The 67921-nt window shown below is 46.5% G+C and overlaps 1 protein-coding gene across 6 annotated transcripts; it reads right to left on the bottom strand.

The window, feature by feature from the left end:
• Positions 1-8333: 8333 nt before the first annotated feature.
• Positions 8334-43507, bottom strand: SMOX (spermine oxidase). Of its 6 annotated transcripts, none has more exons than XM_006072939.4 (8): positions 43318-43507; positions 21479-21712; positions 17409-17635; positions 13003-13176; positions 12081-12840; positions 11232-11392; positions 9251-9340; positions 8334-8806 (listed from the first exon to the last, which is right to left on the bottom strand). In XM_006072939.4, the coding sequence occupies exons 2-8, from the start codon at positions 21684-21686 to the stop codon at positions 8669-8671; spliced, it is 1758 nt and encodes a 585-aa protein (XP_006073001.1). In that variant the 5' UTR covers positions 21687-21712; positions 43318-43507; the 3' UTR covers positions 8334-8668. The 6 variants fall into 6 exon arrangements, with proteins under 6 accessions (XP_006073001.1, XP_025119812.1, XP_025119811.1 ...); XM_025264027.3 differs by having other exon boundaries at positions 12081-12435; XM_025264026.3 differs by lacking the exon at positions 43318-43507 and adding an exon at positions 27836-27858.
• Positions 43508-67921: the final 24414 nt, after the last annotated feature.

Here is a 67921-nt window from a genome sequence, read left to right as displayed (position 1 = left end):
GGAAGGATAACTTCACAGAGCAGAAACCTGACAAAGTCTATCTCAGCAAAGTGATCAAGGTCCTATGATGAGATGAAAATGGCACTTTAACTCTGTGGTTTTCCTCCTAAAAACCTATAATCCCAGTCTAGTCATGAAAAACACATCAGACAAATTCCAACAGGGGGCATCCTACAATATACCTGACTATACTACTCAAGGAAGAAGGCAATGGCACCCCACTCCAGTACTCTTGCCTGGAAAATCCCATGGACGGAGGAGCTGGTGGGCTGCAGTCCATGGGGTCGCTGAGGGTCGGACATGACTTAGAGACTTCACTTTCACTTTTCACTCCCATGCATTGGAGAGGGAAATGGCAACCCACTCCAGTGGGGTTTTTTGCCTGGAGAATCCCAGGGACGGGGGAGCCTGGTGGGCTGCCATCTATGGGGTCGCACAGAGTTGGACATGACTGAAGTGACTTAGCTTATACTACTCAAAATGGTTAAGATCATTGAAGATAAGCAGAGTCTGAGAAAACATCACAACCAAGAAGAACCTAACAAAACATGATGGCTAAATGTAACGTGGCATCCTGGACAGAATTCTGGAACAGAAAAAGACATGAGTTTATTCATCTTTCCTTAGTTTAACTTATGAACTTTGGTTCACTGATTAAAACATCGGTTCTCTGGTTATGACAAATATACCATATTAATGTAAGATGTTAATAGGGAAAATGGGGGTAGAGGCTAAATACTTTTTCTATAAGTCTCAAACTGTTCTTTAAAAAGCTATTAATACAAAAAAATGATAGAGTTGAATGGATAAACAGATATACAATTATATTTAGACTTAAACTATTCTCTCAACAATCAAAAGAACTAGACAGAAAATCAGCAAAGATATAGAGGAAATCAACAACCCTATCAGCCAACAGGATCTAGTCAACACCTGTAGGATACTGCACCCAACAATAGCATAAACACATCCTTTTCAAGCACCATAGATCATATTCTAAGATAGACCATATCCTGAGCCATAAAACAAACCTCAACAAATTTTTTATTTCTTTTTAATTGAAGGATAATTGCTTTATAATATGTGTTGGTTTCTGCAATACATCAATATCAATCAGTCTTAGGTACACATGCCCCCTCCCTCTTGAACCTTCCTCCCACCTCCCACCTCCCATCCCTCTATAACCCTCAACAAATTCAATTGAGATCATACAGTTCAGCTTCCCTTGGGGAATAAAATAAGTTCATAGTTGCTATTTATTTATTTAGTAAACTTACTTACTGAAACATAATTAAATCTTCCTAGCACAGAAGCTGGCATAAAAAAGTCTGATGAACGAACAAAACAATCAATGAATGACGGAATGAAGGAACAAAAAAGAAAATACCTTGTCGTTCAGTTGCTCATTGTGTTCAACTCTTTGCAACTCCATGGACTACAGCATACCAGCCTTCCCTGTCCTTGACTAACTCCCAGAGTTTGCTCAAATTCATGTCCATTGAGTCGGTGATGCCATCCAACCATCTTATCCTCTGTTGCCCCCTTCTCCTCCTGCCGTCAATCTTTATCAGGTGGCCAAAGTATTGGAGCTTCAGCATTAGTCCTTCCAACGAATATTCAAGACTGATCTCCTTTAGGATTGACTGGTTTGATCTCCTTGCTGTCCAAGAGACTCTCAAGAGTCTTCTACAGTACCACAGTTCAAAAGCATCAATTTTTTGGTGCTCAGCCTTCTTAATCATCCAACTCTCACATCTGTACATGACTAGTGGAAAAACCATAGCTTTGCAGATCTTTGTCTGCAAAGTAATGTCTCTCCTTTTTAATACACTAGGTTTGTCATAGCTTTTCTTCCAGGGAGCAAGGATCTTTTAATTTCATGGCTAAAGTCACCTTCTGCAGTGATTTTGGAGCCCAGGAAAATAATTATGTCACTGTTTCCATTTTTTCCCCATCTCTTTGCCATGAAGTGATAGGACCAGATGCCATGATCTTAGCTTTCTTTTTTTTTTTCCCTTAATTGAAGGATAATTGCTTTACAGAATTTTGTTGGTTTCTTCCAAACATCAACATGAATCAGCCATAGGTATACATATGTTCCCTCCCTTTTGAACCTCCCTCCCCATCCCACCCCTTTAGGTTGTTACAGAGCCCTGGTTTGAGTTCTCTGAATCATACAGCAAATTCCCATTGGATATCTATTTTACATATGGTAATGTAAGTTTCCATGTTACTCTCTCCATACATCCCATCCTCTCCTCTCCTTTCCCACCCCCTCCTTGCCCGCCCCCACCGCTGTGTCCATAAATCTGTTCTCCATGTCTCCACTGCTGTCCTGCAAATAATTCATCAATACCATCTTTCTAGATTCCATGTATATGCGTTAGTATACGATTCACTCTGTATAATAGGCTCTAGGTTCATCAACCTCATTAGAACTGATTCAAAGGTGTTCCTTTTTATGGCTGAGTAATATTCCATTGTATATATGTACCACAGCTTCTTTATCCATTTATCTGTCAATGCACATGTAGGTTGCTTCTATGTTCTAGCTATCATAAATAGTGCTGCCACGAACATTGGGTTACATGTGTCTTTTTCAATTTTGTTTCCTCAGGGTATGTGCCTAGTAGTGGAATTTCTGGTTCATATGGTGGTTTTAATCTTAGTTTTTTAAGGAACCTCCATACTGTCTTCCATAGTGGCTGTTATCGATTTACATTCCCACCAACAGTGCAGGAGGGTTCCCTTTTCTCCATATGCTCTCCAGCATTTATTGTTTATAGACTTTTTGACAATGCCCATTCTGACTGGTGTGAGGTGATATCTCATTGTAGTTTTGATTGCAATTCTCTAATAATGAGCGACGGAGAAGGCAATGGCACCCCACTCCAGTACTCTTGCCTGGAAAATCCCATGGATGGAGGAGCCTGGTAGGCTGCAGTCCATGGTGTCGCAAAGAGTCGGACACAACTGAACAACTTCGCTTTCACTTTTCACTTTCATGCGTTGGAGAAGGAAATGGCAACCCACTCCAGTGTTCTTGCCTGGAGAATCCCAGGGAGTGGGCTGCCGTCTCTGGGGTTGCACAGAGTTGGACACGACTGAAGCGACTTAGCAGCAATAATGAGCATCTTTTCATGTGTTTGTTAGCCATCTGTATGTCTTCTTTGAAGAAATGTCTGTTTAGGTCTTTTCCCACTTTTTGAGTGGGTTGCTTGTTTTTCTGGTATAGACTTGTATGAGCTGCTTATATATTTTGGAAATTAATCTTTTGCCACTTATTTCATTTGCTATTATTTTCTCCCATTCTGGGGTTTGTTTTTCATGATCTTAATTTTTCAATGTTGAGTTTTAAGCCAGCTTCTTAACTCCCCTCTTTCACGTTCATCAAGAGGCTCTTTAGTTCCTCTTCTCTTTCTGCCATTAGAATGGTATCATCTGTGCATCTAAGGTTATTGATATTTCTCCTGGCAATCTTGATTCTAGCTTGTGATTCCTCCAGCCTGGCATTTTTCATGATGTTCTCTGCATAGAAGTTAAATAAGCAAGGTGACAATATAGAGCCTTGACGGACTCCTTTCCCAATTTTGAACCAGTCCATTGTTCCATGTCCAGTTCTAACTGTTGCTTCTTGACCTGCATACAGGTTTCTCAGGAGGCAGGTAAGGTGGTCTCATCCTGGAGGCCAACAAAGCCTCTTTTTACAAAAGGTTAAGAATGAAAAATAAATGATGTTCTGGAATAAGTTGCAATATTACTTTATTAACTTTATTCAGTATTAACTTATTTTCTATGGTTTATTGAAAAAAATTTTTTAATTCAGAAAATCTCACTGAATCCCAGACACAGATGTTCTCTGTGCAGCAAGAGGGCCGCATTCTGATATGGCCAGCAGATGGCACCAGAGGATGTGGTTCAGCCCATGAGGTTGTCCTTTCATAAACCTTAGGAGTCCTCCTTACCTCTCCCAGCCATGGAAAGGAGAGCCAGCTTAGTCCTTCCCTCTGTGGCCTGAGGACCTCCACCAACCACTGCTAGAGTGAGGACAGTGAGGACGCAGAAAGAGCAAGTGTAGACAATGCTAGTGTGATGCTTGACCAGAAAAAAAGGCAAGGAAAAGTGGGAGTAAGATGAGGGCTGGGGATGGGAAAGACATGAGGAAACTGAAATTCAAGTGGGAAGGAGTAGACAGAATGGGATAGGAAATGACAAGCAAAGTCCCTGAGTTTGGGGCATGGAATACACAAGTGATGGATCACACACTTCCACTGTGTCTGGGAAAGGTCTGCAAGGATGGGTGTGTAGGCTGCTGCTGCTGCTAAGTCATTTCAGTCGTGTCTGACTCTGTGCGACCCCATAGATGGCAGCCCACCAGGCTCCCCCGTCCCTGAAATTCTCCAGGCAAGAACACTGGAGTGGGTTGCCATTTCCTTCTCCAATGCATGAAAGTGAAAAGTGAAAGTGAAGTCGCTCAGTCGAGTCCGACTCTTCGCAACCCCATGGATTGCAGCCCACCAGGCTCCCCCGTCCATGGGATTTTCCAGGCAAGAGTACTGGAGTGGGGTGCCATCGCCTTCTCCGGGTGTGTAGACTAGCAGTCTGTAGATTTGTCAAGGAAGTTGCCTCCAGGTGGCTTCTATTTTATCTGTGAAGCAGGAGGCCATTCTGCCTGTTGACAGTTGGTAGGGGAGGGGAGGTGTCAGAGTTGAAGGGGTGCGGACGAGGGAAGCCCATGAGGACTGCTGGCCAACACCAAGGATGGGTCTGGGAAATAACACTATCCAGCTTAGCTTCTTCATTCACTTGCTCATTCATTCTGCAAATATTCACTGATAACCCACTATACCAGGCACTATTTTGGACAATGCAAGCTACAGCCTGGGGGAAGGGGCCAGGGGAGTAGATAGACAAATAAACAGACATTTAAATTTTAAAAATATGACATCATGGAAAGAGAAGGACTATGAAGAAACAGGCAAAGGGAAGGAAAGGGAGTGCTGAGAGTGCTGTGAATGGGGACTTAGGGAAGTCTTCCTAGAGAAGTGACAGCTGATTAGAGGGCTGAATGCAGCAAGGGAACGAGACCTGCATTACTGGGGGCAAGCATTCCAGATAAACAGGACAGCCAGGGCCAACAGAAGGGGGCCATAAAAGGAAATGGGGCCAAAGAATAGGTCACACGGGATGCTGGAAATCACGTTTTATGCTTAGTATGATGGGAGTCACTGGAACTAGGGAAGCACATAACTGGATTCATATTGGTAAAGGGATCATACAGGCTTCTGTGTGGAGAACAGGCTAAAAGGGCCAAGCATGGAAGAAGGGATACCAGCTGGTCAGTATGAGAAAACACGCTTCGTGTAAATCTACCATTATGTTTGGCAGACCATTAGTTAGGCAGTTCTCTAGAATGGAACCAACAGCCCACTTCACTCTTGCACCTTGGGATCACCCATGGGCTCATTTTGACAGGCCCAAGCAAACTCAGAGTGACTCAAACCAGAGGCACTTCACTCCTACCTTTGTGTGTAAGTAGGGTAGACATTCCAAGTGGCTCCCGTGAAGAGGAATACCCATTCCAGAGCAGCAAAAGTAGGAAGAGACAGTACTTGCCGAGTACCCCAGGGAACCTGAAGGAACATTTCAGAGGCTTCCACAAAGCCACAAACCAAACACCTTGGTCGTGGATTCACTGATGCCCACAGCACAAGAAACCATGCAACCAGTTCTACACAGAATCCAGTGCCAGGAGAGAACTTCCCTCTCATGTGACCTCCCACAAGTGACAAGAATTGTGTAGCAGTTTTGGCACAGGGTGTTGGCCTGAGCATGCCATACTAGACATGCCTAATAGAGTCATCTGAGCATCAATCAATGCCAAGCTCTTTAAGAAACCTAGTCACAGCAAGGAGCTCATCCTGTGTGTATCTAGTCTCTGGCACCTATTTCAGGTGGGCATATCCATTCATTTCTCTCGGGTGTAGAGCCAAGAGTAGAAATGCTGCCAGGCACAAGGCCAGTTTTTGTAGAATCAGCCACACAGTCTCCTAGTGTGGCTGCACCCAGTTCCACCCTGTCTATAATGGCCTAAGATTTTTTTTTTTTTTAAATGGCACCAGCCTCTTCTTTCTATCACACAATAACTAGAATAACCCTTCACTGGAGCCCCAAACAGTGTAGCATCGGGGCTTCCCAGGTGGCGCAGGTGGTAAAGAACCTGCCTGCCAGTGAGACGTGGGTTCAGTCCCTAAGTCAGGAAGATCTTCTGGAGAAGGAAATGGCAACCCATTCCAGTATTCTTGTCTGGAGAATTTCATGGACAGAGGAGCCTGGTGGGCTACAGTCCATCGGGTTGCAAAGAGTCAGACACGACTGAAGCGACTTAGCATGCATGTAGCACCAAACAGACCTTGGATTAAGTCTCACGCCACCTATCTGAGTGAACTTAGGTGCTTTATTTGCATTACATAACCCTCTGGAGGTTCTGTTTCCTCACTGGGATGAATCACCCTCCCTAGTCTGAGGTGGCATCCATGTTAAATTAAGAGACTCTATGTCTAGCCCTTAAGTGTGGGCAAGTCAGACTACCCTCCTGAAGGTACTACACCTGAAGCTCTCCAACCTGCAATCACCAAATAAACTTCACCCTCACAGAGCTCTTTAAATTCCTACACTTGTGATCTGGAAATTCTACATATTATTTTCATCCTTCATACTTATGTGATGGGCCACTTCTGTCCATCCCAGCACAGTTAGTGGGGGAAATCCAGGATGTGGGGAGGGGTCAAGACTGGATCAGTGCCTCCAAAGGTGAAGTTAATAGGAGGTGCTTCCTGCAACACAACTCCGGCCAGGAAGGAGACAGACATTCCTTGACCAAAGTGAGATCCAAATTTACATTGTCCATTTAAGTACCATTATGGTAAGATCTCCAAGACACATTATGTTAACTAAAACAAGCAAAATGCAGAACAGGATAGATACTTTGTCACTTTCACATAAAAAGAGAGAAGGGTATATATTTATAATAACATATCTAGAAATGGATACACTATATACTAATATATATAACATAATAATACTCGGAGTGGCATTCCCAGTATTACCACTGGGAGTGGCAGTGGTACTGGGGACAGCTGTGGGAGGAAGTTGTTCAGTGTATCCTTTTATGACTTTTGAGCATGAACTACATTGATAGATCCTCTATTTAAAAAATATTTTAATACATATACTTACAATTTTTCAAGTTACCCATGAGGTGAATATGAATCCCTAATATAAACTCCATGAGGGATGTCGGGTAGGTCAACCTTCACAAAACAAGGATGCCTCTTTGACATGTGTATGTAGGTGTGTGGCGGGGGAGGGGGGAGGGCGGGGGGTGGGGGGCAGCATGTATGTGCATGTAGGTGGATGTGCATGCAGGGGTGTGCAGACAGGTACAGGGAGGAGTGTAGAGGCATAGCCATGTGTTGGACATCTTCATCACAGCCTAAGGTAAGGGAGTAAAGGATATAGAGTCACATGAAAGGCAGTGCCCTAAGCTTCTGAAAAGCTAACCCAACCTAAATTCACACAGAGTTAAACCAGGGGGTACACCTGGCTTTTCACCACATCCTCCACCACCCAACCCCTCAACTCTGTAGAATTCAAACTCTGTCGCTAGAAATCTGGAGTAAGAAAATGACTAAATGTTCTTTAAGGTTTTATGCACGTGTGTATAGTTGTATTTGTGTATAGGTGTAAGGGTGTGGGGTGGTGTATCTGTGTAGGAGTGATGTATGTGTGTGTGGATATATAAGGGGTGTATATGTGTGTGTATGTTTTCACCCACCAAAATGGCTGTACTTCTGTACTTCCCAGAAGTTTTTCTGGGAAAAAACTTCCCAGAAGTCAACTGAAGCATCCTTCTGGCCAGATGACATTGATTAATAATTAACACATCTGAGCTTGGCATGGAGCCACAACAGGTGTCCCCTCCCATAAAACTCACCTTCACTCCATGTGGCTATGTTACCCAATCAGGCTCTGAGAAGTCCAACAAAAGGCCAGCAGGTAGACCTTGAAGGAGTTGGGGCTGGGTAATGAGGGGCTCTTACTCCTAAGGAGTCTCACTGGCAGGAAGGGAAACAATCACAAACAGATTGGGGTGAGAGGATGCCCCTCCACTAAAGGCAGGCATCTTCCTTTCTGGGGGCATAACCAGACCACAGCTGGTCCCATTATCCCCTCGAAGAAGATATGACAAACACACAAAGACATACATACACACACATGTACATACATGCACACACACACACACAAGGCTAAGAAAAATGGAAGAGAGAAGCTGAGGAGCACAGGAAGGGCAAGCCTCTTTTATTATCCCAAAATGCAAAGTATTGAAGGCACTTACAATAACAAGGTTAGAGATGAGGGGAAGCATAGGGAGGTCAGAGGTCAGAGCACAGAGGTAAATCAATGGACCCCACCCTGGTCACCACCCAGGAAGGAGAAAAGAAGAAGCTACAGGGCCAGGTCTGAAGCCAGTTAGATGTCTAGCTCTACAAAAGATACAAATCCATTCTACAGAGGATTCGGAAATGAGTACACAGCAGCAAGGGGCAGGGCTGGCAGTCACGAGTTAGTGGTTCTTTAAGGAACACGCTCAGCAGCAACGAGGCACTCAGGTCCCCTGCTGGAAGAGGTCTCGGTACATCTCAATGAGACGGGCAGCCTCACGCTGGCCAGAGAGCAGAGCACCATGGGTGGTGGAATAGTACTTGCGATGGGTGGCCTCACCTGAGAACAGCACCTGCATAGGCTGGGCAGGGGGACAGGGAAGTGAAGATGGAGGAGCAAGAAAAGCTACCTGTCTGCCCCAGAACCCCCATTCATACTACAAGTTAGAAAGGAATAGGCGGGCATCTGAGATGCAGGCATTGTTATTTCCATAGGAGGAGGAGCTGCCCATCCCACCTGCCCATCTTCCCCTGCTTCTTCCCCAAACATCCGGGCCTCAGTCCTTTTTGCTCTGAGGTTTTTGTGAGTCCTGGCTCTACAATTTCAGAAATTCACACTGCCTCTTACTAGTGAACTTGGGGAATGATTTAACCTCCCTAAGCTTTGATTTCTTCATCTCCAAAATGAGTTTATACCATCTACTTCTGAGGGTGATTGTAAGGATTAAGTGAAATAATGTATCTAAAGGACTCAGAACCTGAAAGAATATAAGAACTCGATAAAGTTAGGCAGTAATTTAACAAACCTTTATGGAGCCCCTATTAGGTTCCAGGGACTGTTCTGGGCACTTGGAAGATAAAAGGTGACCAGGCAGCTGCTTTGAGGAGCTTCCTTGCTGGTGGGGAAGCCAGACACGAAACCCAATTACTAAATGGCATCATACGTGACGTGATGGGTGTTTGGGCGAGGTGCTGAGACCCCAGAAAAGAGGCCCTCTGTCAGGGAGATCACACAAAGCTTCCCAGAGGACAGGACCTTTGGGCTTCTTCTCAGAAGATGCTGGATAAATAAACAGGCAAAGGATGTTTCAGGAAGAAGGAAAAATGGGGGCAGAAATGCATCTCCTAGGCCTTGTCTAGGAGATGGTGAAAATTTTGGCAGAGCCAAGCTTAACATCAAGAAAGCAGGCTGTTTAGGTGGGGTCCAAGCATAGAACAAATGCTTGCATTCCAAGCTTGAGTTTGGATTTTATTCCAAAATACCTCAAACTGAATGTGTAAGGTCCCAGTCGGGGACCTTGTAGAATGAGGTTTTCGTTCATCAGGGCTGGGGTGGGCTGCAAGTCTGTATGTCTAACATGCTCCCACATGGTGCCAGCGCTGCTGGTCCATGGACCACCCACCTTGAGCAGTGAGGTTTTAACCCACCAATAAAAAGCCTGCAGAGGTGGTTAAGCTGAAAGGGAGGCACATATTGTGGCAGAGGGCAAGCTGCCTACTCCACATCCTTTCTCTTTCTCCTCAGTAACAAAAATCCTGACATTTAACTGGGTCCATGGACAGAAGAGCCTGGCAGACTACAGTCCATGGGGTCGCAAGAGTGGGACACGACTTAGCGACCAAACCACCACCACCACTGCCATCCAGGAAAAAAAAAACGTATCCCAGTCTCTCTAGCAGCTGGTAGAGTCATGTGACTATGTTCCAGCCAATCAACTTCAAGTGCACTATTGCTTAGGGACACTGACTCTTCCCAAGGGTTCCCTTCTTTCACTCATCAGCCTGTCACAGACATGAGAACGAGAGCAGCAACCTCCACAGCCCTCTTGGATCACAAGGTGGCCTGGAAGATGGAGCCAGGTTCTACTGGTACTGGGCCCCAATATCTACCTCCAGATTTCCTTTTGTGTGACCTAAGTAAACTTCTGTCCTGTTTAAACCAGTTTGTTTTGCTTTTTGTTATATGCGCTAGTCCTAACTGACGCAGGGGACAAGAGAAGGAGGATGGCTATAGCAGTAGCCTTTCCTGAGCACAGCCAGGACACGCACAACACATTGCTTAACTGCGTTCTTCCTCATCAATTACACCAGACAATTATTTTAAATATAATTGTGTTGGGGTTTTAACATTTATTGTATGGGTACGCTTGGTGGGGGCAACTCAAAATCTACTTTATAGGAGCAGAAATATATAGAGATAATTTCAATTTATTATTTTTCTGTGTGTTTTACTATATAGTTACTATAGTTTGGGGGAAGGTCAGTATTTTATTTCCTAAAATAAATTGGGGGAAATAAGCAAAACATACTGGGTTAGTGCTGCCCAACAGAACTTTCCACAATGACAGAAATGCTCCATAATGACACACTCTAACATGGCAACCTAATGAGGCTACTAACGTGGCCTCTAATGTGGCCACTCTGATGAGCAACAGGTGGCTCTCAAACTTGAAATCTGGCTAATGCAACTGAGGAACAAAATGTTGTATTTATTACTTTAGATTTTAATTAAATGTGGCTAACAGCGACCATATTGGACAGCACAGAATTAAAAGGCTCAGTTTTTATAACCTCAAGAAAGCATTTAAGATATCCTAGTTTGACCCTGTTTGTTCTTCCAAATGTTAAGTGTACTTTTTCTTGTTTTCTCCATCATTACAGGAGCTACTCCACCTATCTTACCTTGGCACTCCTCCCCTGGACCAAACACACATACTTGTACAACACCCACCCCTCAAAGACCCCTCACCCCGCAGCCCCTCACGTACCCAGCACACCCACACTCACCGCTGTCTTGGAGCTCTCCGTGTACGGCAGGGGCTTGGCCAGCTTCTCCACATCTGCCCCACTTGAGCCCACCTGTGTGTATGAATAGGATCCCCGGAAGTAGGGGTTGCTGCCCCAGGCCGAGCGCAGGATTCGCCGAGGCTTTGGGATATTGGGGTTCCCTGTTGGGGAGTGAGAAGAGCCAAGGGGAAGGAGGATAAGAAATGGCTGCACGCAGAAGACACTCCTGAGCAGACAACTCCCATTGTATCTCGGGGGCTCCAGGAAGGCCAGGCATGAAGAAGGGAGGGAGGGAGGCTGGGGTTCAAGCTGTATACCCCTCAATGTCTCCTTGTAATCCCCAAGAAAAACAGCTCCTCTCCGTGGGCCTTAATTTTCCTATCTGAAAAACATCCCAGATAATCATGTTCCCCATTCCAATTTCAGGGGTTCTTGTGGGGCTCTTCTGGGATAGTGCAGGAAAGATGTTTGAACAAAAATCAGACAAAACAACCACAAGTCCATCTCTCCACAAGTCCATCTCTTAGCAAGACAACATGAGTAGGAAGTGGGGAATCTGAGTTGGGGTGATATCTGAGTTTTTCACCATCAGCCTTAGAAACAGAGAAGAAACACAGAGCCTGTGATCTTGAGTGTCTCAAATTCCAAACGGAGAGAGCTTGCAATTTAGGAGGCCAAAGCCAAGACACAGTGTCCTACAGCATCTCTCCCAAGGGGTGCGCCACCTCAGTTTCACAACCTGGGGATGAGGATGCTAGTGCTGGTTCAGGAGACTCAGAGGGTCTAGAGGAGGAGGACAGACAGAGCGAGGCCTATTGAGCTGGCGGCAAGACAAGGACAGGGACGCACCTGTGAACTGCCGCAGCATCTCTGTGCAGATCTCGGCCACTGCCTCGTCATCACACTTCTCCATGACAAGGGCCTCCTCCCCACAGATCCAGCCACTCAGCACATGGCCGTATCGCTCAGGCGGGTAGAGGACATCAAAGCCACAGATCTTGCGGTACCAAAGCTCGGGCGGGTAGGTAAGCGTGCAGCTCTCCGCCTCGTCCTCCCACACAAACCGTAGGCTGTTGCACTCGGGGCCCCAGAAGGGCTCCTCGAATTCTAGAAAGATCTTGTCAGTGGTGCCGATGCCCAGTCGGTGGATGGCAGCCACCTTCTCGGCGGGCAGGCCTGGCCGAAAGAAGCTGGCATGCTGCCTCTTGAGCACGCCCAGTGACACGGTCACGATCACATGGTCTGCCGGGATCACCTCGCAGTCCTCGCACTCCACCACCACTGGCCACTGCTCATCCTCATCCTGCCTCTCCTCCCGGGGCTCCTCTCCACCCTGACTGCCCTCCCCGGCATCATGATTATGGTCACCCTCATCCCGGGGCTCAATCTCAGGGCCCCGAGGGCGGGATGAGGCCTGGTCCCAGTGAACACAACGGACAGGTTTCCCCAGCTGGATGACGTGGGCTGGGATGCCCTCAGCCAGCAGCTCCACAACCCGCATGAAGCCCGAGGGGATGACGTGGTGGGCACCAGGAATCTCAGTCCATTCCCCAAAGGCGCTCAGGGACACCTCATCCATGCTGTGCGAGCTACTCTCACAGCTTTCCACCTGTGGGAAGAGCCAGAGGGGAGCCAGGTGACCGCCAAGGCTGGGCAGGGATAGAAGCAGGACTTTAGGGCAGTGCTGCCCTCCTCGGACCCAACTTCCCCAGGGTCAGTCTTTCTCATTCTGGCATTTGTACTCAACAGAGCTCCGAGATGGCAAAGATACCTTCAGGTACTGTTGGATCATGGCGAGTTTCAGGCGCTTGGTGGCCTCTGGATCATCAGGGTCATCCCTGATGCGGTTGCGCACCTCCTCTCGGGTGAACACCCCCACGCTGTTCTGACTCTCAGCATTAACTGGTTTACCATGCCGGAAGAACTCCTGGGTCAAGTTATAGACCTGCAAAGAGATCCCAGGAGACTGAAAACACATTCACTCGTCCCACCTCCATCTCAGACCTAAGGGTTCTAACTCAATACTCACCATCTCCAAAGTGTTCCCGGATATGCTGAGCCCATGGCACCTCTTCCTTGGTGAATTAATGTGGTACTCAGTTTTGTACTGAGGCTGCACCAACAAAATGGAGGTTTGGGGATAGCAAACTGAACCTGGGCAGTCAGCTTCCTTGCCTCCAGACACAGGAGGTGGGATGGGCCCCAGAAGCTCTCTTACTGAATCCCTGCTTAGAACAAAGTGAAATGTCTGGTGCCTGTACAGTGTGTGGGAAAGGAACTGCCCTTTCAAGTGCTCCACATAGCCAAGCATACCGCCCACTAAAGAACTCACGTCTACACAGATAACTCTTTTTCAAGAACCAAATGCACAGACTCTCCCCTGACATTCCTGTCCAAGTGTATCTGCTTCACCCTCTCCCAGGAAGGCAGCATGGAGCTGTGTCCTGACTGGTGTTTTGCAGGGGAAAGAGCAAAAGGGGCCCATACATTGACAGGAATGTGTCTACCCTGCAACCCAGCTCTAGGACTGCTGAGGAAGAAAGGTGGTATGGCCCAACCCCTACTACTCCCTCAAGGGAAAAGCCTCCACATAAGATAGAAACATAAATTAAACATTTCTCTGAATATAAAGAAGAAAGCAAGTTAAATTATTCCTTTTTCTTTTCCCAACAGTCACAAGATGCTGGGTGTTTGGCTTTAACTGAAGTCCTCAGCAAATTCCTAACCTAGTACCACTGCCAAGGAGTCAGGCTTTCAACTTGCCTCCTCCCCCTTAGATTTTTCCCCTTGGTGATAAGCAACAGAGTAGCCAGCCAATCAGCTTACGTTAACTAAAGGCCAAAATGCCCAGCTGAGGACTAACAGATTTGTGTGATTCTTTGTGTCAACCACTGACTAGGACCGCCATAATTGAACATGCATTTGTCATGTGGGTGGTCTCCTGTCCTAGGTTAAACAACATCTTCCTAATGTGACCCAAGGGAAATGGGATGGGTCTGTAAGAGCTAACAATATTCACCCCATTTCTCATTAAGCACTTTTCACTGGGATCTCACTTATCCTTCATAACACTATGAAGTAGGTATAACTGTGTCTGTTTTACAGATGAGGAAAGTAAAGCTCAGAGAGTCTCAATAACTAGCTCATGAATATACAAATATGTACCATTCTATATAAATGGCAGAACTGGTACTTGAATCAAGGCAATCTTGCTCCAGAGATTAACTCTATATGATAACTACCGAACAAACTCATCTATTTAACTATAAGACATTCAAATGAGTAGCCCTTCAAAGTCATCGCCTTGGGAGGGAGGCTACATATTTATTACGAAGCCACCCTCAGGCAAGGCTTCACATGCTTAGAGCACACCTCTTCAGAATGGCCTCCAGCACTGTCTAAGAGCTATATAAGGAAATCTCTCTCTTGACCTCATGGTTAACACCTTTTCCTTCTGACTCAAAGCAGCACCACTTAGAATGATAATAATAATAATGTAATGTTAGCCGCTCAGTCATGTCTGACTCTTTGCGACTCCATGGACTGTAGCCCACCAGGCTCCTTGTCTGTGGAATTCTCCAGGCAAGAACACTGGAGTGGGTGGCCATTTCCTTCTCCAATGATAACCTACCTTTATCTATCCTACTTTCCATGACTCACACTCTTGGCTTTCAAAAATCAGAACCACAAGCAGAAGTTGATGATGATCTACCTTCAGGAACGTTTAAAAGAACAAGTAAGTCATGGACCCTGAACATCATTCTCAAGAGGCATCCATGCTTGAAGCACTCACAATAACATAGGAATCAGGACATGACTGATTCTCAGTACACCAAGAAGGTCTACTTTCAAGAATGCTGATTCTTACTTGCTTAATATTGAGTGAGAACACACACATGATAGGACTGTACACACACACTGTATGAGTGCACACACATACGACAGTGAGTGTTCCTGCCTTCCATTGAGCAGGGACAACCCCAAAGCAAGGGTCAGTTCTCCTTTCCTATGCCCAAGAGACATAAAAAATGTATAATAGGTAAGTGTTGACCAGTTTACTAACCTAAAGTGCAGGGTCATTACACTATAAATGGAAGCTATCATAAGGCAAGATCTACAAGTTACCTGGCTTGTTTTTTGCAGTTCACAGCAAAGTTTCTAAAAATATTAACCTTTTTTTAAGCTGGAATAAGACAAGGGCACATTCCCTGACTTACAAAGCTACAGTAATCAAAACAGCATGGTACTGACACAAAAACAGACACACAGATCAATGGAACAAACCAGAGAGCCAGAAACAAACCCACACACAATTACTCTGTGATACAGGAGGCAGAATATATATGGAAAAAAGACAGTTTCTTCAACAAGTGGTGCTGGGGAAACTGGACAGCCATATGTGAAAGACTGAAATTCGAACATTTTCTCACACCATATACAAAAATAAACTCAAAATGGACTAAAGACCTACATGTAACAATGGAAATAATGAAACTCCTAGAAGAGAACATCGGCAGAACACTCTGACATAAATTGAAGCACTTTTTTTTCTCCTAAGGCAGAAGAAACAAAAGCAAAAACAAATTTAATTTAATCTAAAAATGTTTGCACAGCAAAGGGAATCACTGACAAAACAAAAAGACAACCTACTGAATGGAAGAATGTATTTGCAAATAATATGACCAGTAAAGGCTAATATCCAAAATACATAAACTTCTCATACAACTCAATTAAAAAAAAAACTATCAACTTGATTAAAAAATGGACAGAAGACCTGAATACACATTTTTCCAAAGAAGAAATACAGATGGCCAACAGGCATATGAAAGATGCTCAACGTAGTTAATCATCAGAGAAATTTAAAATGACAATGAGATACCACACCTGTCAGAAGAGCTATCATCAAAAAGAACACAAGTAACAAACATTGGTGAACATATGGAGAAAACGGAACCCTTTACCCTGTTGCCAGGAATGTAAATTGATGCAGCCACTATGGAAAATATGGAGGTTCCTCAAAATATTAAAACTAGAACTATCACATGACCCAGAAATTCCACTCCTGGGTATATATCCAAAGAAAAAGAAAAATTAATTTGAAGAGATACTTGTACCCCAAAGTTCACTGCAACATTATTTATAATAGCCAACCTATGGGAGCAATCTATGTGCCCATCAACAGATGAATGTATAAAGAAGATGTTAGATAGATATAGATATAAAACATAGTTATATATGTAGTATACATACACATGTTTTATATACATGTTAGATAGATAGATATAAACTATATTGTTATATATATGTATATAGACACACACACACATTGGAATTTTACTCAGCCATACAAAAGAATGAAAATCTGCAATTTTCAACAACATGCATAGACCTAGAGGGTATCATATTTACTGAAATAAGTGAGACAGAGAAAGACAAATATTCTGTATCATCACTTATATGTGAAATCTAAAAAATAAAACAAACAAACATAACAAAACAGAAATAGACTCAGATATAGAGGACAAACTAGTGGTTACCAGTGGAGAGAAGGAAGGAATGAAGGGTAAAACAGGGGTATGGGATTAAGAGATAAAAACTACTATGTATAAAAAATAAAAAAGCAACAACTATATATTGTACAGTACAGGGAAATATAATCATTATCTTGTAATAACTTTAAATGGAGTATAATATATAAAAATGTTGAATCACTATGCTGTATACCTGAAACTAATATAATATTGTAAATCAACTATACTTCAATTTTAAAAAATCAGTTATAATTCTATATACCAGGAACAATTAGAAAATAAGGTGTTTTTTTTTAAGTTATCATTTACAAGAGTGCCTAAGAACATTAACAACAATAATCATACACATTTACCTAGTAACAAATCTGATAGATATTTAAGGACTTTCTGCGGAAATATTTAATCATAAGTATCAATAATCTCTTCCCTAGTACTTTTCCACTCATTGTCTTCATTCTACCCTCAAACTGAGGCCCAGAGAATGTACAGACATGACCAGGATCACAGAAAACCCTAGCAAGTTGCCTAGGCCCCCACCCCCATCACACACACACACAGTGTGCTCCCTATCCCCCTGAACCCTGAAGTGCCAGTGTGCTCCCTATCCCCCACACTCTTGTGCTCAACTATTCCCATAATACCTCACCTCGTTGTATAAATCACTGAATTCTTCAACCACATCCTTGGGGATCCTGCAGCCACGGTTGGTGAGGTAGCAGGCCACGCCATTCTTGGAGTAGAGGCTGATGCGGCCCACACTGCGCTCTCCATCAGTTGTCTCTTCCAGGAGGCCATTGGCTTCTGCTAGATGATAGATAGGATTCCCGTGGGAGCCATGGATCCACGTGGCTCCCAGCTCAAAGGTAGCGTGTCCTGATGGCAACAACAGGCTCTTAGCACAGCAAGGACTCTTCAAAGAGGGCCAGAACACTGCCTCATCTTCATTCTCCAAGGGGATCCTTCCATCCCCAACAAGAGGGCAAGGAAGGGGATTAGGCCCCCCTCTGGCAACAAACCAAAGTCTTCAGTGAAAAGCTCCCAGTAAGAAACCATATGCAGCACAAAATGGATTCCACTTTATAAATGAGGTAACTTCCACCCTCAGTGACTCTGACGACACCAAGTCGCCTCACTGGAATAAGTAGAAGATTCTCCTTCTGTGATAACATCCAACAATAGGCCCTCCCTCCTCACTGATGCCTCCCTCTCAGGAGAAATTCTATGGTACCAGAGGGTACCACATGGTACAGGTACCTGAAATACCCAGTGAGGAGGCCCAGCCTTTCAGACCCAAGGTCCCCATTTGGCCTTATTCCAATTCCTCAAAATCCAGTGGTTCAGGAATCTAAACCACTCATCCAGATGGAAAATGGGCAACTCCTAACTCAGTCTAGGACAGAAGAAAGAGGGAAAACATTCCAGTTTTGAAGACTCCTCCCCAGGGTAGTCTAAAACACACTTCTGGAGAAAACTAAGCTTTCTCATCCTATGGCATAGGTGGCAAAACCTTAAGAGACTGTTTGGGGTAAGGGAAAATCCTGGGCCCAAACTGGGATGAGGCTGGTGGCTCATTTTACCACCCCATCCATAGCCAAGGGACCAGATACTCTGAGGCAAGTTCCCACCGTGCCTGGGCCTATTTCCTCTTCTGGGACTCAGCTTCCTTTTCTTATGCTGCGGAGCCTGTGATACAGTTGTCTCCTCCCCTGCCTAGCTCCCAGGAAAGTTGAAACAAAGAAAGGAAAATATAGAGGAACATTATTTGTGTTTTGTTTTGTTTTGTTTTTGGAGGCCTGATTCAAGACATCATGTATGATAACTTTTTTGCCAAGATGGACACAATAATTCCTCCTATCCTTACACACATGGCCCTTTGCAATGTGACTTTGTCAGTCCTCCCATCAAGAGATGGAGTCTTTCCTCACCCCTTGAATCTGGGCTCGCCTTGTGACTTGCTTTGATTAATAGAATGCAATGAAAGCAATGTTGTGGCTTCAGAGGCTAGGCCTCAAGAAACCTTGTGCTTCTATCCTCATCCTCTTAGACTGTGACCACCATGAAGAGAAACTCAGATTTCTGGAGCCACAGAATATCAGCAAATAAAATGATGTTGTTTTAAGCCACTAATATTTCAGGCTGTTCTGTTATGCAGCAATAGCTATCTTATAAACCATAACAGAAAACAATCACCCCTCACCCCAGGAATTGGGCATTCCTCTTTTTCTGTGCTTTCTCTTTCCTGGGCTGCTTCTAATTAAACCATCAGTTCAAAAAAAAAAAAAAAAAGCCCTGTAGCCCTGTATGCATCTATGTGCCAAACACAGAGCAAGAGAAAAAACAATCAACCTCAAACCACAGTCAGTAAGACAGAACTTCCTGGTGACTCTGGAATCAGGGGCAGGAATGTATGGGTCCCTTTGTCCAGGGAAAGTGGGCAGACTAGAGGGTATGAAAAGCTGGAAATCCAGTGCCCTTCTTCCACAGGGTTCATGGAGGGGGGCTGGTCACTGGGGACATTTATCACTAATTATCCTTTAGAGCCTCAAGTTCCCCAAGGTATTTTTTTGTTTTTGTTTTGCTTCTTTTGAGCTTCCAAAAGAAGCAAAAGGGGCTTGCATCATGGACCCTTCCCAGGGTACACCAGGGAGTTCCAAGTCATAGTCACTGGACAGCCATGTCCAGGCATAAGCAGGAATAAGGTGAGCAGCTCAAGGTCAGCAACATCAGAGTTCCACCCTATCCCTCAAGCATTACAAGGAGGTGGGGGGCCCCGGAGCAGCCTCAGTCTTAGGATGTTTCCTGTCGTCCCCCACAGGCCTCTCACCTCTGTCGTCCTTGTAACCACAGGGTACTGGGCGCCATCTCCACAACTAGCCCACAGTGTCCCTGGGGCTTCTGGTCATCGCTGCTGCCCTTACCACCGGGATTCACAGCTAGCATCTCATACTGCTGCAGGTCCAACTGCAGCCTGGGCTTTCAGCCCCAGCTGTCTGCACACACAACACATACGCGCTTGCCTGGACTTGCTCTCCCATATTCTAGCAGAGTCTGCCTTGATCTGATTCCTCATATACATCATCCGTTCCTTCGTTTGACTACCTATCCAACTCCCCTCATCACCTAAGGCCCGCCCAAGCTCCCTCCCCTCCAAGGAATGCTTCCAGCCACATGCATCTCCTCAGCCTCCTGTAGCCCCATCTCTTCCACTTCACTCCCTGTATCAACTTTCCTGCAAAGCACATCTCAGGTGTCAACTACCACTGAGACTGGGCCATTTGTCCTCCCATCTTCCGCTTTTATGTCAATGTCTCATCAAGACTTGAGAACCACAGATGGAGCCATCCCATCCCTAAAGCTCCTAGCCAGCCAATCCCTAAGGCTCCTAGCCAGCCAATCAGGTGTTGAGCAGTCTCCAGGCTTCCCCCAGGAGGTCCCCCAGCTGACTGTCCTCAGGTTTCCGTGTGCCTTGGGACACACTTTCATCCTCACTGCCAACACATACTCCTGTGTCTGCCAGGGAAAACAGACATAACTTCACATATACCTTCCAGGAAATGCTCTAAGGAAGACTTTTAATGTGATCAGAGTTTTTTGAAACATGAAAGTTTCCCATGTCTCCTCAACCTCTGCTTGTTCTAAGCCTGACCACTTACTTTTCTGAACCAATTGCCCCATTCATCAAAAGTAAATACACAGAATCTGCTTGGCCTTGCAGCCCAAGTAACAATAGACACAAAATCCTATGGAGGGTCAGTGTAACCCACATACGCCAGGCCACCATGGGTAGTCCCACTGGGCCATTTTCATTGTCAGACCCCTTGGCTAGGAAACCCTGACCTCTGGCTGCAGTTCAGGCTATCCCCCACCCTCTAGGACCCCTGGCAAAATCTGCCCACTCCTGGGTGTGTCTCTTAACTGGTTGCTTTCTCCAGAAGCCTTAATACTCTGAAACCTACACAGATCCTCTTCCTAGACAATCCTAAGACCTGCCCATCACTCACAAGGGGGCCCAAAGTCTTCTTCCACCTCCACTGCGCTGAGCTCCTATTGTCCCAGGGCTAGCTCTTAGTAATGGTATGCTACTGCTGCTGCTGCTGCTAAGTCACTTCAGCCGTGTCCGACTCTGTGCGACCCCATAGACGGCAGCCCACCAGGCTCCCCAGTCCCTGGGATTCTCCAGGCAAGAACACTGGAGTGGGTTGCCATTTCCTTCTCCAATGCAGGAAAGTGAAAAGTGAAAGTGAAGTCGCTCTGTCGTGTCCAACTCTAGTGACCCCATGGACTGCAGCCCACCAGGCTCCTTGGGATTTTCCAGGCAAGAGTACTGGAGTGGGGTGCCATTGCCTTCTCCAGTAATGGTATACTAAATCATATTCAAAAGTTACCAACTAATAAAAACTTGCACAATTCCCCTTCTTGTAAAATAGAAACCAGTCTACCCACTACAAAGTTTGGTTCTGGGTGTCCTCTCCCACCTAAACACTGTGAACCCTAGCTTTTGTTCCAAAAACAGAGGCCAGATTCCCCATTCTGCACACCTCAGAAGGGTGCTGAGGGGACAAAGGAAGTTTCTGGAAAAGGCCCAGGCAGCATGCATGACAGAACATTAAACCCTGGGAAAAAGCTAAAATAACGAGATCTCAGGCTAGGCCAGGGCACTGGGAGACAAAAGGTGACCTTGGGAGTTGACTGGACTGTGGTGAATGAGGCACTTACCAAGTTTCACACTCTGTACGCGGCCCCCGATGCGGCTGGACGCCTCAAGCACAGTGACATCTGTAAAGCCCTGCTCCAGAAGTGCTTTGGCCGCAGCCAGGCCAGCCAAGCCAGCACCGATCACCACCACACGAGGCTGTCCCCTTCTCCGCAGGCCACGACTGAGAGGGTCATCCGCACTGTCGCCACTGGATTCACAACTTTGCATACCGTCCACGCTCGCCTCCTAGGAACCTGAAGCAGGGAGGGGGTCACAGCTCACCTGCTCTGCCTTCACTTCCCACCTGCCCCAAGAGATGCTCTCAGTCTCTGCCCTCAAGGGGGGACCTTGAGCCCTCTCATTCTCTTCTGAGGATCTGGACAAGAAGAGCCATCTCCAAAGGATGTGGGGAGAGAGGAAAAGAGGGAGCCATAAGGAAGGAAATAGGAAGGAGGTTATGTACTGTGGGCCCTCATCAGCAAACAGGAGAGCCGAGAGCCCATCCCAAACCCCTGAAATCCATCAATCCCACGCCCAATCAACTACATACTGCTTCTTCCTCAAGGATGAGACAAGAGTCAACAAGAAAGAGGATGATCAAGAAGGTCAAAAGCAGGAGAAACTGACCCTGGTGCTGCTGACCCCAGACCAGCACAACCCAGCACAGCCCAGCATCACTGCTGTGGTCCAGCTCACACCAACCTCAGGATGCTCACATGGACCCCAGGATGCTGAACAGACCTCAGGGTGCTGGAACCAACCCCAGGATACTTGGACCCACTGCACCAGACCCTCTGCTCTCCCTTCCTGGCCTGGCCCTTCCCTGGCCCTCACTCTCTCTTCCGCTGTCTCCTCTTCTCCTTTTGCTTTCTGTTAGTCTTTCAGAGCCTAAACAAGGTGGTAATTTGGTGGGCAGGACACAGTCCCACCTTCCCCCAAGAAAGTGCCACGAGGCTGGTATTGGATGAACCTCTGCTATTCCGGGTAGGTCTCCGGTTTTTTGTCCCAGGCCACTCAGCCCCTCAGTCACCACAAAGCAGCAAAGAGCCCAGGAAACAGTGGACCATGAGGACCTGTGGCACCAGAGGCCAGACATCAAATTGACAGTTACACTAAGCCAGCTTGCTCAGAGACGCCAGTCTAGGGAGCTGATGAGAGGCCCAAGGGGGCCCTGAATCTGGCCCCAGGGCTGGGAGAGGTTGCCCTTCTATTCCCAGAGTGACTACAAGGGCTTGAAGGTATCTTTGGGCCATCCCAAGGGGCCACTCAGCTCTGATTCTGTCCCCACTTCCTTCCTGACCCAAGCTGCCTTTGCTAAGTTTTCAGAGGCAGAAGTTGCATACTGTCTAGTTATCTATACTATCCATAGTATTCAAGACCTAACAACAGGGAAGTGAATTCATGAATGGAAAGAGCTGCTGGGCAATGGACAGGGGACATATAAATCTAATAAAGCTAAGAAAAACCCTTCCTATGACACAGCAATTCCACTTCTAAGAAAACACCCAAGAGAAACAGGGTATACTCCACCAAATAGATACACTAGAATGTTCAGGACAGATTTCTTCATGATAACCAAAAACAAATATCCCAAAGGCACATCAACAGAAGAATAGATAAATATATTGTGCTATTTGTACTGTATTCATACAAGGTACTATTCTTCAGTAATAAACAGAACCAAACTACTCTCAACAACATTACATTGACAAAAGAAGCCAGAGACAAAAGAGCACCATATTGTATGACTCTATTTATGTGAAATTCATGAAGCGGTAAAAAGAATCTGTGATGACAGAAGAGAGATTGGGAGGAGGGGAATGAGTGAAAGGGTCAGAAGGGAACTTTCTGGTCTGGAAGGAAATGTATCTTTCTATGAATGGTGGTTAGTGCCACTATATATATATATGCATAAGCACCTCATTCCTGGCTCACTGTAAAAAATAAAAGCTGTGCACTAAGAACCTTCTTCCCACACTTCAAGGTCTGACAACTTATGTTTCCATCCCACCTCTAACATTTTTTTATCACAGATTTTAAAAGTTTTTTTTCTAAATATAAATATGCTCAGGCTGAGAAGCTGCTCCTTGAACTCCTCGTCCCACTCTACCTGCCTATGTCACACCTGGGCACAGACAGGAGTGTCACCCCATTCCTGCCCCCAAACTCTCTCCAAACTGCACCCCACCTCCCATCCCTATGCTGCCCGACTCGGTGGAGTCAGGCACCGGAAGGTGGGCGGAAGGTAGCGGAAGGTGGCCGGAAGGTGGCGCCCGAGACACGGAGACCTTCAGAGGCTGGGGCTCCCCTCCTCCTAGGAGAACCTGTATCCCGGCTTCCACATTCTTCCCTGTGCGTCTTCGGTCTCGCCCACCCCCACCCCAGTGATGTTCGGTTCCGCCTCCTGGGAGCGAGGAGGTCAGAGCTGGCTCGAGCCCTTTCCTCCCCTCCCCCTTACCCTTCCTCCGCTCCCCCTCTGCCGCCCTCCGCTTCCTCCCCAGGTTCTCCTTGGGAGGACTAAAATTAGAGGTGAGGGTGTGGCTGCCTGTACCAGCGCCGACGGAGAGGAAGAGTCCGCCCCGCAGCGCAGGCAAGAAGTGTGTTCTACATCAGGTTTGTAAACACGAAGGGAGCTGCCGATGGGCACCACAGTGAGCACGCTGCTATGCTATGCGAGACTGCCCACCCTGCCCCGACGCCTCAGTTCTCCAAGACTGGGGGGGCTCTTCCTGGGCGTTGCTCCCTAGGCCTCCAGCCCCACCCCCAACCTGAGGCTGCCCCCCAGAAACAACCACTTTTACGCTGTATAGGGGTGGGATTACTGCAGTGGTTCTCAGACCTTACAGATGGAACCCCTTCTCGAAAAGCTCCTGGGGAGACCAAGGTTTAACTGGGATGAAACGGGATCTCTCTACTCCCTCAAGTCCCTAAGGTCTCATGGCAGAACTCCATTGCTCCCTGGAGCACCACCTCTGAAAACGTGGAGGAGTAGGATAACTTCACCCTTGGGAGGCTTGTAGAGGGAAGAAACGCTTGGGGCAGCACATTGGGGTGGGGGATACCTAAACTTCTTGGCTTTCCAGTCTCCATTTCTTTCTCTCTCAAGTGGTCCAGCTTGTCCTAACCTACGTTATTATGGATGTCTAGAGATTGTCAGCATTTTTAAGAGCCTTGTCCAGGAAAATAATTTGTAAAGTTCTGTAGCTAAATTTTTTAAAGATATTTATTTATTTTGATTGTCTGTACTTACTTATTTTAAAATAAGCATCTAAGAACTCATCATCTAATATAAAAACTAGAAAATTGATAATAACTAAATTTTTATAATAGGCTTCAGGAATGGATTGTGGGAAATGTGGGCACACAGTTTGCCTTTAAGATGAACACAGAAAGGACCCCACGTTCCCAACATATCAGAGACCTTCAACTTAAAGAGACATCACCCATAGGGTGCTGTGGTGTGTGTGTTGGTTGCTTAGTCGTGTCTGACACTTTGTGACCCCATAGACTGGGGCCCATCTGGCTCCTCTGTCCATGGAATTCTCCAGGCAAGAATACTAGAGTGGATTGCCATTCCCTAGCTTCCCAACCCAGGAATCAAACCCAGGTCTTCTGCATTACAGGCAGATTCTTTACCATCTGAGCTATAGGGAAGTCATGGTGGAAACAGGTAAACAAGGGCCATGCCGGTCACCTAGTCCACTGGCCCTCACTGCTAACCCTGGTTCTGTGTCTCCACAAGTCTTGTCCCAGATGGGCCTATCTACCCCTGGAGCCCCTAAGCCAGAGAAGCCACAAGCACTGTCCACAGATGGCAAAATGAGGCATCCCCATCTTCCCATAGAGTCGATCTACCCTGGGATCCAAACTGAAGTGAAGAGAGAAAACTATACCTAGAAACACCTACTGTGTGCTGGGCCCTCAGTTAAATGCTGAACTGGACTTTTGGACCCTCTGTTACCTCAGATTGGGAGGGAGATATTTGTTTTCTGTTGGTTTGTGCCGTCTCTTCCTTTGAAATTTTTTAATTTTATGAGAAAATGCCTTACTGGGGAAGAAAAATCACTTAATGCTCCTTGGTGCTTGCCTCTCCTTCTCTTGCCTTCAGTAAATAAATAAATAAATAACATACCCTTCCTTGATCTGTATGCACAGGAGAAACAGAACACCCTGTACTTTTCGAGCAGATAAAGGAGAGAAGAAAAAAGTGCTGGCTCAGCCAGGCAGGGAGGGGGAGGGGGAGCAGAAGGCGGGGGAAGGAGCAGGGACAGGGCGAAAGACTCTTGCCTTCTTGCTCCTGTTTCCAAGGCAAAACATTGGTAGGAGGGTAGGGCCCCCATGTCCCCAGGCAGGCCATGCCTAGTAGCTTCCACCCCCGTTCAAGATATCCAGATGCCCCACTGCCTTCCCACCCAACCCCCACGCCCCTCCTACCCTCACTCCCATTTCTCTGGCCTGCAGGCCACCACCTCCCCCTGCAGGCCAGAGCCAACACTGCCCCAGCTAAACCCACCCAAGTAGCCAAATTGGAAAGCAGACAGAAGAGAGGAAAAAGGGAAGAAAGGCCCTGTCCCATGGCAGGATCACCAAAGAAGGATGAGTGAAGACTACGAGGCCAGGTGCCAAGAATGGGCACTAGCCACCGAGCATAGTCCACTGCCACTTTCCCACCCACCTTCTCTCAACATACTCAGCAGTTTCATTTTGTCACCCTTGGAAATTTACCCTCCAAGAAATTAAAAAAGTAAAAGAGATATCCTGTCCAGCCCTCCAAGAAGAATTTCCTAATTGCCAGATACTAAAAACATGTTTTAGTCCTGGCCTGCAACATCTAAATGTGCTGAGCCACTTCACTGAGCCCAGAGCTGAACTGGGGACACCATGCATCTCCTTATGCTTTCTCAACCGCAGTAAAACCACTGAAGTGCCAGAGCACTCACAAGGCTCAAAAACATCCTAAGTAGAAGTTCTGCCCTTACCCCTCAGGTCAAGTCTTGTCTACCCCACACCCCATATCACTGTTCCCCAGGTGCCTGCCTGCCTGCCTCCTCCGACTGAACCACACTCCTGGAGAATTGTTGGGCCTATTCCAAGTTCCATCCCTTAAAGACAGCATGTTGTTCAGTCACTAAGTCGTGCCCAACTCTTTGTGACCCCATTGGACAGCAGCACACCAGGCATCCCTGTCCCTCACTATCTCCCAGAGTTCGCCCAAGTTCATTCCATTGAGTCGGTGATGCCATCCAACCAAGACAAGCACAGCCAGGGATAAAATCTAACAATTCATGAACATCTACTATGTACTTCTATGAGGAAGGCCTCAGCATGTCAGCCCTTGACCCCTCTGAACCCAGGTGTTCTTTCTGGTTTCAGTTTTCACTACACACACTCCCTGCCCCCCCCAAACATATACACATACTCCAACTTCACCAAAGACTCAGGTATCCCCAGCCTCGCCTCTCTGAAGGCCTATGGAAAACACTCCTCCCCACACATTACAGAAGGGAGCTCTGGGTTCTCTTAATACATGTACAGCCTTGTGAAGGACACAGAGCTTGTGCAACTGTGTGACTGCACGACTCTGTGTTGACTGAACCACCAGCAAGGCCTGCCCCATTGATGTTCCCTGAAGCTACAGACATCTTGGAAATGAGAGTACTTTGCAGCCATCACCACCCAACCCCAGCCTGTTCCCAAAGCATGAGCATCTCACCCCCAGGAAATCCTGCTGCCTATTACTCGAGTGAGACTGCAGTTCCACAATCACTGAGCAGGGCTGAGGTCCCAGACTAGACTGGTGACCCCTTCCTCAAGCCCTGGGAGTGAATCACAAAGACTGTCAATGACCCAGGCTGGTGCAGGACGCCCCATCCCCCTCAGTGTTGGAGCCCGCTTCAGCCTATCAGGCTAATTCCCTCCCTAATAGTGACCACGGCAACAAAAACAATGCCACAAGGGACCAGGCTCCCAGGAGCCCCTCACCCTTCCAGAATTGTCTCTCAGAAGAAACAAAAGTCTGCCTATCCTTGGCTCCCTTCTGAATACAGGCTCAGGCTCCCAAATGTGTCTGTCTCCCTGTCCTTTTCTCAGCGTCACCCCAGGATGAATGACCATATCCCAGACAACTGTATGACCAAAGCAGTTAGCCCACCTGGCTCACCTCCAGTCACCCTTTAGAGTCCAGACTCCCAACAGCTGAAGCACTCCAAAATGGGCCTACCCCTTCCAATAAGCAGGCTTCTCTACACAACATGCTTGCTCATGTGAGCTCTGTCTAGAGCTTTAGGGGCCACTTGCGCCTTCCTTAAGCAAACTCACGGACTTAAAAGGGTCTCCTCCCAACAGATACTCCTAGTGCCCTGGAGAAGCAACCCTACCTCAGTTTCTCTGAAGGAACCCCTCTCTGCTTCAGGCTCCTTACAGGAGGGAGGGAGGGGGAGGGAATCTGGGATACTGGTCCTGAGGAATCTCTCTGGACTGCCTGACAGGTCTGGGGAGGGATTTGGATTCTCAAGGGCCCCCTAGACAATGCAATTATTCTTCAAATGTAAAAAACGCCCAGAAATCCCAGACCAGCTGCTTTGCACAGCGGCCCTGACAATGGGGCTCTGTGTCTGCCCATGAGGCTCCTCCCACCGTCAACCCCAGGGAAGGACTGAGTCTGAACTCCTCCTAGCCAGACCCTCTCCAGCCCTCCTCACCCAGGCTAGCCAGCCAGGAAGTGAAAAAAGTGGGATTGCTGAGCCAGGCCTGGCCAGTCACGGAAGGTAGGCTGGGGTGGGTCAATGTGGGGACAAGGCAAGAGAGGTCTGTGACCCAAGAAGACACAGGGGGAAGGGAGAGAACACTGGCCTGGGAACCCAGAGACCTGGATTCAGGCCCCAGCTCAGTCTCTCTTGGCAGTGACACCAGACTAGTGTCTTCCCTTCTCTGGGTCTCACCTACAAATACCTCTGAACTCACCCCAAAAGCAGAGCACCTGTACCCCATCTGCTGGACATATTTTTCTAAGCCCCATCTAATGTGTAAATTCCTGCCTCCTTCAGTCTTTAAGTTTCCCTTCTGTAGATACAGCTACCTGGTGGGACTGCTGGGAGAATTCAATGATAGCACAGAAAAAAGGTGGGGTCACCTGCCAGGGTCACCTCAGAGAGGGAGGGAAAGGGAGGATGATCCCCAAAAAGACTAGTACAGAAGAGGGAGCCACCTCTTCTAGGGCCCAGAGCTCCATTTCATGTGTAGAAGAACCTGTCTTCATCTCAGCTTAGACTCCAGCCTCAACCTGGACCCCAACCCTAATATCAGAGTGGACCTTAGCCTTGGCATCAACCAGACTATCCTACAGCCTGTGTATGACCTACCCCCCAACTTTGACCCAGCCTGACTATCCCACCAGTCTTGCCAGGGAGTGGGTGGGGAGTAGGCATCAGATATGGTGGCCATTTGCCAACTGTAAGCTCAATCAATGAAAGAGACAAAGCATGTGGGCTGCATTCTGCACAGCCCTCCCACCAGCACTGTTCTCCGGCCCTCCCAGGCCAACATGGGGAAGGGGCTCTAGGGGCCCCACCTTCCTTCTTGGCACTTAGACTTTTCTCCAAGCATAATGTCTTTATTACCCACATTTCTTTCCTGTAACCAAATGCGTAAAGTCCCTAAAAGCACAATTTTAAAAGGCTTTGTAAGCCTTTTTCAGAAGAGAAGTGGGTAGCCTGCACTGCATGGAAAAAAGACAGCCCTAAACTCAGTGTTTGGGGGGTTGTCAGAGCCAAAGGCATGACCCATGAAGGCACTGGTGGGCATGATGGGAAGGCATTCCTGGGGAGGTGAGTGCTCTGGCTAGTTTATATTTCCCTTGATGCTCTGCAAGGTGGGATAGACTAAGTGAATTGTTTTAGGACCAGCTTATAGCTGCCTGCAGAGACAGAAACCGGGGACTACCTGAGAAGGGGTGGAGGAGGGGAAAAAAGGAAGGGGAGAAGTCAGGGAAGGGATAGGGTCCTTTTGATGGGCATAAAGCTCAGCTGACAGTGGAACCAGGGAATCCATCAAAGAGATCCCGCCCACCGTCAGCAAAAATGAGTGGATCACGCTCTGACATCGAACTGCCAGAGATCAAATTGCCAACATCCACAACCCATACCTTGAATGAAGCCAGCCAGGACCCTGGACCCTATTAGCCAGTGTCCTGTGTCCCCAGCAAAGTCCTAAAGGCACAGGTTTCACTGTGGCTCCCTTTAGCAACCCTTAGGATAAGACCTCATGGCCTGGATTTTCCTCCCTCTGAGCAGGACCTGACACCCCAACTCTAACCACCCCTCTAGGAAGCCATTAGCTACAGAAGTATAAGAGACCACAGAGCTGGTTACTATGCCAGTGACTACATTGGTGTGAGACTGCCCTTGGTGACGTCAATCAGGCCATGGGCCGGGGAGGGCTGAAGGGAGATGGTACTCACAGTCACTCACTACCCTGGGAAGGGCTGAATCTGGAGAGAGAAAATCAGCCTCAAGACCATACGAGCCCTGTTCTGAGGCACCCAAGTCACCATGGCCCTTGGGGAACCCCAGGAAGACACCTTTTGTTTCTCTCATCCTCCTTTGTCTTTCTGTCCCCAAACCACCACACACACACACACGCGCGCGCGCACACTTTTATGTTTCCCTTGATGACTCAGCTTGCTAAATAGTTTCCTCCTTTGGGACTACCTTTAGCACCATGGTTTTCATGGAAACCATGATTCACAGGAAAAACCCTCAGAGAGGACCCAAAGTGCAGGGATGAGGTCTAACTCTAAGTGACCCAGGGAAGACTCTGTTTTCTCATCTGCAAAATGGGTATTGTCATCACATCTGTTCTCTAATGGATCTTGGGCTCCCACTCAAGTTTTTGGAGGGATGTATGTTTTGCTTCCCTCAAGATGCACCTTCCGCCTCCTTCATAGCAGCATTATTCACAATAGCCAAAAAATGGAATCCACTCAAGTGTCCATCAATGGATGAATAAACAAAATGCGGTACATGCATACAATGGAATGTTATTCAGCCGTGAAAAGGAAGGCAATTCTAACGCACACAACAACATGGATGAACCTTGAAGACATGATGCTAAGTGAAATAAATCAGTCACAAAAGGACAAATACTGTATGATTCCACTCATATGAGGTACGAAGAGCAGTCAAATTCAGAGAGACAGAGAGTACAATGGGAGTTGTCAGGGACAGGGGAGTGGGGGAAAACAGAGTTAGTGTTTAAAGAGTACAGAAGTTCAGTTTTAGTGGTGATGGTAGCACAATGATGTGAATATATTCATACCACTGAGCTGTATGCTCAAAAATGGATAAAGTGATCAATTTCTGTGTATTTTACCACAATAAAAACAACAACAATAAAGTTGAGTGAGTGCTACTCTGTGACAGGCTCTTGAGGTACAGAAACAGCCAGATGCCTCCCCATCAAGGATTGGGGTGACAGGTATCTGTGTGTGTGTGTGTTATTCACTCAGTCATGTTTGACTCTTTGCGACCCCATGGAGTCAATCAGGCCCCTCTGTCCATGGGATTTCCCAGGTAAAAATACTGGAATGGGTTGCCATTTCCTTCTCCAGGGAAATCTTCCCAACCTAGGCATCGAACCCACATCACCTGCATTGGCAGGCAGATTCTTTACTGTCTGAGTCACCAGGGGTGACAGGTGCCACAAAGCAAAGCAGAGAAGGGGAGAGGCAGCTGCTCTGTACGGGGAGTCAGGGAAGCCTCTCTGACACCAGAGCAGAGGAAGTGAGAGGCAAGAGGGGGCCAGAGCCTACAAATGCTGTGGTGGCCTCCTAGGGATTTGCTGAATGAAGGAATGTGGGAGTAAGAGCAAGGATGGGACAGGGATGACTTGGGCGGCCCGTCATGACACCAGGACCAATCCTTACAAGTTCTCTGTCAATTGGTCGTCTCCTTTCCCCCTCACAACAAGCCTGTGAAGTAGGAAAGACAAAAATTGGTTCTGGGACCCACAGGCAGGAGAAGGGCCCTGGTGGCCTGATTCCAGAGCCCAGTTCTTTCCTTGGGGCTTCAGGAGAGATAGGAATGCTTCTCCGGGCCACCTCCCATCGCAGGGCTGAGCCTGCCCCCAAACACACAGCCGAGGGCCCCTCTCCCAGCCCCACTGCATAGGGCATCACCTGCAGGCGTGGCCTTAATCAGCCCCTGGCCTGAGCTACTGTCCCCACGTGGAGATCCACCCATTCAGAAGATGGGGCACTTGAGGCCAGCGAGGTGTGAGCTGGCAGATGAAGAGGTAGCCTCCCGGCAGGGCTTCTCCCCTCTCCCTGCCAGGAGCCGCAGCCTCACAGTTCTGGAGGGAAGGAAGACAGCACAGTCAGCAGTTTCCACTGACTCTTTCAAAATCACTGACAAGAACTGAGGCTTGTGAGACAGCTCGGCCAGGCGCGGTTCCCCCTTGCCTGCCCCTCGTGACTGCACAAAGCCGATCTGTGCTTCAGCTCCAGCCCCGAGGGGGTGGGGGACTCTCTAAGTAGAGTGGGGACCTCACCCATGGCTCTCTCAAGGAAAGATCTTCCTCTTCAGGAGAGGCTCTGGAGCCACGGGTGGGGTCTCCCAAGCCACGGGTGGGGTCCCCATTCTACTCAGCCCAGGATTCAGGCTACTAATGGCATAGTTGGGCTATCCAAGGCTTTTGCTGGTTCAGGCAGCATGTGCAGGAAGAGGCTCCCCTTCATTCTAAGTTCCCTTCCTGCAAAGCTCCCTTTTCTGTGCTCACCACCCCCCAAACTCAACATGGTTTATCACAGAGCACAGGTGGCATGCATGATCATGAAGAAAACATCCCTCCACAGTCCAGTTACTAAATAAACCCCAGGGCAAATCTCGATTTGTTGAACCCTTTGTGTGCCGGGCCCTGTGCTGGGCACATTCCATTCATGGCATCATTTAATCCTCCCTAACACCCTGATGCCCATTTAAAAAATGAGGAAACAGGCTCAGAAATGTTCACAGGTGTGACGGAGGCCACCCAGACAGAGTGAAGGGCAAAGCAGGCTTGTCAGTGCCCGGTTCAGCTCTCTACCCTGCACTTGCCCACCTCTCAGGCCCTCGGTCAGCCTCCCGGGGCAGCAGGCCTGAGCACAGTCCTCGATCTGGCACTTCTGTCTTACCCCTCCCCACACAGTGACACTGTACAAACTGTACCAGGCACCCCGGGCTAGCAGGAGGTGTCCCCGGCCCGGCAGTTTACCCTCGCTACACTGCCAAACCTTGCTGCCCAGAGGCCACTCGCCTCCTGGCCAAGGCATTAGTCAGGTGGGCTGTGGGTCCCATGGGGACTGACTTAAGGCTTGCCAGAACACAGCCCTTTGCCCTTCTTGGTTTTATCCTCCATAAATAGTGACAAGGACAGTGATTTTGGTAGGACAAAAGAAAATTCTAAGAGCGGCTAAATGATAATTCCCTCTAGACAGTTACCTCTTCTCTCTGGCCCAAGATTTTCCTCTCCTGGTAACTCCAAGGTGATTTAACTGTGCTCTCCTTATACAGGATTACCCAATAAAGAGCTCCTCATAAAGTTCAACCCTGAAGCAGAACACCACCACCTCCACCCCTGCAATCACCTGCCAGCCTTAGAAAGAGCTGGAATCAAGTCAGAAAAGCCAATGGTGTTCATTTCAAAATGCATATGTGGGCCCCATGATTTAATCCATAAAACACCTACAGAGTTAAAACACTGAGCTTAGACAATAAACATATTCTTCAAGTTCTTTTGTTGAGTTCAAAGACAAACTTAAAAACTCACCAGCTTTTAGAATGAAGAAAAGTCTGTTCTTATAATTCTATCATCACTGTTACCACTATTTTTCACTGAGTATGTCTGAGGTACAGAGGGCAATGCTAAGCATTTGGCATGGAATGTTTAGGTTAATCATGTCAATACCCCCTTCTACAGAGGACAAAACTGAGTGAGTTTCAGAGAGGTTTCACAACCTGTCATCTGACATAAAGCAATTCAAAATATACTAAGATACTAAGGCTCAGATTTTACTCTTCTTAAAGCCAGAAAATGAATCAAATTCATCATCTTTTCTTGAGTTACTTTCTCAGATTAACTCAAAATTTTGCACTAACTGTATATGATTTTTTAATTTTCCAAAACAGAAGAAAGTAAGAGAGATATGTGTGTTCAACACTTAAAGACCTCACTTAAAAAATCTTTCCTATGACCATTTGCCCATTGGTGGTCCTGCATGTCTCCTACTTAGCTGATTTAAGGTCTAGCTATTTGCCTGTCCACTCAGAGCACCCATCAGCCCTCTCTCCCTGGAGTCAGTACTTGGGGTGGCTGGGCTGGACTGGCCTGGGGAAGAGGTCTGGTTGTGGGTAGGAAGGCATGGTTGAAGGTGTGGAGATAGGCTCTGAGGGGTCTGTGACTTGAGAAAAGGGCATCAAACCAGATGTCCTAGAACCCAGATTTGAGACCCAGTCATGCTACTTGCTGGCACTGCCAGCATTCCCATCTTTGGGAAATAGCTCATACCCCATGCACCACAAGGAGAGGAATTATGTGTCCATCAGGGCCTCGGACAAGGCTGCAGAAGGTGGCTGGGTTCTTTGTTCTGTTTCCTAATAAATCACAACGCATTTCCAAGAGCTGCTTCTCTCGGTCTTAAATCAAACCTTCCTTAACACCCTCCCCCAAGAAGCAGCTAAAGAATCTATCTGCAAATGCAGGATACATGGGTTCAATCCCCAGTCTAGGAAGATCCTACATGCCACAGGGCAACTAAGCCCAAATGCCACAACTTCTGAGCCTGTGCTCTAGAGTCCAAGAGCCACAACTACTGAAGCCTGCATGCCTAAAGCCCTTGCTCCAACAAGAGAAGCCACCACAATGACAAGTCCACGCACCACAATTACAGACCAGCACCCAGTCACCACAACTAGAGAGAAGGCCACGGCAGCAGTGAAGACCCAGCACAACCAAAAATAAATAAGTTAATTTTTTTTTTTAAATGGAATCTAGACTGAGAGGCAGGGGTACTGAATTTACCTGCCCCAACACAGCTAAGCCACCCTGGTTTGGCTGAATCCAAATGTTTTTCTTCATCCCCTCCTACTGACTCCTGATTCAGAGAGAGCAGGAGAAACTTTGGGTTCCTGACTATTTGAAGAAGAAATAAACAGGGGCAAAGGAAGAAGAGAGTGCAGCTGAACTGGGTAAGAAAGCTCACTGAGCACCCAGGGCCTCCCTGACGGGTGTTGTCAGCACATAGGGCTCTTACCCACATGCACTATTCCGGCAATTTCTGGATCATTGTTTGAAATCCCATACTCCATCACCTCCACCTGAGCTGCTGAGTCCTCACACCTCAGAGGAAATGGGGTGTGACAAGGGGCAAGGCAGGGTGACCTCACTGACCTCCTCTCCCAGCTATAGGGGAGGCAGGAGGAGCACAGGCCCAGGGATTCTCCCTGTCCTACACTTTAGACACCCCTTCCGGGAAGGTGACAAAAGTGAGATTCTTAACCTTTTGGGAAAATGACTCAGAGCTCTGAAAATGACTATGAGCCGTTCACTCACCCCCAGCCCCATGCTTGAGACATGAAAGGGTGCAGCAATTCTCTTAGGAAGCCAATGGAGAGTCCTGTACTCCTAACCCACCATCACACGCAGCCACTTTTCTCACTAAAACACTGTTCTGATCAAACCACTGCCCTGCCCAAAAACCTTCAATGGTTCCCAGTGGCCTAATGAATGAAGACAGGTCCCTGACACCTCTTCCCTGCCCTCAGGTCCCTTGTCTTCTGCGCACACCCACTGGACCCCAAGACTCCCACACCCAGACCTGGCCCACAGGGCATGTGGGCCCTGCCCAGATGCCTTCTGCCCAGATATCCCCGCCCTGCTAGCCACTCCCCCAGAAAGCCAGTCCTCACTCACTCTTTCTCTCGCCCTTCCAGATCACTCTTCTGTTCTAATCAAGACCCTACCCCGAGCCTCAAGGTGAGTGCAAAGAAAAAGAGAGCAAGCCGGGCTGTCAGGCAAGAAAAGGGAAATTTATTAGAGTGAAATGAGAGGGTGACTGGCCCTTAAGGAGAACCAGTGTCCTCCCTTTCTGACAGGGTCTTTCTTATAGCCCACCAATGAAAAAATTCTCTGAAGAGATGGTTAATTTTTAGCCTGTAGTTGAGTCCTGTGGTCACGTAGCCAGAGGTCTGGAATCTGGTGGTCTCGTAGCTTTGAGAAGGTAGGCCAGTGAGGAAACAGAATGTCATTTGGGCAATTTGGTCATCTCAAGGATCGCTGTGATTTTATTCTTTGTTTGCGAGGTCAACATTATGAGCCATCTTAACAATGAGACCCCATGTGGGCCCTATCAACGCCCTCTCCTGACCTTTGGACCTTTCAAATCTCTGACAGTCCGCTTCCCTGGGATCCTCCTGGAGACACTGCCTGCAGCCCTGTCAATCACACTAAGAGCAGGCAACAAGAATCTGGGTGTCACACAACCCTAAAAGGGAGATAGCAGTATCCTCGCAGTACCAATGAGATTGAGGCATAGAGAGGTTTTAGCTTCTTGCCCAGGGATCACAATCCCACTCTCTGAGATTAAAGGAAGGGAGAGAACTTGTAGGGCAGGAAGACAGCAGGGGATGATGGGGTAGGAGGCCCTCCCAGAATCCCTAAGACTCAGGCCTGGCTACTGTTGGGTCCCTTGCCCACCCACCAAGTGAAGCAAAGCTTCCTAGAACCCAAGTCCTAGAACCCAGGACTGGTTCTGGGCCCCAGTCCCCTCTTGGCCATCCCTTCCTCTACAGTGCTCTTTTCTTCCACTGACTGTCCAAATTGAACCCAAACCACCAAGTCCACCTCTCCCAGGAAACTATTGCTCCATCCTACCTCCCCTCCCTGCACTTGTGGGCCCACCCATCACCCATGTTTACAGTTTCTGTGGAACAACATCCTCCCACATCAGCCCCTCCCATCAGGTGTTTCATTGGACAGTTAGTCATTATTAGGATGTCTTCAAAAAAATTTTCTTTCTATGATCAAATCAGCTTAGGAAATACCAGTTTATTTTCTGCAGGACTCTTCAAGAGTCTTTTAAATGCATTCTGAATCTCCCACAGAATTGTAGAGTGGCTTTTCCAGTTTCTACACCTGTTTGTCCCCTGAAACCTTGAGGCTTCTCAGAACAGTATTTGAGAACACTTCCTCCTCCCATCCCCTCAGGCTTCCCTGGTGGCTCAGCAGTAAAGAATCAACCTGCTAAAGCAGGAGATGCAGATTCGATCTGCAGGAGAAGGAAATGGCAACCCACTCCAGTATTCTTGCCTAGGAAATCCCATGGACTGAGGACCCTGGCGGGCTACAGTCCATGGGGTCACAAAGAGTTAGACACAACTAAAGAGCAACAGTCCACCCCTTCAGGACAGCCTGCACAGCAGGGAGCACATGGGTAGGAATCAAGGAGGGAAGCTTCGGGTCCCCTTTTAGGAGTTATGAGTGACATTCTGGAGCTCAGCCTGAAAGCCCCTCCTGGCACTGCCCAGGGCAGCAGAACCAGTGTCTTCTCTTCCTACCTTCCTTTGGGTAAGGTGACTGCCTACACTTCTGCTAGAGTCTAGAGGGACCTCATTTGACCAGTTGCCTCAGATACTACCCTTCAGGCTATGCAAAGCCCAGAGAACAAGGGGTCTTAGGAGATTCCCCCAAATCAAGCTGGACAGCTCTTCTGGGCAAATCACTCACTCTACTCCATCATTAGCCCATGAGTTTCAATAGTAATCCAGGATTAAAATGTATTAAGCTGCCATTCTGGGAAGATGCAGTGTTCCACTCAACAAACCCTGCAACTCTCCCCACTGCTCCCCAGGGAGGGGACTGAATCCCTCAATTTACAGGAAACTGAGGCCTCAAAGCAGAACAGACACTTGCTTGTAGTGACCCAGCCAGGGGCAGAGCAGAGAGAAGCATTCAGGCCTCCCCACGCCCACGTGGCCCAACAGCAACTCATGCAACCATCAGGGCAGCTTCAAGGACTCACGCAGGCCAGGCGGGGATAAGGGTTACTTGCTGGGGGGTAATGGCTCAGCAGCTGGGAGACTTTCGGGGCTTTGAGCAGAAGATGGCATGTCTAGGGCTGGAGTCAGCTGTTTCCCTAATCTCCTTGGCCACACCCTGGCTAGAGGAAGGGTGCTCACCCCAGATTGGCTAACCATAGGCCAGCTTGGCTGTGGGGAGAGATAAGATGCCCTACATGCTACCCGCATGTCATCTTGCCCTGGGGCAGTCACCTAAGATACTTTCTCATGGTTTTGAGAGCTCCTCAAAGTCTGGCAACCTAGAAATCAGGCTTGTGTTCCCAACCTGAGACCCAAGTCCCCAGAAGCCCCTCACTTGGCCCCACCTCCCAACAGAGTAGCCCCTCCATCCCATACACTCTTCATAACTCCCCTCTGCCCTGCCCTCATACAAGTAGTCTCTACACCTCCCCCAACACAGTCCACAGGACCCAAGACAGTCTCCTGTTTCAGGTCTCACCTGATCTGTGCCCATCCCTGTATCTGCCTGGCCCAAAGTCCGCAGTCTCAACCCTCACTACACAAAGATAACCCATAAGCCAGCAGCATCACACCACCCAGGAGCTTGTTAGAAATGCAGAGTCTTGGGCCCATCACAGACCTGCTGAAATGGAACCTGAATATTATTAACAAGCTGCCCAGATGACCCACATGTATGCTAGATGTTTGAGAAATACTTTTATAGACCACTGATGTAATCAAGTCCTTGCACCCATGGCAAGCTTCGACAGCTCCTTGGGGGCCTAGTGAATCAAGTCTAGACTCAGTGACTTGGCAATCAATGCTTCAGCTGACTTGTCCAGGCTTGGGCTCCCACTCCACCTCAGGAAAACCATCCCATCCTGTGTTGGCCAAAGCCACCCAGGACTTCAGAGCCCCCTTAAAGCGCCACCTCCTCCAAGAAGCTGTTCTGAACCATGTCCCACTATATCACATCTGGCTTGGCTCACTCTTATTTCCTGATGAGTGGGGACCCTGTCCCGTGTTCCCAGTGGCTCCAAGCACCAGGATGGGGCACTGAAGATGGCAGGTGCCAATTCCAAGTAACAAGGCCCAGTGCCAGTTATTGGGAAGTCCACCCTCAGCTCTAGTCTGTCTTCACCTCAACTCAGCAGACAAGGATTTGGGCAGGGTGGACAAGCCCATTGCATACTTCAGAGAAGAAGCACTCCTCAGAAACATGGGCTTAATGAGCTTCCAGCAACAATGTGGAAAATGCAGAGAGAATGCCTCCGAATCTCCCTCTTTTCCTGGGGGACTGGGAGGTCTGCTGAGATAGATAAGCAGATCCCCTAAAACCTGGGGTCAGAATGTGGAGCAAAGCAACTCCATCCCTGTGTGGTCAACAAACCTTTTTTCTGCCTATTAGCCAGGCCCCTGGAAGGCCAAGTCACCTGCCCCGAGGCATCCTCATGACCAAACAGAAAAGCCTCAAAGGACAAGGCTGCCACACCCTCCTGCCCACCCCCTCCTTTCTGGCCCAGATCCTGCAGGCTGGCATCCCATGGGAAGTCCTTGCTCCTTTGCCCTGGGTCTTCAAGAAGGTATTCAAGCATGGACCTCAAGGAGTTCCTGGCTTCCACAGCCTCTGGGGATCAAAGAAAAAAAGTCTCTTGACTCTCATTTTACAGACACAAAAAGAAGTAAGGACAAGGCCAATACTGAAGTAGAGTAAGCTCTTTTCAGTTCCCATTTCTCTGTTTCCCCAGCTCTGCTCCTACCTTCAACCCAGCCCTACTTAGACCCCCATCCAGGTTTCCCAAGGCCAAGTCTGAACCTCCACATCATAACATCCTAGATTGAATCCAGAACAGGCTAGTTTATCTGCAGAGCTCCTATCTGACCTCTCTAGAAGTCCCCACAGGCAGATGAAGAGGGCAATGGGGCAATGCTGAATCAAAGAAGTGATATTCTAATGGTGGTATCTCAAGCAGGGAGCTGTTTTTGTACCAGAAGAAAATGTCCTCCCTAGCTCCCTGAAATCACATTATGCATGACACCATATTTGGCTTGGGCACAGTGCCCCTCCTAGAAGAAAAGGAGAGGCATGAAACAGACAGACTCAGCCACCCACTCTGAGTAAGGACCCCTTCTACCTTAGAGGGTTTGACTTCTTTCCTACCTCTCCAGCCCCAAGGCCAAGCACCTTTGGGAGTCAGGAAAAAAAAACACTTGTTAAAAAGACTTCAGCTCACATATCTGAGAGGTAAGAAAGAAGTGACAGAGTAGAGTGACTTAGAGCATGGATTCTGAAGCCAAATTGCCTAAGTTCAAATCCTTGCTCTGTCACTATTGAGCTGTATGACTATGCCTTGGTCTTCCAATCTGTGAAATGGGAATAAGACCTATCTTATAGAGCTGTTAAGAGGATAAAAGGAGCTAATATTTGCAAAGTCCTTAGAATACTGCCTGGCACCCAGTGAATATACCAGGGCCCTGGACTAGCCTCTTGGCCTCTGCTCAATTTCTCCCACCCAGGACACCCTCTTTTCTCCCTGCTCTATCCCAGCTCAAAGCCTTTCCTAGGCATGCCAGCCCAGTTGTGATCTGAACCCCAAGCCCCTAGGTCTGGCACTCACCTCACAGTCTTATCTTGGTCCATCACCAGTCTCCCTGTCTAGGGCTGCGCTTCCTGCCCCCAGATCTGAGGACCCTTGACTCCTAGCCCTTCATTCTGAGAGCACTAGCCAAACAGCTCAATTCTCAGCTGGGCTCCTCTGTGCAAAGAGGAGAGCTGTGGGTGGGAAGATAAAGGACTAGAGACCCCCCAACCTCAGCTTCTTCCTCCCCTTCAACTCTCTGCCCCCAGGGCTGGGTACCCAGCAGTCACCCAAGAAAGTAACTTGAAATAAAGCCCTGGCTGCCCATGCCATCTCTATCTCCTGAGTTAGAAAACACACACAAGCACACAGGTACATACCCTTCTGTTGACCTAATCTGGATTTCCACCAAAGGGAGCAAAGGAAATCATTGATCCCCAACCCACAGCAATCCACATCAACTCCACACCCCCTATCCATCCAATCTCCCACTACATGTACAGGCCTGCCTTTAAGCCATTTGTACTGTCTCTTCTTCCCTTTTCCCACTGGCCCCCTCAGATTCTTGCAGTGATTTGCACAACTGCTTTCAAGGAAAGAAAATAAAAGTCCTCTGATCACATGAGATTTACAGGGGGCTCCTGCACTGCCTGACCTTCCCACCTGGCTGAAGATTTCCTGAGTATTGGCTACATTCCAGGCATTCTGCTAGATGCTCCAGATGCAATGGTGGGCCAGTCCTCAGGACGCTACACAAAGTAAACAGACGACTGCAACAAATGGTTATGAACTGTGATAAGCACAATGAAGAAAGTAAACCACGTGCTATGATGAATTACAAAGAGGATGGGAAGGCATATGTGAGGTAAGACCTGAAAAACAAGAAGGAGCAGAGCCAGTCCAGTAGAAAACCTTGGAAGTACATTCTAGGCAGAGAAAACAGCACAGGCAAAGGCCACAGGGCAGGAAAAAGCTTAGGTGTTCAAACGGCAGAAGTGATTCAGGTGTGGCTGTCAGAAAAATGCAAAGGGGACAGTGGTCAGGATTAGCCTAGGGGAGGTCAGCAGTGACCAGATCATGGAAGACCTGAAAGACCGGGGAAAGCTTTGAAATTTTACTCCAAGTGCAAAAGGAAGCTGTTTAGGCTCTTAGAGGAATGAGACTACTCAATATTTTTCTAAATTGTTCTTGTTGCTGTTAAAATCGATTTGAGGAGGCAATCGCAGACTTGGGGAAAGCAGGCAGAAGCTACTACAGTATTAAGGCAAGACAGAAAAGGTAGCTTAGCCTGGGGCAGTAGCCTAGGGCAGTAGCATGGAGTCAGAGTATGAAGAATAGGCCTGAGATAGATTTGGCAAAAGACCTTGCTGTAGTACCAGCTGTGGAAAGAAGGAAAAAGATTCCACCTAGTCTCCTGTCTTTGACAGCAGGTGCATTATGGGGCCTTTACTGAGATGGGAAGGCCACAGGAGGGTCATGCTTGGGGAGTGCAGTCAGGACTCTGTTTCATCCATATTAAGTTTTCATACCTACAACATCATAAATCATTAGATTGTGGCTGGATAGAGAGGTTAAACTGAAGATAAAACTTGCTACATAAAATTATGAGAATGAAAATGATGTACATTTAAGATGTGTGCTTGTAAATTAATGTTTGAAATAAATGATTTTAAAAATTATAAGAAAAAAAATGAGAGCTTGAGGGGAACGTAAATAGAAGGGACTCAGGAGAAAGGAGGGGGTAAGAACAGAGCCCAGGATTCTCCAACATTTACAACTGTGTGAAAGAGTCATCCTTAAAAACAAGTAAGGAAGGGCTTTGGTAGGAGGAAAGGGGGTTTGTGAGGAAGAAAACCAGAAGTCAAGAGAGGACATTACAAAGAGTGATCTAGACCAAGGGAGGTCAAGGAAGATCTGCTTATAGGGGAGTGTAAACCACTGGAGACCTTTACTAGGGCAGCTTCAGTGAAGCGGTGGGACCAAAGCCAGGTCAAGTGAGCTGAAGAACACAGAGACCATAGGTACAGGCAGCTCTCTGGAGAAGTATTACTGTGAAGGGAAGTGAGGTCATCTGTAGCTGGGGGAGAATGAGGGATGAAGAAAAAAAAGGTGGGGGAGGGTCATAAAAGGGAAGCAGTGGGGTGCCAAAGCATGTGAAGAAGGTACTGCTGTGAATGATCCAAGAGGAGAGGTAACTGAAGAATGAGGGACAGGGGGCAGACTACGTTGGAGTCCTAGTGGAGGCATTAGCCTGAGGCAGGAACTGGGATGCTGGGCAAAGATGCAAAACGCAGATGTGGGTCCTTCACTACACACTTTCAGATGCATGCATACCCATTCCAATGACCCCCACCCCCACCCAGACACCTGCCGTTTTGCTGCCTGCTCCAAACACAAACAAGTTACCCACCTACTTCGCGGTCTGGCACGGGATGTGCCACCACCGGCAGATCCTGCAACCAACCTGTGGGCACAACTCACCACAGGTGCCAGCTACAGCGCTTGTCTTATCAGGCCATGCCTTTTCCTGGTGCAAGCTCCCGGGGGGTCCCCAGCCTCTGACCGGCTCTATCTCTAAGCCCCTCCCCCAAATTGAGCACTCAACACTCCCTACCCCTTTCAGAGAAGGTAGGGAGCCTAACCTAAAGCAGCCTGTGAGCCCCTAGTTGGCTTTTCGGAGAGAGCTGCTCCCAACCCGGTCCGGGGGACTCCTCCCATACCCCCCGCGAAGAGACTACCTGGACGCCCTTTGGGAGGACGGCCCAGCCTCTTCCAGCGTCCCGACCATCGCCCCGGCGCCTTCTCTTCCTTCTCCAGTGCCCACCCTCCGGGTCGCCCGAGCAGTCGCGGGGCGTCAGCGCCCGGCTTTGTCTGCTCCCACCGAGGACGCCCGCCGGGGACGTCTCCAGTCGCACGCAGCCCCAGGGTCCCGCCTGCCCTCCACGCCAGCGCAGCCCCTGCCCCGGGAACCACCGCCACCGGGTCGGACTGCCGCCTCCCGCAACACGAGCTAAGGGGCGCGGCACCCACCGCCCCCGCCAGCCTCCGGGAACGCCGGACACCCTCGCCCTCCCGCACGACCGCCGCTCTAGCTGCCCGAGCCCCGGACCGGCCGAGCCCTCGGGGCTGCTGCGGGCCCCTCACCCTCCCGCGGTCGACTCAGCCCCAGCCTGCGCCCGAATGGGGCCGGCGGCCGGGGGTCGAGGATCGGGGAGCAGGCGCGCGCTGTACCTTTCCCTGCTGAGCCGGGGAAGAGAGTTTTCCGTGAGTGGCGCTCCACCTCGGCCTCCTCCGCCTCCCCTTCTCCTCAGCCGCCGGGCTTCCTCCTCCAGCCGCTGCTGGGACCTTAGGGGCCCGAGCCAGCCGCCGCGGCCTGTGTGGGGCCCCGTTCAGCCTCGCGTCCCCGACCCACCCCGCCCAATCCGTTCAGGCCCAGCCCCCGCTCCGCCTTTAGGCGGGGACTCGCCGAGCTCCTCCCAGGCTCGGCTGGACAGGAGCGGGGAGGCTGGAGGCCGCGTTGGCAGAGGACCTCTGTGTCCCTTCTTGCAGAGGGACCGGGACCCAGCGCTCCCTACCTGAGCTCCAACGTCCCCTCCTCAATCTGGGCACCTAACGTTCCCACCTGTCCCCCAAAAGAAAAGCAGTTAGTCCAGCCCTGCCTGCGCTATGCTTGGGTGTAAGGTGGAGCCCAAGGGGCCTGCCAGGCAACAAGCAGAGCTAGGCCCCTGGACTCAGTTTACCCGCAGAACTCCAAACCCTACCGTCGAAAGGAAGAGGAACCTCTCTCTCCTCCCAGAGCTGCCTTCACTTCCGCAGATCCACTGGATCTCAGTTGGGGGCGGGGGTGGGGTGGTTTCCTAAGGGGCTACCTCTAGCCTCAGATTGTCCGCAACACCACTTCGCACCCAGCCACCACCACCCCTTCCCATGCCACCTCACATTAATACTGGTGCAGAAATCTCAGCATCTCTGTACACTGGTGCCAATCAAATCTCAGAGACAGAGTCTTGGGTGAAGTAGGAAAGGATAGCTTTAGTGCTTTGCCGGCAAAGCAGGCCACAGCTAGCTCATGACCTCAAAACTATGTGTCCCAATTTGGGGAAGATAGTGAGAAGTTTTATATTAATTGTTTAAAGAGGGCATGATCAACTCCTGGACATTCTTCTGCTGGGCTGGTGGTGAGGTAAGTAGGAGTCAACATCATTAACCTTCAGGTCCAACTGGGGTCTACATGCTTGTGGGCAGCATACCATCATTAATCATTAACTTCCCCCACCTGGAGCAGGTTTCAGTATCTATGAAATATCTCAAAGATGTTGTTGTGTGTATCCCTTGAATAGCAAGGAGAGATAAAGGGGCCTTCTTAAAGGAAAAGAAATAGAGGAAAACTATAGACTGGGAAAGACTAGATATCTCTTCAAGAAAACTGGAGATACCTAGGGAACATTCCATGCAAAGATGGGCACAATAAAGGACAGAAACAGAAAGAACCTAAGAGAAGCAGAAGAGGTGTCGAGAACAGAAGAACTATACAAGAAAGATCATAATGACCCAGATAACCATGACAGTATGGTTACTCACCTAGAGTCACACATCCTGGAGTGTGAAGTGAAGTGGGCCTTAAGAAGCATTACTACGAAAAAAGCTAGTGGAGATGACAGAATTCTAGCTAAGCTATTTAAAATCCTAAAAGATGCTGCTGCTAAAGTGCTGCACTCAATATGCCAGCAAATTTGGGAAGCTCAGCAGCAGCCACAGGACTGGAAAAGGTCAGTTTTCATTCCAATTCCAAAGAAGATCAATGCCAAAGAATGTTCAAATTTCCAGGCAGTTGTGCTCATTTCACATGCTAGCAAGATTATGCTCAAAATACTTCAAGCTAGGCTTCAACAGTACATGAAGCAAGATGTACAAGCTAGATTTCGAAGAGGCAGAGGAACCAGAGATCAAATTGTCAACATTTGTTGGATCATGGAGAAAGCAAAGGATTTCCAGAAATACATGTGCTGCTACTCATTGACTCCACTAAAGCCTCTGACTGTGTAGGGGGTCAAAAAAAATTGTGGAAAATTCTTAAAGAGATGGGGTATCAGACCATCTTGCCTGTCTCCTGAGAAGAACCAGACATGGAACCATTGACTGGTTCAAAAACTGTAAGTACAATAAGGCTGTATATTGTCATTCTTCTTATGAAACTTATACACAGAGTACATCATGCAAAATGCCAAGCTGGATGAATCACAAGATGGAATCAAGATGACTAGGAGAAATATCAACAACCTCAGATATGCAGATGGTACCACTCTAATGGCAGAAAGTGAAGAAAAACTAAAGAGCTTCTTGATGAAGGTGAAAGAGGACATTGAAAAAGCTGGTTTAAAACTCAACATAATAAAAACTAAGATCACAGTATCTGGTCTCATCACTTCATGGCAAATAGAAGGGGGAAAAGTAGAGGCAATGACGAATATTATTTTCTTGGGCTCCAAAATCACTGCAAATGGTGACTGCAGTCATGAAATTAAAAGATGCCTTGCTCCTTGGAAGGAAAGCTATGACAAACCTAGAACAGGAATTAAAAAGCAGAGATATCACTTTGCCAACAAAGTCAATATATTTGTTTCCAATTCCAAGCTTTGTCTGTTTGCAGCATGACAGGCCAGTTAACTCAGCAACAAGGTATTGAGACAAGGAATATGACTTTATTCAGAAAGCCAGTTGACAGAGGAAAATGGTTGACAAATGTCTCAAAATAACCATCTTTTGGGGGTCTGGATTCCAACTTCTTTTATAGGACAGAATAGGGGAGGAGTTGAGGAAGTAAAAGCCAAGTCTATACCCCCACCAATAATGCCAGAGAAGATGAAGTTGAACAGTTCTATGAAGACCTGCAAGACCTTCTAGAATTAACACCAAAAAAAGATGTACTTTTCATCATAAGAGATTGGAATGCAAAAATAGGAAGTCAAAAGATACCTGGAATAACAGACAAGTTTGGCCTTGGTGTACGAAATGAAGGAGGGCAAAGGCTAACAGAGTTTTGCCTAGAGAACTGGTCATGGCAAACACCCTTTTCCAACAACATAAGAGATGACTCTACACATGGACATCACCAGATGGCCAATACCAAAATCAGACTGATTACATTCTTTGTAGCCCTGAAGATGGAGAAGCCCTATACAGTGAGTAAAAACAAAACCTGGAGCTGACTGTGGCTCAGATCATGAGCTCCTTACTGAAAAATTCAGACTTAAATTGAAGAAAGTAGGGAAAAACCACTAGGCCATTCAGGTATGACCTAAATCAAATCCCTTGTGATTATACAGTGGAAGTGACAAATAGATTCAAGGAATTAGGTCTGATAGACAGAGTTCCAAAGAACTATGGAAAGAGGTTCATAACATTGTACAGGAGCCGGTGACCAAAACCACACCCAAGAAAAAGAAATGTAATATATACAAATAGTTGAGAAAAAAAGAGAAGCGAAAGGCAAAGGGGCAAAGGAAAGCTATCCCATCTGAATGCAGAGTTCCAAAGAATAGTAAGAAGAGTAAGAATAGTAAGGAGAGATAAGAAAGCCTTACTTAAAGACTATTATCTTGAAAATATCTGCTGGAATGGCCAACCTCAGAGAGTGTGTGCTTGTGCTCAGTTGCTTCAGTTGAGTCCGACTCTTTGTAACTCAACGGAGCTACAAGAACCTGCAAGGCTCCTCTGTCCATGGGATTCTCCAGGCAAGAATACTGGAGTGGGTTACCATGCCCTCCCCCAGGGGATCTTCCTGACCCAGGGAGCAAACCTGGTCTCCTGCATCAACAGGTGGATTCTTTACCACTAGCACCACCTGGGAAGCCCCAAACTCAGGGAAAGTGGAAGTGAAAGTTGCTCAGTTGTATCTGACTCTTTGCAATCCCATGGACTATATAGTCCATGGAATTCTCCAGGCCAGAATACTGGAGTGGGTAGCAATTCCCTTCTCCAGGGGATCTTCCCAATCCCCGGATTGAACCCAGGTCTCCCGCACTGCAGGTGGATCCTTTACCAGCTGAGCCACAAAAGAAGCCCAGGGATGTATTAATCTCTTCAGGCAGAGGGGCAAGGTTCCCCAAGGCAGGTCATTATGTATGATTATAATAGCAAAAACAACGAAAAACAAAGGTTAAAGTCAAAGAAACAGATACATCGTGGAGTCGGAATTGGCTCTTCCCTGCAACACAGTCAAGGGTATGGTTTTTCCAGTAGTCATGTACAGATGTGAGAGTTGGATCATAAAGAAGGCTGAGCACCAAAGAATTGATGCTTTCCAATGGTGGTGCTGGAGAAGACTCTTGACAGTCCCTTGGAATGCAAGGAGATCAAACCAATCAATCCTAAAGGAAATCAACCCTGAATATTCATTGGAAAGACTAATGCTGAAGCTGAAAGTCCAATATTTTGGCCACCTGATGCAAAGGGCCAACTCACTGGGAAAGACCCTCATGCTGGGAAAGATTGAAGGCAAAAGGAAAATGGGGGCAACCCAGGATGAGATGATTAGATAGCATCACCAACTCAATGGACATGAGTCTGAGCAAATCCTGGGGGATGGTGGAGGACAGAGGAGCCTGGTGTGCTGAAGTCCATGGGGCCACAAAGAATTGGACACAACTTAGTGGCCGAACAACAACAATCCCTTGATGGGGAAACAAGACCTTGCCCCAAGGCTGCTCTTGACTGTTTCTCCCTGGTCTCACTCCTCCTCCCTTTCCTAATTATCAACTGTTTGAATTTACCCATTGGAACTCAGGGAAGGTCATGGAGGCTGCATGAAGATTATTTACTATAATCAAAGAAATGGGGGACACAGAAAGGCCTTGTGTCCAGAAGCCCCACAGGACCCTGCATGGTATCAGTCTCGAATATTTAACTGCACGAAGAGGAAAGTGCAATGGGAGGGGGAGCACTCAAATCACTGGAGCCTGTCCCTTCACAGTACATGACCTTGAGTGGAAGTGGCCTCTGTAAGAAACTATTTTTCACTTGTACCCACTGCCTCATCCTCAATTTAATAAAACCCAAAGCAACTCTAAATGTGAGGGTCAGTTTTTCCTTAAAGAACAAAAAAACAAACAAAACCCCCCAAAGATTTGGAGGTTATTTGTTCATTTATTTTCTACTTGAGATTCTGCTCCCTGGTAGTCTTTCACTGCTCTACTTTGGTGGCAGGGAGGAGGGAGTGTCTTTGACAATTTCATTCTATTTAATCCTGTGAGCATCTCCAGGGCTTCCTGATAGTGACAGAGTCTAAGTCCAAGGGGTCAAGCCTTCCGTGAAAGCTGGGCCCTGCCTTAACTGAGTCCACTAAGCTCCTCTGTCCATGGAATTCTCCAAGCAAGAACACTGGAGTGGGTTGCCCTGCCCTCCTCCAAGGAATCTTCCCAACCCAGGGATCAAACCGAGGTCTCCCACATTGCAGGTGGATTCTTTACCCATCTGAGCCACCAGGGAAGCCCCTGGTGTAATTGTCTATTACTGTGTAACAAACCAACCCCAAAACTTAGTGGCTTAAAGCAACAATGATTTCTTCCTCAGAATTCATTGGGTTCACTGGGCTCAGCTAGATAATTTTTTCTGTTGCATTCAATGTTGACCAGTTGACCAGTGTTGACCAGTTTAAGTTGACATCAACTTAAAGCTTGTCTGGAGCTCAAACAATCCAAATGGCTTCTCTCTGCAGAATATACTAACAACCTGGCAGCTTGACTTCCCAGAGGGTGAGAATGGAATGTGCTAGGCATCTTAAGACTAGGCCCAGGAGGACCTGCAAGATGGTGAAGGAATAGGACAGGGAGACCACCTTCTCCCCCACAAATATATCAAAAAATCATCTGCGTGTGGAACAATTCCCACATAACATCTGAACACTGGCAGAGGACCCCAGACTTCCAGAAAAACAAACCAATCTCAGAATCAGGTAGGGCAAAAAATAAAGACAAAAAAAGGGAGACAAAGAAGTTCGGGACAGAGACCTGCCCCCCAGGGAGGGAGTTGTGAAGGAAGAAAACTTTCCACACACTTTCCTAGTTTCCTACCCACTCAGAGACAGGGTCAGAGGGGAATTTCAGAACCTCAGAGGGGAGCGCAGCGAGACAGGTGCTCTGAAGGCAAAACAGAGAAAATTCACCACAGAGATCACGCCAAATGGCACTTCCCAGCTGAGAAGCAGCTTACGTGCTCGCATCTGCCCACAGCGAGTGGGGGCTGAGTGCAGAGGCTCAGGCCTTAGGGGTCGGTCCATAGGGACAGGACCAGGGTTGACTGCCATGAAAATACTCTGAAGGGGCTAATGTGACACTGCAGAGGCAGACCAGGGAAAACCACCAGAGGAGCAAAAGATCATTCCTGCAGGAAGGCTTTAACACAGTACTCTAACTCCACATGCTCACAGGACAAAGGAACCCTGTACTAGCTAATGCCTAAAGGGGGGCGAGCCAGGTATAGTCTACGGCCCCAGAAGCAGAGAAGCTGGTGAGAATGCCAGAGGCTGAAGGCAGGGCGGCGCTATGGTCCCAACCCCAGAAATCACAATTACCACCAAGCTGTGAACTGCCTCGGGTTGCTACCCATGTCTTCCTGGGAGCCCAAGTGGTTCAGCTCTGCCAAGGGTGTCACAACCCAGGACCCATAGGGAAACGCAAGACCCACCTCAGACTGTGGCAACCTCCTGCAGGGACCAACTGAGGCGAGCACGCCCCACACACCCTGGCAGTATCTGCTGTACTTCTACCCTTTCCCAGCACAACTGAGCAAGTGAGTCCTAATAAGCAGCTACCTTCACCCACCTCATGTCTGGGCAGAGAAGAGACACTAGAGAGAGATTTACAAGTGGAGGTAGGCCCAAAACCAAAGCAGAACACCAAGGGCTACATGAGCAAAGGAAAGAAGGGGAAACTACCTGGAAGTGGCAGGTGCAATGGTTTAAATTCCTGCAATTAGCCCAAGACTGCACTTCAGGGACAACTGTAGACTTTGAGAACAAGTACAAGCTGGAGCAAGGGAAGATCTGATTCTCAACTGAGCCCACACTGCCCACAACAGATCCAGAGACCTTCCTAGGTATATTGGAGGACTTTCTGAGTAGGCAAATCAACTTGAGCAGGAAAATGGAAGAATCACTTGGTCATTCCTCTCACTGCTGCTGCTGCTGCTGCTAAGTCACTTCAGTCATGTCCAACTCTGTGCAACCCCATAGATGGCAGCCCATGAGGCTCCCCTGTCCCTGGGATTCTCCAGGCAAAAACACTGGAGTGGGTTGCCATTGCCTTCTCCAATTCCTCTCACTACTGCTATCTATATATTTCCACCCCCTATTCCCTTTTTTCTCATATTGTCCTAATATGTTTCTTTATTACTCCCTTAATTTTTTATGACTTACTTCTTCCTTTTTAAAAAACACTATATTTTTAAAATAAATTCCATATTTTTGATTTTTGATTTTGATGTTTTGCTTTTGATTTTGTATTTTTGAGTCTAATTTTTTCCCATGTTTTTTATCTTTGTTTTTTGATCTTTTGTTTCTGATTTTGTATCTTTGATAGTCTAATTTTTAGTATTAATTTGCACTTAGGGGTTTGATAATAATCTTGATTGCCATCTTCTGACTCCTTTTCTTACCCATCTTTTTTTCTTTTTCTTCTTCCTCCTTTGTTTCCCTATATAATTGTGTGAATTTCCTTGGGAGTTCCTGGCTATTTAAAGTTTTTTCACTGTTAGTCTAGAGATTTTTGTTTTCTGTGCTGTGTGACCTGTGAAGTCTCCATGCTACTGTAAGGAACTCGAGTCCAGGAATCTGGACCACCAGAGAACTCTTGCCCCATGGAAGATTAATAGGCAAGAGCCCTCCCAAAGGCCTCCATCTCAACACGAAGGCCAAGCAACACCCAAAAGACAGCAAGCTCCAGAGCTGGATGCCCCACACCAATCCTTCAGCAAAACAGGGGCACAACCCTGCTATATGGCAGACAGGCTACCCAAAACCACCAAACCCATAGACACCCTAAAAGACACTACTGGACACAGCACTGCCCTCCAGAGAAACAAGACCCAGCCCCATCTACCAGAGTACAGGCACAAGTCCTCCCAACCAGGAAATCATCACAAAGCCCTGGCCCAATCCCACCCAGGGGGACAGACTCCATAAGTAAGAGGAACTGTGACCTTCCAGCTTACAGAAATGAGACCCAAAACACAGTAAATTAAACAAAATGAAAAGGCAGGGGAAAATGCAGTGGATGAAGGAATATGATAAAAACTTACAAGACCAAATTAATGAAGAGGAATCAAGCAATCAACCTGAAAAGGAAGTCAGAGTAATAATAGTAAAGATGATCCAAAAGCTTGAAAATAAAATGAAGGCACAGATAAATAGACTGGAGGCACGAATCAAAAAGATGCAAGAAATGTTTGGCAAGGACTTAGAAAAGAGTAAATAATCAACCATGAACAACACAATAAATGAGATTAAAAATACACTGTAGGGAACCAACAAAAGACTGACTGAGGCAGAAGAACAGATAAGTGAGCTTGGAAGATAGAACGGTGGAAATAACTGAAACGAACACAGTAAAAATAAAAAGTAATGGGAAAAATCTCAGAAATCTCTGGGACAATGTTAAGTGCTCCAACATTTGCATCATAGGGATCCCAGAAAAAAACAAATGAAAGGGCATGAGAAAATATTTGAGGAGATTATAGTTGAAAATTTCCCTAAAACAGGAAAGGAAATAGCCACCCAAATCTAAAAAGCCCTGAGAGTCCCATACAGGAGAAACTTGCCAAGACATGTGTTAATCAAGCTAACAAAAATTAAGCACAAATATTAAAAGCAGCAAGGGAAAAGCAACAAATAACATACAAGCAGATGCCTAACAGCTACAAGGCTAACAGCTAACAGCTGATCTTTCAACAAAAACTCTGCAAGCCAGAAGGGAATGGGAGAATATAGTTAAAGAGATTGAAAAGAAAAAGCCTACAATAAAGATTATTCAGCAAGGATCTCATTCATATTCAAAGGGGAAATCAAAAGCTTCACAGACAAGCAAAAGTTAAGCGAATTCAGCACCACCAAACCACATCTACACAAACACTAAAGGAACACCTCTAGACAGGAAACACAAAAAGAAAAGGCATACAAAACAAACCTAAAACGTAAATGGTAACAGGATCATACATATCAATAATTAAATTACCTTAAATGTAAATGGGCTAAATGCTCTAACCAAAAGACACAGACTGGCTGAATGAATGCAAAAACATATACTCTATCTACAAGAGAACCACCTCAGACCAAGGGACACATGCAGACTGAAAATGGGCTGGAAAAAGATATTCCATGCAAACGGAACTCAAAAGAAAAGTAGAAGTAGCAATTCTCACATCAGATAAAATAGATCTAAAGACTGTTAACAAGAAACAATGAAGGACACTACATAATGATCAAGGGATCAATTCAAGAAGAAGATATAACAATTATAAATATATATGCACTCAACATACAAGCACCACAATATGTAAGGCAAATGCTAACAGCTATCAAAGGGGAAATCAACAGTAACACAGTAATAGTAGGGGACTTCAATCCTATATTCACACCAATGGACAGATCAACCAGCAGAAAATAAGTAGGGAAACACAAGCTCTAAAGGATATATTGGACCAGTTGGACCTAATTGATATATACAGATATTTCACCCCAAAACAATAGATTTCACTTTTTTCTCAAGTGCACATTGAACATTTTCCAAGATAGATCACCACTTGGGCCATAAGTCAAGCCCTGGCAAATTTTTAAAAATTGAACTCATTTCAAGCATCTTTTCTGAAAACAAAGCTATAAGATTAGATATCAACTACAGGAAAAAGCTGATAAAAAAACACAAAACCTAGGTCCAGAACTGCCAATTCATTATTTCTGTCACATTGTATTGGCTACTGCTGCTGCTGCTGTTAAGTCGCTTCAGTCGTGTCTGACTCTGTGCGACCCCATGGAAGGCAGCCCACCAGGCTCCTCCATCCCTGGGATTCTCCAGGCAAGAACACTGGAGTGGGTTGCCATTTCCTTCTCCAATGCGTGAAAGTGAAAAGTGAAAGTAAAGTCGCTCAGTCGTTTCTAACTCTTCGCGACCCCAGGGACTGCAGCCTACCAGGCTCCTCCATCCATGGGATTCTCCAGGCAAGAGTACTGGAATGGGGTGCCATTGCCTTCTCTGGTATTGGCTACAGAAAGTCACAAAGCCAGCTCAGATGAAAAGGAAGAATAAGTTTACTCTACCTCTTGAAGGGAGGATTACGATGTTATATTAGTTTGCTAGGGCTGCTGCAACAAAGTCACACAAACTGGGTGGCTTAATTAATGTATTGTTTCATAATTCTGGAGTTTAGAAGTCTGAGATAGGTGTCAGGGGGTTGATTCCTTTTATCAGATAGAGAGAATATGTTTCATTCCTCTCTCCTGGCTTCTGACTATTTTCTGGCAATTGCACCCTTCATTCCTTTATCTTCACACACATTCTCTCAGTGTGCCTATGCCTATCTCTGTGCCCAAATTCCCCCTTATAAAGACACCAGTTGACTAGGGCCTTCCCTGATGACTTCATTTTAGCTTGATTACCTCTATAAAGACACTGCCTCCAAATAAGGTCACATTCTGAGGTCCTGTGGTTAGGACTCCAACATATCTAAGATATCTATTAGGAGGAATATAATCCAACCCATAACAAATGTGCAATACAGGAACAGGAGTCCTTAGTAACCATCTTTGCAGATATCTACCACAAAGCAGAAGCTCCAAGAAATACCTCTCTCTTATCTTCAAGAACAGATTCTTCGGGTAGGCTGTTTTAACTGGAGCCTGGAACTTTAAATGCTCCTTACAAATCTAGCCACCAGCATCAGCCTTGGGTATAACCTGTTTTTCTTTCCTGCCCAGCAGAGACTTTGGAGTCTGATTGGTGCAATGTGACCTGGAGCTAAGACACTCCCTCATTGTTTTCTCCCAGAACTACAAGAGGAAAAGGTCAGGTTCAGGCACCTGACCCTCTATGAGATCTTGAGCAGGTTTGCCAGATTCCTGTTTGCCATTCTTTAAATGGGAGTAGTTATAAAAGACTGTCTCTCAGGATGGGGGTGAAAATTTAAAGGAACAAAGTATGTAAAAACTAATGTCTAAACTATCAGGATTTCTCTGTGTGTGTGTGTGTGTGTGTTATTCACTCCATCATGTCCAACTCTTTGCAACCTTATGGACAGTAGCTTTCCAGGCTCCTCTATTCATGGAATTCTCCAGGCAAGAATACTAGAGTGGATAGTCATTCCCTTCTCCAGAGAATTTTTCTAACTCAGGGGTCAAACCCAAGTCTCTCACATAGCAGGCAGATTCTTTACCATCTGAGCCACCAGGGAAGCCTTCTCAGTTCAGTTCAGTTCAGTTCAGTTGCTCAGTCGTGTCCAACTCTGTGCGAACCCCATGAATTGCAGCACGCCACGCCTCCCTGTCCATCACCAACTCCCGGAGTTCACTCAGACTCACGTCCATTGAGTCAGCGATGCCATCCAGCCATCTCATCCTCTGTCGTCCCCTTCTCCTCCTGCCCCCAATCCCTCCCAGCATCAGAGTCTTTTCCAATGACTCAACTCTTCGCATGAGGTGGCCAAAGTACTGGAGTTTCAGCTTTAGTATCATTCCTTCCAAAGAAATCCCAGGGCTGATCTCCTTCAGAATGGACTGGTTGGATCTCCTTGCAGTCCAAGGGACTCTCAAGAGTCTTCTCCAATACCACAGTTCAAAAGCATCAATTCTTCAGCACTCAGCTTTATTCACAGTCCAACTCTCACATCCATACATCACCACAGAAAAAACCATAGCCTTGACTAGACGGACCTTTGTTGGCAAAGTAATGGCTCTGCTTTTGAATATGCTATCTAGGTTGGTCATAACTTTCCTTCCAAGGAGTAAGCGTCTTTTAATTTCATGGCTGCAGTCACCATCTGCAGTGATTTTGGAGCCCAGAAAAATAAAGTCTGACACTGTTTCCACTGTTTACCCATCTATTTCCCATGAAGTGATGGGACCGGATGCCATGATCTTCGTTTTCTGAATGTTGAATTTTATGCCAACTTTTTCACTCTCCGATTTCACCTTCATCAAGAGGCTTTTGAGTTCCTCTTCACTTTCTGCCATAAGGGTGGTGTCATCTGCATAACTGAGGTTATTGATATTTCTCCTGGCAATCTTGATTCCAGCTTGTGCTTCTTCCAGCCCAGCGTTTCTCATGATGTACTCTGCATAGAAGTTAAATAAGCAGGGGGACAATATACAGCCTTGACGTACTCCTTTTCCTATTTGGAACCAGTCTGTTGTTCCATGTCCAGTTCTAACTCTTGCTTCCTGACCTGCATACAAATTTCCCAAGAGGCAGGTCAGGTGGTCTGGTATTCCCATCTCTTTCAGAATTTTCCACAGTTTATCAGGAAGCCTTCTAGATGACCATAATTAATGGCATCAGTCTCTACCACATCAATACAGCTGACTTAGACTACATTTTGAGTTGAAACATTAGTAAAGCAAGGCAATGGCACCCCACTCCAGTACTTTTGCCTGGAAAATCCCATGGATGGAGGAGCCTGGAAGGCTGCAGTCCATAGGGTCGCTGAGAGTCAGACACGACTGAGCGACTTCGCTTTCACTTTTCACTTTTCACTTTCATGCATTGGAGAAGGAAATGGCAACCCACTCCGGTGTTCTTGCCTGGAGAATCCCAGGGACGGGGAAGCCTGGTGGGCTGCCGTCTATGGGATCGCACAGAGTCGGACACGACTGAAGTGACTTAGCAATAGCAATCATAGTAAGACTTCATTTGTGTGGAGAACTACACAGTTTACTAAGCACTTCCACACCCACCATCACGGGGAGTCAGATCTCTCTGTTTTATGAGAACAGAGTCTTTCATATATCTGGACAAATACATGATCCAAAAGAATACATACACCCCAGTGTTCATTGTAGCACTGTTTACAATAGCCAAGACACGGAAGCAACTTAAATATCCACTGACAGAGGAATAGATAAAGAAGATATGGTACCTGTATACAATGGAATATCACTAAGCCATTAAAAAGAATGAAATAATGCCATTTTTTTTTAATAATGCCATTTTTAGCAATATAGGTGGACCTAGAGGTAGTCATACTGAGCAAAGCAACTCAGACAGAGAAAGAGAAATATTGTATGGCATCCCTGTCTACTTAAAAAATAGTCACAACCTAAAAGTTGAGAATTATGTTTTATTTGGTGGGAAGTTTTAGGACTTAAGCCCCGGAGACAGCATCTCAAGTAAACCTGAGAGAAGTGCTCCAAGGAGGGGAGAGGAGGAGGCAAGTAATATAGAAATTTTGCAACAAATGTCAGGTAACCTGAACATCTAAAGGTTATTGTTACGTAAAGGAAACTAGCTATCCCGAGTTAAGGAATTTAGTGATTTTATATGTATGGGAAGATGCAAGGGTCTGGGCTCACAGAAATCATTCCTTTCATACGTATCTCAATTATCCGGGGCATATTATCCGGGACCATATGTATCTCAATTATCCTGTGTTTTTCACATCCTGAGTTCTTAAGGGCTCATGGCAGGGAGTGACTGCAGCCTGGTGGCTGCTAAATCACAGGTATTCTCTTTCCTGAGTGCCCTCAGGAACTCACATTGAAGGGCTGGAGTAACTGATGACTGTGACATACTTATTTACTGACATGGCAGGAAATACTCCATTTCTCATCCCTTACAGTAGAATCTAAAAAGAAATTATACAAATGAACTTACATACAAAACAGAAAGAGACTCACAGACTGAAAATGAACTTTTGGGCGCTGGTGGTGGGGTGGGGGAAGGATGCAGGGGAAGGGATAGTTAGGAAGTTTGGGATGGACATGTACACACTGCTATATTTAAAACAGATAACCAACAAGGACCTATACGGAGCTTTGCTCAGTGGTATGTGGCAGCCTGGATGGGAGGGAAGTTTGGGGGAGAATGGATACATGTATGTATATGACCAAGTTCTTTTGCTGTTCACCTGAAACTATCAAAACATTGTTTGTTAATCAGTTATACCCCAATACAAAATACAAAGTTTTTAAAAAAGAACAGAGACCTCAAAGAAAGGACTTTAAGAAGTGTATTAATAAAAAATAAATAAGTGTATTAGTAACAATAATACTGCCTCCTATAACAAAGAGACCCAAGAATACAGTGGTTCAAACATAATAGAAATGTATATCTTACCCACATGACAAAGAAGTGTTCCCGTTTCATAATGGTCTTCACCCACACAGTGATTCAGGGCTCTAGGCCCATTCTATCTTGCACCTTCAGCGACTATTAGAGTCTTATAGTTACCTGCATAAAACCTGCAGCTTAGGAAAGCCTTAGCTTGACAAATGGCACTACTTCAACTCATATACCATTGATCAAAATGAGTCACATAGTCACCTAATTACAAAGAAGCCTGGGAAATATGTTCTAGCTAGGAGACCAGGAAGGGTAGGAAAGTGACTTTTGGTGAACAGCCAGTAATCTCTTCCATGGGAAAGTTTATAAAGTTCTAGAAGGGATAGATCACATATTTCCAAGGAAGTATAGTTTCTGGTTAGAGGATGCAGTGAGTTGATGTATGGGCCATAATTCTTCACTTTGCTATATAGTACTGTGTACCCATAATATTGCCATGGACTCAGGGAGGTGGAATATATTTTCCCACCCACTGATATTGGACTTGACCGTATGACTTTCTCTGGTCACTGAAATCAGGTAGAAGTGGTAGTGTGTCAGTTTTGAGCTTCAGTCTTAAGAGTTTCTGCATGTTTCTACTTTTCTTATGCTTTCACCATCTCCACTAGAAATTCTCCCCTGGATAACTACTGCCCTTCAGCCTGGGGCTGCAGAGTGAAGACAAGAGAAGCAGACCAGCGCTCAGCCCAGCACTTAAAGCCCAGCTAATTAAGGCCATCATCTTGAAGTGCCTGTCTGATGCAAGTTTAGATTCCCCAGCACCCAGCCAACTTGTAGATACATGAGATCAGCAAAGTAATCTCAGTCAACTCACATACACATGAGAAATAAATACTAGTTTTTATATGCCACTGAGGATTTATGGTTCTTACACAACACTATTGTGGCAATAGCTGCTGATACAGAAGAACAAATAAAGAGTATCCTCATTCCCCCTAGCCTTCTGTAAGTGCTCAGTTGTGTCCTATTCTTTGTGAACCCATGGATTATAGCCCATCAGGCTCCTCTGTCCATGGAATTTTCCAGACAAGAATACTGTAGTGGGTTTCCTACTCCAGGGTCTCTTCCTGACCCAAGGATCAAACCTATATCTCTTGCATTGGCAGACAGATTCTTTACCACTATGCCACCTGGGAAGCACAAGTGACATCCATTCCACGTGTCTTGAGGTCCTTTAATGGAGTGAAACCTGGTGGTCCGGAGTCGACAATAAGGAAGTAAAGGAGAGAAAGAGGCTGATATTCTTTGGTTTACACAGAAAGCCAATAAAGCCCCAGCACGGGGCTTGCTCTGTTCACGAAGGCCTCAGGTGCCCTCTTGATGGGGTGAAGGCTCAGAGCACCTTCTCGAGAGGGTCTTAGAAGCCCCGGCAGGAAAGTGAACTCAGAGAGCCTCTGCACTCCAGGGGATCAGCCTGAAAAAGAGAGGGAGAGAGAGAGAGAGGGAGAGAGAGAGCGGGAGAGAGAGAGGGAGAGAGAGGGAGAGGGAGGGAGAGAGAGGGAGAGGGAGGGAGAGAGAGGGAGAGGGAGAGAGAGAAAGAAAGACACAGGGACCAGAGCTCTGATGGAGCAAAGGTGTTTTATTCAACATTGTGTAGGTATTTATCTGTCTTACAAGATAGCTATTTTCAGCAGAGATAAAATCAAAACTTACAAGTTATCAAGAAAACATGAGGTCATCCATATGAAAGAGAAAGTTGTAAATAACCACTTTTACCATATGGTTCATAAAAAGGAAGAGGGTACGTATCACCGTATAGAAAAACTAACAAAGGAAATGCCTGGATTCCTCAGTCCCGGAGAGGCTTGCCTCTCCTCTTAATTCCCGAATGTTCAGGAATTAATGAGGAACAGAGAATTCCTGATAGATCCAAAACAGCACACAGGAAGCCTCCTGTTAAATGCTTCCTGACACACCTGATTGAAGATAGAGTTAGAAAATAAGAGATTACTTGGCTCAGCACCAGGCATGCAGTAAATGAACACTGCATCTGAAGTCAAAGCCAAACTGTATACTTTGCTTGTCCTCTCCACACACCCTGACTTGGAATCCTTAGGTTTCTCTTCCAGGACAGTATTCCCTGATTTTCAGCCAATATCCTTGGTCACTGGATGGTTATTCTGATGTAATAGTGATGCCTTAAAGAAAAGACACTAACAGACCAGACAAACATAAGTTCCATTACTTAAGTCTCCAACTTTGTATGCCTAAGAACAGGAGATACTGAGCAGACTGATGGAGGGACCCATGGCTTTCAGGTTCCCATTGAAGGAAGCCAACTGCTGCCAAGACCAACCCATCAAGACTACGCTTCTGACAGATCCACTAAAGCAGGTCCTCTCAGACTGCATACAAAGCACCCAGGAACTTTGTTAAGTGCATATTCTGATTCAGCAGGTCTGGGATAGCACCTGAGATTCTGCATTTCTAACCATTTACCAGGTGAAACTGATGCCTTTGATCTTCAGGCCAGACTTTGAGTTAGCAAAGCTCCAAAGCAAGGGTATCAACCTTGGTTGCACAATCATAGCTGCACAATAACCTAAGAAGCTTTAAAAACATTAACCACCCCTGGGTCCCACCCCTAAAGGTTTTGATGCAGGAGGTGTGGAATGCCACTTGGGCATCCTGGCTATTCCAATGTATAGCCACTACTTTGAGAGCACCCTCTGCTGTTTCCAGGGGGTTTGTGCCCTCTTGCCTCCTCCCTGTTTTCTGGAGGCTCTGGCTCTCAGCTTGCCTGACTATCCTTTATTTTACCAAGTAAGAGAATACAATATTTTTCAACTAAAATAATTTCCATTTTGTGAAAGAAGAGCAACCATTTATCAAAAAGGTAAAATAGGAAGACAAAAATGAAGTCCTTAAAACTGAACTATGACCTTGTGAAAGTCCCACTCTCCTGCTCTTCCTTTCCTAGTTCACTGGTGCCTGGTGCAAAGAATTCCAGGGCCCCACATACAGCCCAGGGCCTCCTTCTGTCCACCTGAAAAATTGGCCATTGAGATGACAAGGCTTTTTTTCCCAGGTGGCGCAAGTGGTAAAGAATCTGCCTGCCAATGCAGGAGAAAACAAGGCCTTAACTAGTCCACAACCAGGTGTAAATAAGTGGAATATGTTTGCTTTCTAACCCAAATAGTTTAATACATGTTTTATATCAAAACAAGGATAGAAACATGGATATTAACTTAAATTTATGTGAGTTTTTTTCAATGAAATCCCAGACTTCAAAATAATTCAGGGTCTGTCTCAGGTTGGAGGTAGAGGCTGACTTCTGAAGGGTTTGGAAGTGTTGCCAGATCAAGTGAGACTCCCAGTTCAATCTCAGTTTCAGACAGTCATTTCTTAGTGGAAGCATGGGCCCCAGTCACACAGTAGTGAGTGTTGGAGTTGGACCCCTGAACCCTCTGTCTGGTTCTTCACCATCATAGTTGGTATGCAGTCAGGCCTGGACACGGACCCTGGCAAGCTCCAGATGACTTCAGGAATTCTGACAACCCCCTCAAAGTATCAAAGGGCATCCATCTAGACTCTCAGTTTACATGTGGTTTTTTTTTTGTTCCTTGGCTTTTTTTGTTTGACAGTCTTTGTCTACTTGGGCTCTCGCATACACAGCTTACAAGTCAGTTCCCAGGCAAGCATCTTGAAAACAGAGCACCATCTTTTTGGCCTGGATTCCTCCATGCCTCCACAAAACATTTAACCCCTACATGTCCAGCCTTACTCCCACCCTTTCCCCACTCATACTACCAACACCTGAAGACCTTGTCAATCCTCAGCCTACCCCTGTATATTAGCCATGGCATAGGATTTGGGGAAACCAAGAAAAACAAAAATGTATATCTCAAATCACATGAACTAGTCAAGAAAGTCAGAGCATAGAGGGGACGTGGTTTAGGGTGATCCATTCTCCAAGCTCTTTGCTGTCTCTCGTCTTAATGCCCTCCTCAGGCAGAAGTGGGATCTCTGAGCAAGATGCCTTCTACATTATCTGCTTTGAATGCTGCCCTTCTGGCTTCTGAGACTTCCACTGCTCTCCAAGGAGCTGTGCACTATACATTCAACTTCAGTCAGGATATCTTTTCTGAGCTCTGAGTCCATACCAAGCTCAGACCAGCTGACCATCTCACAAGATCCCAGACATCAGAGTGGGACAGCCCAGGACCTCACAGCTCTGGTGGAGCAGGCTGACCTGGTCATGGCTGAGTGTGTGTCTACCTGTGTGTGTCAGCATCCTGGCCCCCACCCACACCACCCTCGCTGGCAGACAGCCTTGTTGACCACAACCCACTGTGTCAATAAGTAAACAGGATGGGTTTGTTGCTGCCTTGGTAACCAAATACCAGTCACCATCTAAACAAGAAAGAACTCAACCCATCAGGAGGGGAACCTTCACAAGTTTTTGTATTGTAGGAAAGAAGGAAGAAATGGATAGACAAAAACAAAGATGGATAGGGAAGCAGTGAAGGAGACAGAGAGAAGAAAACCAGGGCCAGCATTGTAGGCAGTACCAAAACAAAGGTCTTGGGCTACTGTGTTTTCACCAGCTGCTCTGTGCCCCCAGAGATGCCCCTACTTGCCAAGCTCCCTTGCCTTGGGCATGCCTCCCCACATCATACCTCTTGTCCCTCCTTCCATGCAGGCCTCCCTATCCTCCTGCAGGCCCTGATCAGGCTATAGCTTGTCCTAGAAATCCTCAAGGATAAGCCATCTCCAGGGCTCCCCCTTATTTGTACAGAAAGGTCCAAAGTGTGTCTGTCTCCAGCCAGATAAACTCCTGGAAGATTCATCTTCTCTTATTTGGGGCCCTCTACTGAATCTATTAATATTGTAGGATGCTCGGTATAGGGACAGTGAACCTTTCGTTGGTCCATCCAAGGTCATCAGCAAATGCAGAACAAATTTTGTCTCCTACATCTTAGCCTTTCATCTCTCATCTTCTATCCTTTTCCACTTATCCTTGACCTTTCTTGGCTTGCCTCCCTGGGTCTCAGCAGTAATTGTGTCTTAATAGGAGTGCCTCTGGTGAGACGGTGAAGAATATGCCTACATGAAGCAGGGCACTCAAAGTCAGTGCTCTGGGACAACCCAGGGGGAGGGAGGTGGGATAGGAGTTCACGATGGGGGAACACATGGGCACCCATGGCTTATTCATGTTTATGTATGGCAAAAAACACCACAATATTGTAAAGTAATTATCCTCCAATTAAAATAAATTAATTAATTTAAAAAAAAAGAATCCACCTGCAATGTGGTAGACTTGGGTTTGATCCCTGAGTTGGGAAGATCCCCTGGAAGAGGGCATGGCAACCCATTCCAGTATTCTTGCCTGGAGAATCCCCATAGACAGAGGAGCCTAGTGGGCTACAGTCCATGGGGTCACACAGAGGTTGGACACGACTGACGTGACTAAGCAGCATCAACCCTGGGTCTCAGTGGTAATTGTGTCTTAATAGGAGCATTCAAGGCTGGTGACTCAGGTAAGGGGAGTTTGGAGTTGCCAACTTCCTAGGAGGAGCACTTACCCTAAACAGACCATCCTCTGAGTCACTGGGAGGACTGGGAGATTCTGGAGGTTGGCAGAGGCTGACTCATCTTTGTCTTTATATTTCAGTGGAGAAAGAAAAGTCCTCACACAAAGGAAAATGGCCAGTTCATCGTTGTTTCTCCACAGACTTGAAAGCTGGATTTGAGTCATAAGGAAAGATGGCACAGGCTTCAAGAATGTCCCTGTGACAAGCCTGGAAAACATGACCTGGGGAGAGAAAGGAGAGTCTGGGGTCCTTTCAAAATACCATGGCAGGAGCAAAGATCAAGATATAAAAACTCATTCAAATTCAGACTCAGAAAAATAAAAAGTGTATTTGAAGGCTATGTTTGCCTTGTGAAATAATTTTTCATCATTAAGATCAGAGCTCTTAACTTTATATAGCATTCTGATCTTGGCAATTTCCAAGGTTTGCTTATAGATCTGTCACTAGTTAAGAGAGAAGACACTCTGGAGCTTGGGCTTCCCAGGTGACTCAGTGGGTAAAGAATCTGCCTTCAATGCAGGCAACAGAGGAGATGCGGGTTCCACCCCTGGGATGGGAAGTTCCCCTAGAAGAGGCATAGCAACCCACTCCAGTATTCTTGCCTGGAGAATCCCATGGACAGAGGAACCTGGCAGGCTATAGTACATAGGGTCCTAAAGAGTTGGACATGACTGAGCACAAACACATGCACTCTAGAGCTCACACCACTAGGAACTTCTGCCCCAGAGAATGGTAGTTCTCACTTGCAAGCTGCAGATCATCCCTCCTGCCCTCAACTCTAGTTCGCTGCTGCTGCTAAGTCGCTTCAGTTGTGTCCTACTCTGCAACCCTATGGACTGTAGCCTGCCAGGGTCCTCTGTGCATGGGATTCTCCAGGTAGGAATACTGGAGTAGATTGCCATGCCCAGCTCCAAGGAATCTTCCTGAACCAGGGATTGAACTTACATCTCTTAAGTCTCCTTCGTTGGCAGGCAGGTTCCTTACCACTGGCGCCACCTTGGAAGCCCCAACTCTAGTTCAAAGCCTCTCAAACTTTCCAAATAAACTGGAAAGCCTGTGAAAAACAGAGATGGCTGGGCTGAACCTCAGAGTTTCTGATTCAATATGTTTCGGGTAGCACCCAATTGTTTGCATTTTCAACAAGTTCCCGGGTGAGTCTCATTCTGCTGATTGAAAAGGTACACTTTAAGAATAACTGATTGAGTTAGCTGCGCCTGCTAGCACTCTCTGCACACACCCCAGAAAACTTGGAAAACTAGTGCTTCAGGGAGAGTCATTCTATCTAAGCACTGGTCTCTTTACATCCTGGGCTACAGGGCTCTCTGTGTTGCCTGCTGGGCACACTGCACTTCCTGTGGGTGTTGGCTCTCCCACTCTCTGCCGTGACTGGCTCACATCTTCTTTGTCTTCAAATCTCTTCATGTGTCCAACCCAGCTAGTGAGGAAACAGACACCATCCTCTCCATGGCTTCACTCTTTATTGAGGAAACAGATGCCATCCTCTTCCCACCACTAAATCATCAGACCCACCTCCTCAGGGCCCACCTTCTCTGCCCACCCTACTCAGAGTCAGAGGAGAACTGGTGTCTATCAAAAATCATTCATGTCACTCCTCTTTTCATTCTCCCTCTTCCCCTATTTCTTCCCTTACTTTCTCCTTTATGAGAATACTGGATCATTACCACAAGCATACAAACATCTTCCAGCATTTCTCATCTTTAAAAAACAGAGGTGAAGGTTTCCCTAGACCTCCATATCTGCCTCTGGATACCACCTATTCCTCACCTAATATTGAAAGCAAAACTTCCTCAAGGGACTTCTCTGGTGGTCCAGTGGCTAAGACTCTGAGCTCCCAATGCAGAAGGCCTAGATCCGATCCCTGGTCAGGAAACTAGAGCCCCCCCATCCCATGAGGCCTCTAAAGATCCTGCAAGATGCAATAAAGATCAAAGATTCCATGTGCTGCCACTAAGACCTGGGTCAGCCAAATAAGTAAATATAAATAATTTTTTTAATACCTTCTTCAAAGTATTATGGATAGTTCCCATCACTACTTCCTCCCTTCTCAGTCCACTTTAGTCTGCCTTCCTTCCTTCACACTCTGCTAAATCCCCAACCACTTCCTCATTCCCAGCATCTGCGGAGAAGATCTTTGACTCTAGGTTTCTTTGTCCCACCCTCTTCTGGTTCTCCACCTACCTCACTGGATGTGCCTCCTGAATAATGAAGGGCTCTAGCCTTGGGACTGACCATCTTCCCTTCCCTACACTCACTCTAGCCCATGGCTCTAACAGGCTGACTGTTAAATCTGCATCTATAGCCCATGGTCACTTCCCCTGTGCCTGGAATTTTGTCTAACTACCTTTGAGCATCTCAAACTCAACATGCCTAAAATTAAATTCCTGATTTCCCCTGCCCAACTAGTGTGTGTGGGGAAGGGGGGTCAGTGGGGAGGGTTTGGGGTGTGAAAATACATATAACATAAAATTTACCACTTTAAGTGTACAATTCAGTGGCATTAAGTATTAATACATGTGTTATGTTGTACGGCCGCATCACTACGTATTTCCAGAACTTTTTATCATCCCAAACTATTCAGTAAAAACTTCCCTTCCCCCCACCCTACCTTCCTACTCTGGCCTCAGCCCTGGTAATCACTATTCTGTTGTTTCTATGAATTTAACTATTGTTATATATCTGATAAAGGAGAAGGCAATGGCAACCCACTCCAGTGTTCTTGCCTGGAGAATCTCAGGGACGGGGGAGCCTGGTGGGCTGCCATCTATGGGGTCGCACAGAGTTGGACATGACTGAAGCGACTTAGTAGCAGCAGCAGCAGATATCTGACATGGGCTTCCCAGGGGGCACTAGTGGCAAAGAACCCACCTGCCAATGCAAGAGTTGCAGGCAGGAGACGTGGGTTCAATCCCTGAGTCGGGAATTTCCCCTGGAGGAGGGCATGGTAGCTCACTCCATATTTTTGCCTGGAGAATCCCCATGGACAGAGAAGCTGGGCGGGCTTCAGTCCATGGGATCACAAAGAGTCACACACGACTGAAGGATCTTAGCAGCAGCAGCAGATATCTAAGAGAAATCATGCAATATTTGTGTCTGCATGCCCAACTTTTCCTTCAAGCTCTACTAACCCCAATTGTCACTTTAGAGTAAATAAAATAAGTTTCTGAGCTTTTTGTTGTCCTTCAACTTTAGTTTTTCTGGTGTTTTTGTTGTTTAAAAGTTTTAAATATGAAAAATAGCCAGAAAAGACATAACACCATGCTTCTACTTCTCAGATTTAATCATCGAAAATATTTTGTCAGTTGCTTTAGCATTTTTAAATATAAGAAATAAAACGTTATAATTCAAATTATAATCCCCTCTTAATCCCTCCACCAGAGTCAACAATAGATAAATTAAGTATGAATTATTTATCCAGTTTTTATAGTGTACTGCTGCTGCTGCTGCTAAGTCACTTAAGTCATGTCCGACTCTGTGTGACCCCAGAGACAGCAGCCCACCAGGCTCCCCCGTCCCTGGGATTCTCCAGGCAAGAACACTGGAGTGGGTTGCCATTTCCTTCTTCAATGCATGAAAGTGAAAAGTGAAAGTGAAGTCGCTCAGTCATGTCCAACTCCTAGCGACCCTATGGACTCTAGCCTACCAGGCTCCTCTGTCCATGGGATTTTCCAGGCAAGAGTACTGGAGTGGGTTGCCATTGCCTTCTCCATTTATAGGATACACCTATACTATATTTCACCTAATCAGAGACACCATCGGCTGTAAGCCCCACTTAAAAAGAAAAACAGCACCAATTGAACTATGAAACAAAGTGTTCTAATCTTTGATTTTATTTTATTAAATGTATTGAAAGAATACCTTTAGACATATTTAGACATATATGTTTTATCAAGCCATATTTCATCAAATCTAAAATACCATCTATCTTAAGATGTGTCCTGATTCAGAGGTTTGTATTTTTTTAATATGTATCTTTTTAAGTGTAAAATGTATCTTACACATATTTTAATGTGTATCTTGTTTTTTAAATGTGTGATCATTGAACTATCACTACTATTTTAATGTGTAATGTGTATCTTTTTTTAATGTGTATTCAAGTGAAATTTATTCACTTGAATAAATTTCAAGTGAAGTAAAATTGATTACTCCTAAAACTTCACAACTAAAGTTCAACTCTTCTGCATCACTTTTTAAAAAATTAATAGGTCTTCTAAAATAGTTTTAGGGACTTCCCTGATGGTCCATTTGTTAAGAATCCACCTTTCCATGCAGGTGACAAAGGTCTGATCCCTGGTCAGGAAACTAAGACCCCACATGCTGAGGGTCAACTGAGCTCTCACACTCTGGAACCAGCACACCACAATGAAAAATCCTGCATGCCACAAATAAGACCCAGTGCAACCAAAAATAAATAAATACATAAAACTGTTTTAGGTTTACAGGAAAAAAAAAATGAGCAAAAAGTACAGAATCTTATACACTTCCTCACCCTTTCTCCTAATTTTTCCAGTTTTTAACGTTTTCCATTTTGGTGGTACATTTGTCATAAATGATGAGCCAATAATTGAATATTGATGCATCATTATTAACTAAAGCCCATAGTTTACATTAGGGCTCACTTTCAACATTGTACATTTTATAGGTTTGACAAATGTATAATGAAATATATCTACTATTATGGTATCATACAGAATAATTTTTCACTGCCCCCCAAATCTCTGTGCTACACCAATTCACCCCGTCTCCTCCCAAGCCCCTGGCAGCAATTGAGCATTTTACTGTCTCCATAATTTTGCCTTTTCCAGAATGTCATATAGTTAGAACCATACAGTATGTAATCATTTCAAATCAGCTTCTTCCATTTCACCTTAAATGGTTAATTAGTCCTCATATGATCTTAAAATGTCAAGGGATGCCAGTGTCTGGTAATACCACTGTTATTATACTTTTTTCCTGAGATTA

This window comes from Bubalus bubalis, chromosome 14 (genome assembly GCF_019923935.1).
Source record: "Bubalus bubalis isolate 160015118507 breed Murrah chromosome 14, NDDB_SH_1, whole genome shotgun sequence".
NCBI lineage: Eukaryota > Metazoa > Chordata > Mammalia > Artiodactyla > Bovidae > Bubalus > Bubalus bubalis.
Note: the sequence above shows the minus strand (reverse complement) of the source record. Positions and strands in the feature narration are given on the sequence as shown.

Excerpts from the sequence above, each read along its gene's own strand:
- SMOX (XM_006072939.4), bottom strand. The coding sequence starts at position 21,686 with ATGCAAAGTTGTGAATCCAGTGGCGACAGTGCGGATGACCCTCTCAGT. Across the intron at positions 17,636-21,478 it reads CGTACAGAGTGTGAAACTTG|GACACGCTACCTTTGAGCTG; the intron begins GTAAGTGCCTCA and ends TGTTGCCATCAG. Across the intron at positions 13,177-17,408 it reads TCAGTGATTTATACAACGAG|GTCTATAACTTGACCCAGGA; the intron begins GTGAGGTATTAT and ends ATCTCTTTGCAG.